The following is a 55,036-nucleotide window of genomic DNA, read 5'->3' as shown; positions in this document are numbered from 1 at the left end:
ATCTATATATATATATAGATATAGATACTGTATATATATATATATGTGTGTATGTGTGTGTGTGACTGGCACAAAACCAGAAGATGCTAAAGACAAAGTCACGTAAACAAAGTCATTGAGAATGCAGAGACACTGCACACCGCTATGTAAAACATTAGCTCCAATGTGGTCATGTAAATGATTCCAACTATAATCCCATGAAACTAGTCATGCTTTGGCCATTTCTTTGAATCAAAATAGTTGGTGGTCATAGTTTCTGGCTCTGGTCTGTTGAGCCTATAATGGAACTTTGGGGACCGCTCAATATCTTTGCTATCCATACACAAAGATCTGCAGATCACATTACACGACTAATTTCAAACCAAATGGGCCTTCTTGGCTGCGGCGCGGTTTATGAGGCGGTCCTGCTGTATCTCTTTCAAAGTGGCTGCCCTGAGATGGGCCGGCTCCCAGCCAGAGGCCATCAAAGCCCCCGCAGAACTGGAGCAGTATCTTTCCCTCGCAGTGCCCCCTCCCGTTTTGTGTTTATTAAACCTAGCCTGGTGAGCGTCAATCCCCGCACCCACCTGCTGTGACCCATGTGCTCGGGCCTCCGTGCCAAACCTCATGACTGGCCCAGCTGGCACCGCCCCAATCATGTTGATTTGCTATAATCATCTTAGGTCATCGCTATCTACAGGGGGGGCAGAATAGTCAAGCAAGGCCGACTGCTGGGTGCATTTCTTCTGAGCTGGTTTTAACATTACCACACCCTCTGGTCGCGTGTGTGTTTGTAAACCTTTCAAAGATACCGAATCAGGTTTCAGTAAGAAAAAGAGACGAGTCTTGTCTCATGCAGTCATTGGCCAGTCATCTACTCCTACTAGCAGCTCACCAGCCCGCCCGGCTTGGATGTCTGCGACCTGACGCATGTCACGTGTGAGTGTCGGTGTGTGTAAGAGGCGCTGTAGGGAGGGATGGGCAGGGACTTACAGAGAGGTTAATGGTAAATCAGCCAAACCAAAGTCACACACTCACCCACTACACCCCCTAACACCCTCCCACCCTCCCCATCCAATCACCCAACCCCATCCCCTTCCACTGCGGTCGTGTCCCGGCGAGCTTGTCGCTCAGTCCCAGCCGTTGTCCTTGATCATGTGGGCCAGCTCGATGATGAACTTGCCCTCTTTATACTTCTGACTGCTCTCAAAGGCATGTTCCTGGAGGGTGCGGCAAAGGACAGGAGAGCTGCCAGTTAATTCATATGACCATTAAAGTCAGCGAACACTAACATGTGCATGGCATTGCCAGACATTCTGAAACACATCCCCAAAAAGGTCTCCTCCTGCATCTGGTGTGATGGAGGTTATATAACACACAGTCACACCAAATCTGTATCTGGTTAGCCTCATGTCGCTGTACGCAAATACTTTGGCCCATCTAAAAGGTTACAGGTTTGAACTTTACAGCCTGTTGGTTCAGTTAAAATGAACTCTGGAGTTCATTTAGTCAACTGTGTATACAGTATACTGTATATGTGGGACCCTTGGTCTGCACCAAAAGAGGTGGTCCTGAGCAAGAAACCAAAATCTCTCACAAAATGTATATTATTTTGCTCTCTGAAAACAAGCCAAAAAAAATTATTATTAATTATTTTGCAAAAATACAAGCCAAAGTCGCTTTTAATAAGCAGACTTGGCACACCGATGTGTGTGAGGCTAGATTATGTCTTATTTATGTCTTATATGTCATATTCTCTCATATTCTCTCTAGGGGTGTTTTAATGCAACTTTTTCACTTCCAATACGATGCTGATATTGCAGCCTTGAATATCGGCCAATACCAATATCAATACGATAGGGCTTGTGTCACCTTAGTATGGAGGGAGAAAGGTGGAAGTGAGCAAGCACACACACAGCGTTCAATGAGATGGTAGTAAAGGCTCGCGAGGGAATTTATTAGCGTTGCTATTATAATTCATTGGCAATTTATTAGCGTTTGTGCTTGAACTGCTGTGTTTGTCAAAGAGGACAGAATAAAACTTGCACGTTGCAAGCCCCGCAGTTCATACTTTCATGCTGCACAAGACCTAGACCAAGAAGAGTCTGATAAAGTGTGTTTAAAAGACTGTTTGGAAATGAAGTATAAGCTATAGCCTGACTGCACTACAGTATATGACCGCAGTCCTAGTTCTGTAAACTAAAGACTGTTCTTGAGCACTTCTTTTTCAAGTTGTCAGTATTTATTTTTCGAAACACCCTGCTTTCATTTCACTTAGTTGGTGGGTGTTTTTGCAAATCTTCATTTGTAATTTTAGTCACAATAATATTTTGTGAGATCATTTGCTTGAAGAGAATGTTATTTGAGTAATGGACATTTTACCTTACCAACATCTACTTGTTGTACATTGTGTTCGTTTGTTATACATTGAGCTCCATGTTGTGTTGCGCTTTAAAAAAAACAAACAGAATATTTGCATAAAGCAAACATATTATCCAGACTCATATTTAAAGCTTTAAAATGATCTTTCAAATGTACACTTATTATTAGGGATGTCCGATAATATCAGCCCACTGAATATTATCGGCCTGATATTCGCATAAAAATGTAATATCGGTCGATATCCGTATTGAGTTTTTCCCTATAATAAAAAACGATTTAAAAAACTGCTCTATATATGCCAATGGGCTCCCGTACTGACCGTCGTCGAGGCATCCAGTGCGGCCACCATGTGGAAATACTTTGTCACGTCCTGTGTTATTCTTCGCAGTCGGAACTGGGCTTCTATGTGTTGAAACCATGGGTGTGGGTTCTGTTGCCGGCGCAGACCGCACCGACATTAGCCAACTCGTTAGCTTGCAGCGGTGCCGGTACGGCCTCGTTGTTGTCACTGTTGTCGTTGGATATTTTTACGCACGTCGAGTGTCACCAAATGTGGAGATACGATTCACAACGCGACAGGAGTCGAGGTAGGTGGCACCAATCGGTTTACTCCCCACTCACCTCAAAAGTCATGATCACCTCAACAACAAGCAACAACTCTTTAGCAACAGCTAAGAGGCTACAACAACCTCATGACCCGGGAACGAAAGTACACTTGGTCCCGTGGGAGTTTCCCATGTGATGAGATTGGTCGTATACTTCCCCGGTCCCTGTGCCACCATGGGAAACTTGTGCATGACAAGTTTTACAATCAGCTGCAACGTCTTTTTTGGACTTTGAAGAGAAATACTGCCACATGGCCAACATCACTCCTTACTACTTTGTTAGCACGTTAGCAAAGCCACTGCTGGATAGAGGGCGGAGTCTGCTTGTATTGGTGTGCTTTTTTTAGAGATGTAATAACCTGATACTCGTGTTTTTCTGCACCCGACATCAATATGGGTTCGGGACACCCTGCTTATTACGTCTACTACATTGGGTAATACGAATGCAAAGGTGAAAACTGTGATGTTACTTCATGTCTAGAGGGCTTTAATAATGTTAAAAACTGTATTTAGAAAGTCGTAAACAGATGTTCGTTTTAACTACGAAAATATTTGATTATAAACAAGGAGTCCTACTTTGCGTAAATTCACTTATCACGGTCAAGTCTAGAACCAGTTAACCAAGATAAGCGAGGGATGACTGTATGTCAATGTTGACGTACTGTAAGTGGGCACTGACCGGGATTTGATTATTAGTTTGGCATAAGCGGGGCCGACTTAAGCATGTTCCACTGTGTTGGATAAAGCGTACTTATTTTTAATAATTGATGCATTTATTTTCTACCGCTTGTCATCGCTAGAATCATGGGTGAGCTGGAGCCTATCCAGTTGATTTTGGGCGAGAGGTACACCCCGGACTGGTCATCAGTCAATCACAGGGCACATTTATAGTGGACAAACAAGCATTCACACTTGCAGAACTAAATGCCTTTCACTGTGGAATCTCTCATGTTGTTGTTCTGTCTTAGGCTGTGTGGCTTTAGAGCAACATGAAGCACATGATCAGATTTCTAGTGTATAAGGCCACTAGGTCAAACCTCCCCCTAGAACTTTGACGATGGCAGAAAATCGACACAGCTGCAACTGATATGAAAGTCAACCACCCCCCTGCATTAAGTACTATTTGGCGTGTGCGTGCTTGTGCTCGCCATGTGTTCTCTACCTTGTGGGGTCGGCACCGGAATAGAAAGATAATAACCACCCATGAACTGGGTTTAGGAAAATGTTTATCCTGGGAATGTTACAGTTGGAGGTGAGGCCCAGACAGGCGGTCAATAGAGCCCAGTCAGGAGCTAAACAACAAGGATATTGTGTGCTTGCATGTGTGTATGTCCACCTCTAAGGGATACAGTCACGTGCCTTCTAGTGTAAACTCTCACATCCATGCTGACAAGGCTCACCTCTGACAGCAGCGCACGCTCAGCTCTGCTGATATATGAAGATAGCGGTCACCCTTTCCTCTTAACTTCCCTAAATGCCATCTGACATCTGATCATTGGACAGTGTTCCTTTTTATTTTTGTAGTAGAGCCAAAAATTGTCAGAAAAGTTCCTACTTTACATGGACAATAAAAAAAAGTGAAAATGTAATATGAAATACCGTAATTTACAGATTATAGAGCGTACCAGTATTTAAGTCGCACCCACTAAATTTAAAGAGAAAAAAGATACATATATATATAGGCTGCACCGATCTATAAGCCGCAGGCGTCCACGACGTAACATGGACTATTTAGCGCACACAAAGATGTTACACAGAAATCTATTAAAAAGTTAAATAAAAGATATGTCAACTTTTAATTAAATAAATGTTTTTTTCTAAATAGTGCCAAACAGTGCGTGTAACATGCTGGTTGAACAATACAACCAGAAAAGTAGTTCATTGCTGTCCTCGGCCTCCTCCTGGGAACTAAAACCACTAAAGTCGTCCTCTTCAAGTGTTGGACCCGAACAGCCCCACAATTCCCTCAGCACGCACACCAGCGCTACCCCCTCCCCGAGGCAAATCAGCTCCCAAAGCCCGTGCTGTCCTCCCCAGCATGCAGCAGTCCAGCCCCCCCGGAAGCCAAGGGCGACAACAGTGGACCTAATGACAGCACCCCCTGCTGCCAAGACCCACCAGCATACCCGAGCAAAAGTCGTAAGATTGATCGCCTTCAAACCTGAAACTTGCGCATCACATGGACCTCTCCACGCGGTCTCCATGAAGAGGTTCTAAAGGGTTAGGTTCTAAAATCGATACTCAAATCAAAATATCAATACTTTGATACTTGAGCCATTTGCGGTAATGTAAATCGCTAACAGGAACACAGTGGAAAGTTACTAAACTATTGCGACTTTGTCTAATTGATAACAGTTGTTTAAAATAAATTAATAAATTACTCTGATGTCTTATATTCTTTATTTTATGAGCTATGACATGATTTGAAATACACTGCTTTTTTAAATTTACTCGCCACGTTAGGTGTATTTGCACAAAGTATCGCTATCGGGTCGGTATCACTAATACCAGCCTGAATTTTACTCTGTATCGAATCGGAAAATAAATCAGTGCTATCGCACATCACTAACGATAAGGGCGTGCACACAAATCACAAAATGACTGATCCTAAGCACACGAGATGTCGCAAGACCAGAACGCGACCACAAATTTGCCGCATCACCGTATAGCGTGAGAAAAAAGTAGCGGCTTAGACACCGGCAATTACGGTATATCATTTGCATATTATTAAGCTTAAAATCACAATCAACATATCTTCTACACATTGGTCAGTCGTTACTGTACATGTAGCATACAGCAAACCAAAACACTGAATAGACGAAACATGTTTGGTAGTGAGTAAGCAGCGACTGACTTTTACATTTTATTTTAATGTGTGGCTGTAAAACGAATTGTTAGATTTAGTGGGAAAGTACTAAACTTCAATGGAAAGAAGGTCCATTCACATTGTTATCATTAAAGGCCACAAATTGTATTACTTTGTTCGCACCTCGAAAGATAAATAAAATACATCATTTCTATTACTGAAAGCTGCCCACAGCTGCACTGAAGTCCAAATTTAATAAGAGATGCAAATAAAATTAGAACAGGGCTGTTAATCATCCTGCAACCTTTGAAGCAGTTTGTGTGCAGTGCTGCAAATCACTCAAGGACACTTACATATTTCCAGCCCAGCGTGGTCTTGCAGTTCTCACAGTAGATATCTGCTACAGCATGGAGGCCTGTGAGCAGAACTCTCTCCTCTGCAGGACCACACCCCACATTCACCCTGCGAGGGCAAGAATGGGTATGGAGAAACATGAGAGACTTTAGAATAATGTGCTCTGAGTGAGTCACTGAATCCCACCTACTCACTCTCAGATCATAGAGAACTGGGCTGCCAAGTATAGACTCAAACAGCCTTATTCTCTAGCTAGAAGTGCAGCCCCATGAGGCCATGCACTGGCTCAGTCTACACACTCCCCTCAAAGAACTACGTACCACCCTTGTGGAACAATATGCATCGCACCAACAGTGTATGGAAACTCGCTTGTCTCCTGAGGGTAGCGTGCATGGGCGCTTGTTTCCGACGAGCCAAATTTAAGCCAATTGAAAACAGGTGGAGGGAACAAAGAACAAAAGATGGGCACTCACACTGAGTTGAACAGGTAGGCTCTGCCCTGGCTGCCCTGGAACGACTGCAGAGACAAGAAGAAAGCAACATGACTAGGGCTGCAACACGCATGGACCCTTTCATATGGCCTTTAACAGACGGTGTTATGAAGGACAAATCAAAGCTCTTCATTTCAGGTCATTTATGTGAAAATGTGTGTGTTAGGTGCTGTTTTCATCGCATGTGGGAAAAGTGATTCATTCATAATATACTGTAAGTCACTTTAACCACTAACCAAATAGAAACTGACAGGCTGAGTTCTATAATTCCTCCCTCTACTGTGTATAACGTTTTCATTTGCTTTAAAGCTTGTAAATTCAACCATGCAGCTTTTAAAAGTGAAGCCACAAGAGTTGGAACATATGAAGCGCATCTGTTAACTCTACTTTTTCCTCTTTTTGGGCCAACTAAATGCAATCCACGTCCAACAGCGAGAAGTGCCTGCCGGTTACCTTGGAGATGAGCTCATCGTGGTTGGCCAGGTGGGCCCGGCAGTGGATGCAGCTGTAGGTTCGGTGGCAGCTCGGCAGGTAAGCCTGAAAAGTCTTGGAGCGCGTCATTCTGACCATGGGCGGAGTTGGCGGGCGGTGCAAAAAGGGACTGCCGGCCCAGGTCGGCTCACAAGGGAAGCACCGCAACACACAGGTGAGGGCCGTGGTGCGCGGTGGGTCGGGAGGTAAACACCTGAGCACAGGCAGGAATGAAAGAGGTCATGGTTCCATGGTGGCATATGAGTTGCCTCCATAAACTGAGATGCATTTGTGTAACTGCTGATGGAGCAGTCGAGGGTAGTTTAAAGCATTTGGCATTTTACTGAAGCTCAAAGACATGTTTAATATTTAAAGTGCGATTTACACAACACTGTTTTCAAAACTAACAACAACTCTGTTGTTCTGATGCTGGAAAATACAAACATTAGGGATACATTTGCATAAGAATGACCAAAAAAAAAGCGTAAATAATTTTCTCATATACAGGCGACAGCATTGTCATTGCCCCCTTAACAAAGCCTGAACAAATGATTATGTAATACTCGTGCCAGTTCATTAGTAAAGAAACACTATTGGTCCTTCCAGGTCTTCTGCAAAACTGTCTTTTAAATACACAGTCAGTGTACAGTGTGTATCCAGGTTTACAATTGGACATATAGCCTGTATACAGTCACCAACATAAACAGGCCATGGCTATTCAATTGGTTGTCTGCGGACAATGACGAGTTTGTGCACACGTTGTTTCTTTACAAAGTGACATTGCCAACTACTGGCCTCACCCACACATTAAATTATGTACAGTGTTACATCGTTTAACGCGGGGAACAGGTTCCCAAAATAGACTGCAATAAGTGAAATACGCAAAGTAGGCAACTTAATTTTTTTACAATTATTATATCGGCCTTTGTTTTAAGGCTGTAAAACCCGTCACCATACACTTTATGCACTTTTCTCAGACAGGCATTAAATGGATTGTTCGGATTTTTTGACACAAAGTTGTGTGACATCCCCATCAGCATTGTAGTTCATTAGCAGCGACTTACCCCCCACTTGGTCTCCTAAGTCCAGTTCTGGTCAGATTTCTGTGATGAAGAACGTAGTTCCGCTTTGTTGCTGGGGACAGTTAAGTAAAGAGTTGGGCTTTTCAAAACAATATGCATTGAAAAGATTAATACATTTGCATCACAAAAAAATCGGACTTCACAAAACGCTCAGCGTTTATTTGTCTCCCGCCGTATTCACGCGCACTGTCGCCTGTGCATTCTTGGGTATGGGATGAAGACGCTCGCATCTACTTCTGCAACAGCCAATTTGTTTATGTATGTGTTCCATGGCGGAAGAAGAAGCGAGTATCTTCGTCACATACAGTACACATGAACGCACAGGCGACAGTGCGCAGGGATACGGCGGGAGACACATATAACGCCAAGCGTTTTGTGATTTTTTTGTGAAGGCATTTTTGTGATGCAAATGTATGAATCTTTTCTTGCATATTGTTTTGAGAAGCCAAACTCTACTCAATTGTCCCCAGCAACTAAGCAGTACTACGCTCTTCATCACAGAAATCTGCCTAGAACTGGACTTAGGAGACCAAGTGGGGGGTAAGTCACTGTTACTGGACTACAATGCTGATGGGGATGTCATCCAACTTCATGTCAAAAAATCCGAACTATCCCTTTAACATTTTCTCATATTTCTCTTTTGTTAAACTCTGCATTAAACTCCACACAGAAATGCCCGAGGGAGAATCCCGATCTCCAGACTGTGACTGTGTGGCCAACATGCTGACCACTAGACCACCGTGCGGCCCTCCCTCAATCATAAAAATTTCATTTAAATACTGCATTTTGTGTTCAGTTGTGTTGTCATTGAGTAATATTAAATATAACTGACTCATATTTAAATAAATAAAATTGATCTCAAACATCACAAAATAAGAAATCAGGAAAGGGGCAAACACTTTTTCACACCGCTGTGTATATTTTATTCTTTTATCATGTGACTATGGCTTAGGCTGCAAGCTGAAAACATTAAATAAATCCTGCAGGCTCAATCAAACCTCCTCCGTCAGCTACCACCAGAGTGTTGGCGCCAGATGAAATCACTTTGGACTCCCAGAGCAGCTGCATTGGGGTGTTTGTCCACAGTTGCAAGCACACTTCCTATTTACCCAACCGATGCAGGCAGGCTGCAACGCTAGCTTGCACACTGCATTGAAGTCTACACTATGAGGACTGCTGAGTTAATCTGCTTAGCCTAACACAACCGTGAGCCTCATGCTGTACTCGCTCCATGATGCCAAACAGACAGAGCCCTTCAAATACTTGTGTTGCTGTGCATGGTTCACTGAGAAGATTAGTGAGCTGGCCTGGACTACTTCCGATGGTCTGACCAAGTGTACATGTGCAAAACTACACGGTTGTCTTCAACTTTGTGATTTCCGTTCCAAATGTAGGACAAATTGGGATTATGTGGTAATTAGATGTCGGCTGTAGTATTTCCAGACTTGCCATTCAAGCCTCTGTTTGGACACTTAATATGTAATACATTACAAAAACCTTCTTAATTGGCTGAGTTTTAAGTGCATAGTGTACTGTACTGTATACAGTGGAACCTCCGTTAGCATACGACCCGGTTTGTATGTTTTTCAGTTAACGACTAAATTTACAACAAACTTTTGCCTCGGTTTCTGTATATTTTCCGGTCGGCGTACAATATGGTGCACGTCTTGTCGTGCAATTAATACACTGCGTGCGTCCAACTGTGTTTTTACTGTATTTTTTATCACAAAACATCCTTGTTAGCAGCAATGTTAGCTTGCTAATAGGTGGAAACAGGAACCAAAAGTCAGCTGTGTCGTCCATCTATGTTGTCATCAGCAGCTGACTCTGTAGTTCTTTGCTAACTAACACAAGTCTCAAAAATGTTAACACAAAACATGTTTTTGTAGTTTGACAATGATAGTTTTACATGCATAGAAGACGTTGAAATGCACTTTGAAATGATCAACACGGGCACCGCTGTCGTGTTTTGCTATGAGTTATTTCTTGAACGCAATAATGTTTCTCACCTTCTGGCATCTTTCTGTGCCGCTATTGTGGATTATTTTGCAGCCGTGATCAAAAGAAAAGACTTAACATGAGAAACACTATTGAAATCTTGACACAAGTCCTGGCAAAAACGAAGGTGGTGACCGTGTTGATCTCGCTGCCACATCGCTGTCTTTGTCAACAATCACGTCTTCAATAAAGGTAAAAGTAACCTTACATGTTAATTCATCCCTTTCATTCATCATTTATATGTCTTTATATGCTATTTGAATTGTTTTCTACACGGAAAACTATAATTTTAAAACTAGAAAAACATGTTTTGTGTTAACATTTTTGGCTTTCTGGAGCGGATGAGTAGAATTTACAGGATAGGATTTACATTACAAGGTGCCAGTGTGTATTCATTGTAATAATGTAGTGCAAGTAGGGATGTCCGATATTGGCTTTTTTTTATGATAACCGATATGCCCATATTCTCAAACTCTCAATTTCCGATTCCGATATCAACCGGTACGATACCGATATGTGTAACATCACATATCTCATGGAACAACATGAGATGTCATGGAATGAATACACCGTGGTGACCCACAACATTGTTTTAGACATTTCTCTTCGAGATTAATAAATCTGTCCGTCCGTCCATCCACCAAGTGTACTTCCATTTCCGGGTCACGAGGTTGCTGTAGCGACTTAGCTGTTGCTAAAGAATTGTTCCCTGTTGTTGACTAGAGCGGAGAGTAAACTGACTGGTGCCACCTACCTCGACTCCCGTCTCGTTGTGAATGGCATCTCCACATTTGGTGACCCTCGACGTGGGTAAAAATGTCCACTGACAACAGAGACAAAGAGACCGTGCCGGCGCCGCTACAAGCTAACGTCGGTGCTGTCTGCGGCACACCCACACCCGTGATTTCAACATATCAAGCCCAGTTCCGACTGCGAGGAATAACACAGGACGTATTTGTGACAGCAGGTACGGGAGCCCATAGGCCGAATATACAGCAGTTTTTTATTGGTTTTCATTATAGGAAGAAACCCGATACCGACATCAACCAATATTACAGTTTTATGGCCACTGATATCCCTGACTGTGAGTGTACTGATGCTCTCTGATGTTGCTTTTCATGAGGTAACACAGCAGCCATTTAAATCTAACTATTCCACTAATGAGCGTCACAACACGCGGCACCATTTGGTGTCTCCTTCCTGTCAGTGTTTAGGGCAGCATCTGGCAAAACGAATAAAGCTCTGAATGGAAGGAGGGCTGTCAGTCCAGAAGAAGCACATGCAAGACGGACAAAAAAAAGACCTCTTTACTGGTCTGCCTTATGGTTATTTTTAATGTAGGCCAGAGGCTGATAAAGGTTCCAGTCATGATGGGAGTGTCAGAGTGGTGTGGATATACTGTATAAATAAAGCAGTGAGACATGCCCTTGTTCAGTTGCAGGGTTTTTTTTTTGCCTTCCTCCGACCTGGTGCCAGGGGTGTTGGGTTAGGGCACAAAGCAGCGCTCAGTACAGACGTCAGAGTCAACCCCCTGATACACACGCAGAGAGACAAAACAAAACTTGCGACAAGTACACAGTACCACTTCACAAAGACAACTAAATGATTACATTTGTTATCAGGGAAGTATTTTTCAATTTTCCTTCATTTGTCTGTGAATAATGCCTGAATGAACACGTGTAGGTTCAAGCCCACCGCATCATACGTACTGTACTCTCAACAGACAAAGTGGGATGGATTAAAGTGTCACATACGTGACCGCCTCATCACGGGCCAAATGTAATCCATGCAGTGTTCTGCGCATGCACATTATCATTCCGTTGTAATGGAAACAAGACATACTCAATACCAAATATCAACATTTATTCCGTCCCTATCTGTATTTGGTTTTACTTCACTTAGTCATGAATCTGATTTGGTTTCCTTCTGGGTGCCTCCCACTGGAGCGGTTCCAGGCACGTCCAGCTGGTAGAGAACGTGAGGGCAGACCCACAACACGCTGCTCATGTGGCTTGGGAAGGTCTCCGAGTCACCAAGGAGGAGCTGGAGAGAATATTGCTGAAGAGATGAACACCTGGGCAAGCTTAGTCAATCTCCTGACAATGTGACCCGACTACTAAAAATACTTTTTTTTACCAAATGGAGGCACTGGTACTGTAACTGATTCCCCACTCAATGTCACATTCACACTGGTCCTATGGCTGGAAAGGACATACATGGCAGGGGGTCTGGTTGGCGACCCTAATGACGGAACATTTGCATGGTCGGTCGTCTCTTGCCACATCGCATTTCCAATTTTGGAGCACCACTCTATCACGGTTTTTCAAAATGTATTTATCTGTGTTTCGTGGTTGAGTAGAGCCTATTATAAGTTGAAAAATATGCATGTTTTAGCACATTTTAAGTAGTTATGTCCTAAATTTAGCATTTTCAAGCCTAAAAATGACTAAATGAACTAAAATACAAATATATGACATTCAGAAAATGCATGGAAAAGTTGATATGTAGTGTGCTACACTGGTCACTAGGTGTCAGTAATGCTCTTGTTACAACCTGCTGGTCTCGTAATGTAGATATTCTAAATTCTGATGCTCGTGAGGGCACCTCGCTGTCAATGTTATTGATGGATAAGGACGTAGTGGTGTTTCTGTGGGAGAGAGAGCGACGAGGAGACAAGTGCGCGAGCTGAACTGTGTTCTGTGTTGGAATTAAGCACTCCTATTGGCGTCAAGGTTGGAAATAAAACTTGAACAGAATGTCAGACTCTGTGTGACTCTAAGAACGCTACATTACATTACATGACTAGAGGGTTCTAATAATGTTAAAAACTGTACTTAAGAGGTCGCAAAGAGGTTTTCTATGCTCCAAGTATGAAAATATTCCATTTATAAATAAGGAATCCTACTTTGCGGAAATGTACTTATTATGGCTGGGTGTGTAATGAATGATGATTTGGAAGAAGTAATTAGATGACTCCACAAAATGATTGCAGAAGCAGCAGAAGATGCAATCAAAGGTGGCACTGCTAACAAACACACAAGCACAGTGTGTGTTATCTGTGCTCATCTGTTTGATCACTTTCTCTTTTGGTCTGCCTGCCTGTCATCTCTTCATCTGTGCCTAAAGGCCTCGCCGCACAATTCTATTGGTTTTTTTCTCTGCTGCCACTGTCTATTCATCAGTCCTGTCGCACATCGTTTGAGGTCACCGAGCTGCCCGTTCTGGTCATTTCGGAGTGTCATCACAAAGGGCTACGTGCCACGAGTCTCACCAGCCGAAAGGGCCCTTGTATATCTCCAACAAAAAAACCTTTGTTATGTAACCCACTGATGCCGCCGCCGTTGTTGCCGCTGCCATTTGTGACGGCGATCGGGGGCAAAGCGAGGGATGGGAGTCAGACAGGGACAGAGAGAGAGAGGAGAAGTAGCGGTGTGTGTCTCATGCTGCACACGAACTGCACCCACGACGCCCATTCAGCACTGCTCGTTCCCCAAGCAGTGTTGCCAAGCCCAGCATACAGCAGCATGACATCACTGAGCCACCACGCATATCAAATCTCAGTGATTGGGCAAAGCTCCTAAATCATATACGTGTGCGCGTCATGTTTCATCTACATTTTATGCAATGGAATGCCTCTTTTCAGGTGATATTTCCTCAGAGAGGACGCAAATGGACACTAGCTGGCATATTAACAATTCACATTCTATCCTCATTATGGCTTTTCTGTTGAAAATGGTGTGTATCTGCAGGAATAACACCCCATACACTACTCTCAGACCACTTTCACAGCATAGAAGGGTCCTATTATACCTTCACTGTATGTCCTTTTGCAGTGACTCCCCCACTTGCAGTATCTGAACTGTTACACATCAAAAACCATCTGCGCATATGTTGATGGTACCTTGCCCCATCGCCCATGCACATAATCCCAGTGATCCCCACCCAGTGTCGCAGCGTGCCATGAGAGATCATCACAATATCATCCAATTGCACTTAATTGGTCTGAAAACGATTATTTACTTACTACAAATAATGAATCTTTGTTCATCTATGCCAACGACGCATAGTGACAGTCAGAACAATCCACCTGTTGCATTCATAAAACACTTCAGCTTGCTTATAGGAGGTTGGTCTTTATCGGGGCACACAGCAGCCACAGTGGAAATGGTTTGGAAAACAAGAAAATTACTGCAGCTGCTCCGTTAGATAAATGTATAAAACATCATATGACAACAGAAGAATCTAAAAAAATATATGCACAAATGGAGGAAACCCATGTCAACAAACATGGTGTGAGCCATCGACATAAACATGTTCCACTGTCCAGGAACCTGATGGCTTGTCTATTATCACTACATACCACTCCATGTTAGTTGCAGTACAACATAAACAAATATGACAAGTTAGGTATTATATATAATATCTGTTATATTATAAATATGTGTTATTATACAAGTGCAATGTCAGCTGTCTACAAAAACACTTGATTAATCAATCAAGGAAATTTGTCAACAAAGTTGACTCCAAATTCTAATCTGAAAAAGAGGCCTTTGATGCCAATGCATTTAAAGTTCGTGATCAATAACTACCTCTCCACATGGAGGACACATCATACTTACAACAAACTAGCAGCGTTAACACTCTTCAGCCCAGCCAAAACGTACACAAGGAGGAGGTGTGTCATCAATACACATGAATAAAGACTCAAAATTGTGAATTGGGGAGCAGCAGGCTGAGGGCCTGCAGTGAGTGAGTGAGTGTGTGTGTTGCCTACTGTATGAATCAGGTCACAGGCAGTGGCACACTTATCTGGGCCAGAACTTCAGCCACCACACGGAACCCAGATGGCAGGGATGCCTGAGCTCAGCAATCCTGCGCGCGCACACATACACACACACACACACTCACCATCCAACACTGACAGGTTTGAGCCTCTGCAGTGACCTGGGTGGTGACGTGCGAGGGTTATAGGATAACCTGGCTAGACCGCTAATGTAATGTCATGTCGTGTGTTGAGGTTCACGACAGCCAGGCGCGTGCACGCGGATCATGTGACACGCACGCAGGAAACCAATCAACAGTGTGAGGATAAAGTGTATGTATTATTTATAAAGTGAGGCTGCCATACCATCCTCTCCCAAAACACCAGTCGAAATGCATCGATCTTAAAGTACGACACAAAAACGTAAATATTACTTTTTGGAAAAAATTGAATGTATGTTGCAATGGTCAATAAACCATCACAGTCAGTATACACTTATATTGATAGTAGGATAGTCCTTAATAAATAGTGCGTAAAAACAAATGCAGCAAAGTAAAAACAACAACGCACACCAAATAGTTGTACCTTTGAGGGGGAGAAAAGGGCACCTCCGCGTAGCCTAAAAAATGTCGCACCTCCTCGTTTTCCTTGTGGCAGTGCCAATCCTAAAGGTTCCTTGGTGCTTCGTCTAGGGCAAACGTCCTCTCGTCTTCTTGTCTCTTGTCTCTTGTTCTTTTGGGCCCTGGCAAGTCGTGCACAGACGCAATGTTTTGACGCGCAACGATGCCCAGCACAGTTTACTGAGGAGGAGGGTAAAGAGTTTGGACACGGCCAGCCGGAGCGAGATGGTTCTCTTCCTTGTACTTCCGTCATTGCTTCGTTGTTAGCCCGGTTGTATTTCTGGACTGTACTTACTCTGCTCATGTCTCTCTTATCGTCTTTATTTTATATAGTTCTTCATTCCTATAATGTACTGGATTTGTCATTAGACGACTCTTGCAGTGTAGTTTGCGGTGTACATAAACACAAATATACACGTGTACGTAAACATAAACCTGTGCGCATGCGCACAGCATTACGAGCGACAAATGCGATTTGCTGCATGAAAGTTAATACGGTGTTGAGATGGTGGTTAGCATGTGGTTGAGATCATGTTGTGTTTATAACTTGTGCCTACAGATATTGTACGGCGTTACATGCCATAAAAAGCCATTACATTTGCATACTTGGTCCAAGAAATGTTAACTTCCTGTTCTTACTTAAGTCAAAATGTCCAAAACAGTCGAATTGTTTAAATGTGAAAACTTTGTCGGTACAACATCAAGTATATTTTCAAGGACTAGAAGCATTTTCCAGCCTGACTGTATGCTCTTTGGCAAGGGGGTGGCTTGACAAATGAGTGACACATCTATTGGCCAATCGTTGAAGTGGTACAACATAGCAACACTGAGCCGATTAGTTTAGACGAGAGCAACAGCGCATTAATTAATACGATGAAGGACTGTACTTTCACATTTGTATAAATCCTATAAAAACCGTGTTGTGGAAGTACATGTTACAAAAAGTATTGTGGGTCTAACTCATCTCAAGGACAAGCATTTTTCTTTCTACTAGAAGCAATTACACATTACACAGCTACTGTACTGTACTGCTATCACTAGCCTTGCAACTCGTTGTCTCCACCTGTTGGCGAATTACTATAATATCTAGAAATGTCCCATCAAAAGTGATATTGCAAGACAACTTTAAATTAGCAAAGTTTTGATATTTATTAATTTACCAGTTGATACACTAAGAGTAAATGAATAATGGAATAAATTATATATATAATTTATATGATTAAAAATAAATGAAATTAAATACAAATAAAAATAAAATTTAAATAATTAGAATTGATTTTATCACATTTATTGCATAATAAAAATAAAATTTGCACTTACACAATATTTTCAATATTTCCACAAATCAATTACAATAAACCCCATAACCATTTGTATAGCATGGAGAAGAAAGAAGTGAAAGTGTTAACACCCTGAGGACTTAAAATAAAGACACTAGAAAATACAAGAGCGTGCAAAAAAAAAAAAAAAAAAAAAAGACATGAAATACAAATAAAATACAAACGATCAATTGCTGTGAGATCTGCAATACTGGTAGATCCGAGGACATTCTTGCAAAACATGTTTTGGGGGAGGTACTCACTTTATATTACATATTGATACATAAACAAGATAAACTCACTGACTAAACTAAAGAACGCATGGAAAAAAATGTGCTCTGACATTCAACTCATCTGACATTCTGGCTTACAGAATGTTTGATAATCCTCATTCTTTTTGTTTTTTCACAAACACAACAACAAAGTCAATCATTATGACACAGCCTCTTATTATTATTTTTTAAAATACTCTTTACTGTCACTAACACAGATGACGACACTCATTGCAATCAACAGTTTATAAATACCCTTTTTCGTGCAAATGGCTCTGAAAGCGAAAAATGATGGCACTACGACATTATGTAGAAATGTCATGTAACTTTCCAGTGTTTTTACTCACATGCTGGCTAATGCCCACGCTGACCATGTCAATTAAAATTAAAACGCGGCCCACCTAGACTATTTTTTGTCATGGCAGACGTTTTTCACTGCAGGCAGCAGCCCGTTAAGACCACTATTCTACCAGTGCACACTGCTCGGAGACAGATTTTAAAAAGAGAACAAATCAAAGTGGCTGCAAAAGATGTGATTTACTGGAACATTTTGAGTAAAAAGTACTGCTAACTTGGAAACAAAGTTACTTTCAAGTAGAAATAATTGGGCTTCTTTTTTTTTTCAATAGTGATCAAAATGGATAAATGAATAAGACTTATTAGTGGTTTTGCTGAAGCACAACCGCAATAATGTGTGCTGTAAAGGGCTTGAGGTGTATGTAGCTGGTATGTTATTGAGGCTTGGAAAGGCCATGCTGATCCAAGAAGTCTTTTAGCCTGGTTGGAAAGTCTGTCATAACCCCTGTGGCTCCCAAAGCAAATGCCCTCTGGAAATCTTCTTCATCGTTCAGCACCCAAATGTACACCTGGAACCCGACACAAGAGGCGTAACTATACATTATGGTGTACGCTAAGATGTTACATGTGCAATGACATACTGCGATTAAACAACAGTACATTACTATATGCACACTCAAGTTGGGTTACGACCAACAAAGAGTAAAAGAAGAAAGTTATGTCAAAGCGAAGAGAAATATGAAGCGATAACTTCTGACCTGTATTCCTCTGGCAGTGAGATGCTGGAAGAGAGCTTTCCTCATCAATAAGCTGTTTGGAGAAAAAAAACAAACCCAACTGATTAGAAGGAACGGCAAAAAGAGCATTTAAAAAGCCCACTATTGGCCACAGAGGCTGTGAAACTCACCTGTCTGCAAGCCAGGTGATGAAGCGCTGACTTCTGGTTATTCTGTTTGGATCATACAGTCTGTAAGAAGAGATGAGATCATATAAATGTATATGTTTATGTAGAAAGTGTCATCCAGATGTCAAACTCAAAATTATATATATTATAATATACAGTATACAATGTAATATTAATGATATAATAAGATAATACATACATATTCCACGGATTCACTGAATTTTTTTTAGTGCTTCTTGTTTATTAACACAGTGTATGAAAGCTGTTACGCTTTAAGAAGAACTGCATTGTGGGAAGTGGAGTGTCTCTCTCTTCTCTCTCTGTCTGTCTGCACCGCCCACTGTTTTCTGCGTCCTCATTGGCTGTAGACAGACCATTGTCAATCAGTCTCCTTCATGCCGCCCTGCCGTGCCTCCTGTGTCATCGTTAGCTTGCTTGCTAGCTTGTAAATTAATCTCCAGTTCAAAGGAAGAGGACTGTAGTGATGGAAATTTCGCCTCTTTTTAGAGAGCTGGTTCTTTTCGCTCGCTTCACTAAAAAGAGCCGGCTCTTTCGGCTCCACAGATTTTTTGTCTTAAATTTATTACCAAATTATGTGTATTGTGTAAAATTAATAATCTATGAATCTCAATAGACAAATGAGGTCAAAATAGGTCAAATCTCTTCATGCAAATTTCTCACGAATGAACCGGCTCTGAGAGTACCGCAGCATGCGCTTAACTCCGCCCCTCCCCCTGCTCAGTGTGGACACAGAGACGGCGCCACACATCTTGACCAATGACATTCACCTTTAACAGAAAAAAAGACCAGGAAAAAGCTAATTAGCTCCCAACGACGCGAGCTGGCTCCTGTCGTTTATTTGAGAGGACCGCAGCAATGACATTTTAACAAGGATACAAAAACTCTACAGCACGGCGCCAGGACAAAGGGCACGGTCACAGGAGTGAAATACGCGTGAGTGACTTCATAATTTCTTGTGTCCTGTAGGTTGGTCATTAAAATTCAAACAAAGGTTTCAACTTTTTTGAGTGTGTTTAAACAACAAAGAAATGAGAGAAAATATTATTGCCTTGCTGAGAAAAGTGTGTAAAGTGTATGGTGAGGGGTTTTACAGCCTTAAAACATATATAATAATAAAAATCAAGTTGGCTAATTCACGGATTTCACTTATTACAGGCTATTTTGGGTACCTATCCCCGCGATAAACGAGGGAACACTGTATTACACAATCTTATATACCATATTGTGTTGCAGACCACACAGAGCGAGACGACACACATGCAAGGAGAGATATCAGATCAAGTCAAATAACCCTGAGGCTGAGTGGCATGACGGGATTATTGAATGGAACGTTTATATTAGTGCAGTTATGCAATAATGTCACCGTTCATGAACATGTGGCACGTACAAGGTATTCTACCAGACCTTGATCATGACGATGCGCATACACTGAGTCACAAGGTGTGGAATGTTCTTTTTATGACATGTATTGAATTATAGAAGACAAAGTTTGCGTGCAACGTAAAAAATAATCGAATGTATATTCTGTTACATAAAGCTCAACTAATGAGTAAGGGAGTATAGGCCACCGTTTGACTGGAGCAAAATTTTAAAAATAATTCTATGCATTGTAGATTAAATGAACTTCTTTATTAGGGCTGTCACGGAAATTTCCTTTAGCGACACTATTTTTTCGACACGTGATTACCGTGCGCACGTCCTGACCCTCGGCCCACACCGTAGTTTGGGGAAACGCAGCGGTGAGCGGTGATGTGTGCCACAAGCGGGAACAAACACAGCAGAAATGGAGAAAGAAAAGGGTAATACCAGCTGACATGAACCTAGGAGTGAACATTACAGCTGTGAGGGGGCGCTCTAGGCTTGTGAATGAAGGAAAAAGAATTGAAAGGATTCGGTGATGTGGGATGCGATCGGGAGCTTGGTGAACTTGCTTACTGGATATCCTTACTTGCTTGATGGCCTCGCTGGCTTGTTATGTTAATTTAGCCTATTCAGCACAAATGTGTTCTTGATGCTATTGTGTTGCTGAACAACAGCGATAGGGAAGTGTGGGCTAACCCAAACAGACACAAGAAAATGAATGGGTGGACTTAACTTCCTGTTAAGTGTCAGAATACGCACCGTGTAGAATAGCCTGCTCTTTCACCCAATACAATCCAATAAGTATTTGTTGACTATTGCTATCTGCTACTGATGTATGTTTTGACTGTTATGACCAATGTCCAACCAGACCTTGTGTTATGCAACACCAAGCGCTACTTCATCACATTTCCACTTAAACACTTACTTGGTAATAATTGTGGGCATTGGGATCTCCAGGAACTGTTCCTTTAATGGAATAAAGGGGAGAAGGCCGGTGTAGAAGAGGCCCAACAACTGCAACACTCTGGGAAAGCTGAACAACACTGGAATGCGAGGGTTCTGCAAAACATGCAAACAAGATGGGCTTACAGTCCCACCTTGGACTGAATGGGGATGTATTATAACCATACCTCTTTGTAACACTTCCTGACAATCTGGTTGCTAGCGTTGCCCCAGACTGTAAGATGCTCTCTGTCGTATTTTATGACCAGCTCAGACACCTGCCACACAAATACCATCAACAAATCATCTGCAGAAAGAAGAAAGAATGTGACTTATTCAGGACAAACATCTGCTTCACACACCTTCTTGATGAGTGTGTCGTCATTGACCTTGATGTCAATGTTGACAGGGGTTTTTGGAAAGGCTTCAAAAACGTCCTTGAGCAGAGGGATGCGTTTATCTTCCCCCCCCTCACAGAAATACTCTGCACACGCAAGGACGGGTTGATAAGAGTGTCAGGTGATGCTGAAAGTGGCCAAGGCCACTCCTCACGATATAAAAAGGATTGTAATTATCTGACAGACCCCGCAGGACTGCTTATCATTTTGCCGTATCGCGAGTCGGAGTAATTTGCCAGTGAGTGTACACACGACGGCACCAGCTGGAGATACTCACCCCTTTCAAAGGTTACACCCAGTTTGCAGAGGTACGGCGGCAACTCCTGCACAGAGAAAACAGCAGTGAATCACAGGTGGACACATGAGGTCAAATATGGAGGTGGAAAGTGAATAAGATTAAGGAGTGTTTACTGTTAAGTACTCAACAGCCAGAGCAGTAGGAAATGGATTTAGTAACAAATTATTTCATGTTAATGATGTCATTACACGTATTCATGGGATTTTACTTCAAATCCAAATGACCACACAATAATAACCGGATATGGTACAACAGTACTTTATTGAACACGTTACCAGACTTGGTAACTGAAAGGAAAACTGCACTTTTTTTGGAATGTTGCCCATCATCCACAATCCTTATGTGAAACATGAACACATATTTCTTTCCCTTTCCCGTGCATTCTAACGAGAGAAAATGAATTAGTATGAGCCAGCTAACATTGCACGTCATGGGAGGTACCTGTTTCGACTGTGAAGCCCTTTAAAAAAAAACCTCTAACAAAGTTTTATTGTTTTATATACACATGCTGTGATCATGCCGTAACGAGTACATTGATAATAACATGTAATACTTATCTTGCCATATTTTGATGATAAAACTTTACCGAAACTTCTTTCCTACGTGCATTGATTTGACATAGCCGATATAGCTAACATGACTTCCGTCAACAACAGCAGCATAGAAACAGCGATGACACATAAAATGTCCGCTCTCACTGGGATGGCTGTGACTTCCAGCACAAGACGTGTGCTCCAGTCCTGAGGTAAAAAATGCTGACACCAAACGAGCATCTTGTTGAGTCTACGTAGCAAAATTGAGAGCCAGTAGTATCCACTCTTCTGTCTGTCCCGTTGCCAACCCCTGACCTAAACATACGAATTAACTTTCCCATGTCAACTATTCCTTCATTTTCTACTACTCACCCTGTTCAGGGTCGTCACGAGTTAGCTGGAGCCTATCCCAGCTGAATTTGGGCAAGAGGTGGGGTACCACATGTAAACTACACACATTTGAGAGGTTTGAGTCGAGAGTCAAAACCCAGAAACTCGTGACTTTGGAACTGGTTGATGGAGCAGTGCCAGTTTGCTTCCCAAGCACTGCTTATAAACCCTTGAGACCCAAATGCTCTGAATGTGCATCACCCCAACGCTCACATCTCTCCATTACCGCATGTCCTCAGAATCCTGATGCGTGTGTGTCTGGACTGTTTATATTGTGTTCATTAACAGAGTCTACAAACTGAATTTCCCAACTACTCACCGCATACGGCATGTCAGAGATGTACGCATCAATGCCTGTTGCTCTCTGCAGATGTCGGTCATGTGACACCACAACCTGCCCATCTTTTGTCAGGTGGCAGTCGAGCTCCAACATGTCTGTGCCAAGATCCACTGCGCTGCACGGACCCACGCATATTGTTCAACTGCAGATTTTTGGTCACTGCCAGCGGGCTTCAAGGATCAACTTACTGTTTAAAAGCTGCCATTGTGTTCTCCAGGTTCTCTCCTGCTCCTGCAACGTCAACAACAAGAAGTGAGGTTGGGATGAACAGTCGCTGTCCGCAACATTAGGCACATCTGCATAATCAAACCACATTCATACAGACTTGAATTCAGTTGGAGAGGTATTGAATGCAGTGTGCAGGTCTAAGAGTTACTCTGACCCTCTCAGAATATCTGAGCATTCTACCAAAACACCTTTCAGACGACCCAGCGCTCCACCACAGTCTCCCTTGCCTTGGATCTCATTAGACAGTACGAACGAGACATATAAAACTGCTATGAGAGAGTACCACAGCTCTCTTACCTCCACGATGAGAAATGTGCCTGCTGTGGAAAACCTCCCTCTTCTTCCGGTGTAGTAGAGCAGGACATTTAAGCAGCAGAGCGGAGGTGAGGAGGTAGCCTGTCACCGTGGACACGACGTACACAGCGCCATACATCTTCCTATAAAATACTCACAGATGCCCAGAGTTTCGACCTGTTTCAAATACACAACCGCATAATGGATAAACATTACATTACATTTGCTGACGCTACTTCACGTCCAGACTGTCAATTCTGGCGCTTACCTTTGTCATAAACGTGTCTGAATAGCCCCCTTTTCGATGTACATTGAGCGTTTTATTCCCAAACGGCTGTAGTTTGTAGATAACCAGGAAAGTGTAGCGTGTGTTGTCACTGTATGTGCGGCTTCATTCTCGCAGTTGTGTGCGATAACCTTCTACCGCTCAGCTGTTTGTTTGTTTCGCTTTTTTTGCTCTTCTTCTTCTTCTTCTTCTTCTTCTTCTTCTTCTTCTTCTTCTTCTTCTTCTTTTTCCTCCTCCTCTTCTTCCTCTTCTTCGTCCTCTTATCCCAAATACAAACAATACGTGCTTTATAATCTACGATAAGAGCGCACTACAGCCCCCTATTGGACTGGACATGCCAAACACAAACGCTTGTTTACACTGCAAGGGTCTGCAACCTTTTTTCTTCTTAGAGCTGCTTTTACGAAATGAAAATGACGGTACTCGTAATATTTACTTTCATATGTTATTTTAACCCAAACAAACTGAATAAGCTTGTTTTCCCAGAACATTAACAAATGTTAATGGTTTGTGGTGTCCACAACACACATTTTGTACTAAAACAAAAAAAAGATGTATCTCCCAGCTCTCATCGCTACGAGAGAAACTATGACACAAAGTAAAGAAACGTGAGCTGTTTGTGTTTTATTTATATGACTGGCAACATTTAAATTGTACTTTATTTACAAAGCAGATCTCCACTCAAACAGGAGGATCATTATCTATATGTTATTGCAATTTGTCATTAAATGATGCCTGAATTGAACAGTTATAAGAATGCTAAAGAGTTTAAGCAAACATTTTACCCTTTGGTGATGTACTCAAAATCAGCCGGCGAGCTACTGTTAGCCCACGATCTGTCTGTTGGAGACCCCCGCTCGAGTATGTGCCCTGTAATTGACTGGTGACCAGTCCAGGGTGTAGTCCGCCTCTCACCCAAAGTTAGCTGAGCTGGGCGCCAGCTCACCCATGACCCTAATGAGGACAAGCGGTATAGAGCATGATAGAGAATGGAGTCTATTACAATTGACTCACCTGTATTTTTACTGTAATTTCCCCCACCAAATACTGCTAATGTGCTTGTGACAAGATTGGATGACAGATGAATACACACCAAAGTAAGTTTGGTTACACTGTAAGAACAATTTTTGTCAGCATGACTTTCCACTTAAAGCTCTCCATTTGATAACAGAGCACTGTGATAAACAGAGAACAATGTCCAAATCTGAATTTTCAACATGTCTTCAAGTCAAAGTTCACTCTCTGCAATAAACATCCATGATAATGACACCCACGCACACCCCAAGGAGTAATACTTCAGCTCACCTGTGCTAGTCATTTCATGTGGGCAACTATTATATTTTTTTACAAATGCAAAAAGGAATCGCAAAATGCCTCAAGGTTTGACAGATGTTATGCAGCAGTGGGTATGCCTGGAAGAAGAGTATCAGCATGCTCAGGTAAGAAAACATATGTAATCAACCTCTGTATTCATTTTGGATATAGTGCATGTAAACTGAATGTTGCTGCAAAAAGTTATGCAGTACTGGATATATATTACGGAAAAGTTATAAATATATTATGGAATTTGTTTTGCTTTTACAGACAATTTCCAGAAGGAAAGTTAAATAGTTGGTCTGCACATTTTTGTTTGCTCTATGACGTAATTCTCGTTGCTGTCATCCAGGAGACACACCGATTGTACCTACAGAAATTGGAGGAAATTTCCAAACTGCAAAACAGCTGCTCTCGCTCCGTCTCCCATCAGCGAAACAGACTCAAGGAGATATCCTCCCTTGTGAAACAGTAATTCTCAACACAACCACACACACACACACGAGTGAAAATGATTTGATACAGACACCTGAAAGATGTGTGAGTCATATATCCTGGTCATGTGCTCTTACGTCATCCACTAGATGCAGCAAAGGACTGTCAGGAGAAGGTGCAAAGAGCCTAGATCAAATCAAAGAGAAAATAAAAATGCGACCCAATACACTGTCTGAAATGGAAGCTTTCCTCCCCAAGAAAAATGGGTGACAACTTTAAATTTTTCCAAATATCAATACAGTCACCAAACAAGCTGCACATCTTAAATAGTTACACTGACACTCTTGAGTAAATAAGGAAATGGGGTCGAACGTATTTTGTGTTTCAGGCTGTACCTGAGTCTGGTTCTCGGAAATGTAAACGTCACTCTTCTCAGCAAACAGTCAAAGTAAGTGGAGGTTTCCTTTGTATGATGATGTTCTACAGGTTAGGTTATGTGATGTTTCAATGAAGCTCCAAAACTGACTCATTGTATAAATATAACATATCATGTAGTCACGATGGATCTTTTCCACCAGATTTGCTTACAAAGACGAATATGAGAAGTTCAAGCTGTACCTCACTGTCGTCCTGCTGCTCTTCTCCTTTATATGCTATTTCTTTGTGAGCTACAGGTAAGCATCCAGAAGCTGTGCCTTCCTTCCCAATCAATGTAGTTCATCCACACAAGCATGTGCCGTGTAATATTTGTGGGGGTTTTGTCCATGGATTCAGATTTCTTGATGCGATCCTTAACTTCCTGCTGGTGTGGTATTATTGTACGTTAACAATCAGGGAAAGCATCCTCATCTCCAATGGCTCCAGGTCAGCCCAAACTTTCTACACATTGTCCTGATGTAATTTCTACATTTCAAATGTGTTTGGCAGCTTATTTCCTTTCTGTTGTACACATTACAGAATAAAAGGCTGGTGGGTTTTCCATCACTACATCTCAGCTTTTTTGTCCGGTGTAATGCTGACATGGTGGGTAAATATAGGAAGATTAAACCTTCACTAAACACAGATATTTGAAGTTTTTTTTAAATTTCCCGGCTGTATAGAGTAGGGGTGGGCAACATGCGGCCCGCGGGCCATATCAGGCCCGCCAAGCATCTTACCCTCTTGCCCAGCGGGCATTTCCAAATTCCTTTTTTTTTTTTTTTTTTTAACCTGCAGCCGGCAACATGACTTGCAGTGCCATTGTGGGACGCTTGAGTCGCCAAAGTAGTCAGATGTAATTTGTAGCTTGTAGAAAACAGCCATCCAAACAACACAACACATCAACACACACAACACACACAGTAACCTACCTACTGCACCATGTGGGCAAACAAATATCCACGCATAACACCCATGCCAAGAAAACACTCATACAGTCCAGTCGTAAGGCATGCTGGGTAGCTTGTGGTAAACAAGAAGAAGTTAACATACTCTTGATAGCGAATGTTTTATTGTTCATAGTTCATATTGTTGTTACAGTTGGATTACCCAGCATGCAATGCGGGCATTTGGGAATAACGTTATTAAGTTACCTGTTATGTTTAGCGCTTAGTTGTGGATTTATGTGATGCGTCAACTTGCTGTGGATGTGTTGTGCTTTCGTTTCGTTGCATTTAACATGTTTGGGATGTATGACAGTACGTTCCACTTCCTGGCAATATCCAGCAACTTTTCACGGCCATTGAAGAGGATTGACCTAACATTGCACAGGCCACAGACCACACCCCAATACAGGAAAGCGGAACATTCGGAGTGGCCTTCTATTGTGGCCAGCCAAAGGCGCACCTGTGCTATAATCATGCTGTCTAATCATCATCTTCATATGCCACACCTGTGGGTGGATGGATTTTCTTGATGAAGTGCTCACTAACACAAATTTAGACCGATTTGTGAACAGTATTTAAGAAAAGTAGGCCTTTTGTTTACATACAGTTTTAGATCTTTGAGTTCAGCTCATTAAGGATGTGAGCAAAATAAAAGTGTTGCGTTTATATTTTTGTTAGTTCAAATGTTGTTCCTTCTGCTCTCAAGGCCAGACGGCAACCTGTACAAGGTATTCAGGAACCAGTTCTTGGCTTACTCCCTTTATCAAAGTAAGCTCAAGTCTTTGTAAAAGTATGCCATATCAGGTCGTGCAGTCATCTAAGCGCCTCTTTGTGAATGTGCAGGTTTTGTTCAGTGTCTGCAGTGCTATTATCAGAGTGGATGTCTATACAGACTCCGAGCTCTAGGAGAAAGACACAACATGGATCTGACTGTGGGTAAGGTTCACAAACACAGCATGGGCCTTTTTTTACAATTATTAGGGTAGTATATAAGTGTACTAGTGTGTAGTATGTATAGTATATAGTGTATAGTTTAGTGCAGTGGTTCTCCAACTTTTTTTTGTGAAGTAGCTGACTTTTTTTATTCAGGCCAAGCAGTTTGCCTCCTAACCAGAGAAAAAAATGACCGCTATGTAAAACAGCGCTGTAGCATCACTATCTGATTTATTACCATCCAAAACAGTGCTCATCTCTAGTGGTCTTGTTTGAAACATTTGGAAATAAAAATACATAAATAATTAACGTAATTACAAAAAAAGCTTTGTGCACAAAAAATAATTGTCAATTTACAGTGCCCTCTTTTGGGAGTAATAATGATGCAAATACAAATGAATTTATGAACTTTATTTATTTGTTTTCATTATTATAATATTTTTTTTTACATCCTATCTCCTTCAGTTACAATAGACTAAATAAATAGAAAAATTAAGGACTGTTCTTATTTCTAAATGGGCAAACCTACAAAATCAGCAGGGGTTCAAATGCTTATTTTCCCTGCTGTATAGAGTATATTTTTTTAATAGTACTGGCAGTGCTACTACTAGTCCACCCATTTGAGAACCACTGGTGTAGTGTGTACTAGTATACCACTAATAAATTGGTTGATTTCTATTCTTAGAGGGATTTCAGTCCTGGATGTGGAAAGGGCTGACATTTCTTTTGCCGTTCCTGTTTTTTGGTCATGTGAGTTAACTGTCAACACACGTCCTAATGAGATTGCATGAAATATTGTATGCTTTGTCATGGTTTAGAGTAGTGACAGACAGGTACCCACTTATGATTCATGTCAGTGTTTTACATATTTACTGTGCATGTCATCAGATAAGCTGTTTCTGTTCGTTGGCTCTGCCTTTGCTTCTAAAAACAAAAGACAACCTTAAGAGCTCATGTTTTGTCTTGTAGTTCTGGCAGCTCTTCAATAGCCTCTCTCTCTTCAGAATGGCTCAGATCCCGGACTGCAAAGAATGGCAGGTCAGCGCTTACAGAGTTCACTTGTCACTCTTTCGTACCGCTATCATTCAACAGTAAAGGTTTGGCTCTCATTTATTCACGGTTTGATTAGGTAGCCATTGGAGTTTTACAATATTTGAGATGCAGTTTGGATTACTCTGTGTTTATTTTTCAAGATAAAAATGAATAAGCATCATTGAAAAAAATAATAGCCATTAACATGAAACTATCCAACCAAAATCACATCAATCAAACTGAGGGTATCTTCTGTTTTTGGTAGTGGTATGTTTAAGCCAGGGGTGTCCAAACCTTTTCCACCGAAGACCGCATACTAAAAAAATCTAAGGATGCAGGGGCCCACTTTGTTATTTTTATCTATTTTTTTTAGATAAAAGGTAAAAAGGCTAAAAAAAAAGAAAAAAGTTATACGTATTTTTAAAGACAACGCTTGGTGTTATTGTTTGTTATTAGTATCAACATTTCCGCTTTTTCTCTGTAGATTGTTCCTTTTGCTCAGTTTTTTCCATTTGTACTGTTTTTGCTGTTGTTATTTCTAAAATTCTAATTCTAAAACGGACCATGGGCCACAAAGAGACCGGACTTTGGGAACCCCTGGTCTACTTGCAAAATAACCTCCTTATCATTCATGTACATATATGCCATACTGTTTGATTTGTTCACCAGGTGTTGATGTGCAGCCTCTGCTTCTGCGTTCTGTTCATGGGAAACTTCTTCACAACACTTGCTGTGGTCCATCAGAAGCTCAAGAGGAGGAATCACAAACCAAAGAGTCTTTGACACATGCAGTAGTCGTTTTTTTCCCCTGTCACCACAGTGAGCCAATTGCATGAATGGATTTGGCTTAGTTTTTACACCAATGCACTTCCTGACACAGCCCTGGCCTGGAATTGAACCCATGCCCTCGGCCGTGAACGTATAATGGTGTAATGGTGGTGTGCGGGTACCATTACAACACCAAGGATGCGTAAAAATGTACATAAATTGCTACCGAAATGCATGTTAGTGTATCGGGCAGGTTTCTCCATATGTTTAGGCTCCTTTGTAATTCCGCTCTGCATACATAAGTGTTGAAGACTGATTTTTTTTTTATTTGCTCATGTACATTGTTATATGTTTAATTGAGCTGCAATGAAATTATTTTAACTTTAAAATAAAAATAAAATAATATTGCAATAGAGTGGACTCATTATTTTTCAAATAAAAATATAAGAAATTAAGTTCCTTTTGTACAAATGTACTGTAGGCTGTGTGTATCATGCATGACGCAGCACTTTGTCTGTATTTTGGCACTCCCTTTCACATCGAGAGATAATGTACAGTACATGTACAGTACTTTTTTCTGGGAGTCAAACACCATAACTTTACAGGACTGATTCTGTTTCTTAGCTGCGTTTGGAATACTTTATTAACATGTTATATTTAAGGAGGACAACTTTGATGAGCCTATGTGTCAGTCAGTTCGTCAGTGATACACAATGTGTTCTGATGACTAGATTACATAACAGTGACTCTTGCTCTACAATACCTCAGCACTAATCTATCATGGAGGGTTACGATAGTATAATGATATTAGGTCATGTTTTTCTACGGAGGTTTCTTTGGAAATTTGTGTTAGCTTTTAAATGTTCGGATATTAAAACTACATCTGCACTGTCACATTTAACAAAAATGATAGTGAAAACACATTATCATAGGTACAAAAGTAGAGAAAAAGTACCACTTTGTATAGTTTACTTTAAATACCCAGCGTGAGCACCCCCGCGTCCAGTACTGAGATGGTATGATCCTACATGGCGTAAAGTTTCCTTCCGCATTGGAGCACTGTGAACGTAAATTTGATAGGCGAAAAGGTAAGCATGACATTTCGCTTAGATTAATTCAATTATCTTTATATTGACTGAATGGCAGTTGATTGGAAGTACACTTTGGGAAGCCACGGCTTTTTAAACCCTAAAACATACAGGATGTGTGTTGTACTTGAGACAAAAATGGCTTAAAAGTGTAGACTAGTTACGCAATGTGAGGCTAAAGTCAGGGTTTGCCTGTTGTTGTATAAGATATATGTGATTTAAAGTGTATACCCTGTGGTGGATACTAGTATTGTAACGTTGGTTATTGGTGCAGGCAAATCAAAACCACTCTCGCTATTTGTTTTAAATGTGTTTAGCGATACTTCAGTCAAGTAAGCTGAGGTGGTTGAGAGGAACATATAAGGAATTTAATCATGCCATCACGTTGATTGTCGAATGCTGTATTTTCTGTTCGTGTCCAATCCATCGTCACTGTGATCACCCGGAGGCTACAGACTTTTAAAGCCTCTTTTATTAGACTCGAATTAGCGACTAACCCAAGTTTCATATGATTGTGAATCTATCACTTGTGAGTTCATAACACGGATGACGGGTCCGGAGTAGGTCTTCAGCAGGTTGACTGATAGCCTTGTCAGTTTCCACAAAATTACATTGGTCAATTACAAACATCTCGTGTTGAATGCATGCTCTATTAGTTGTTTGTGCAGCAGGAGCGCACTTACATTGAGGATTTTCACAGTATGTTTTGGAGCTTTGCAACTTATTACATTAAGAGCAAACACTGCAGATGGCTCCTTTCGTTGATTTGGAAGAGAGTATCTCCAGTTATTCAGGTTTATGTGATGCATTTCAATTGCGTATGCTTGCAGAATAATAAAGCAAGCTGTTGACCTGTAGTACCCTTTAATAGTTAACTTTGTCCTTGTTGCCCTTCCCTTGGGAAGCGTGGTAAACAGAAAAAAACAATCATTAAATGTTGAAGTTGATCTTAACGTGGTTAACTGGAACTGTCATGTCTGGCAGGCAGTTTGACAAGCAAAAATTAAACACAACACACTTGTGCAGTTCACATCATCCATACAGAGGTTTTAGAATGTGAAACTGTTAATAACATTTTCTTCTGATTAAAAAAAAAACAACAAAAAAAACAAAAAAAACTTTCCATTTCATTTATTATATTATTATATCATATTTTTTCTTCAGGAAAAACTCAGCATTTTATCATACCTCTTCCAAGGCTGACACGCCACTCATTAACTTCAATCAAGATTGATATAACAGCCTACACATTAACAGACATAATCACTGAAAATAGGTATTATGACAGGGATTTAACAAAACACACTCACATTTGAACTACACAAAAATATCAAAACTCATGTTTGCACACATGCAGAAGATGCAGTGGTCGAATTAAGGCAAATATGTGAGTTTGCTGATGCACAAAATAAAACGACTAAGCTTTGAATGGGAATTTGTGACTAAAGAAAATAGTAATACAGTTCATGTCTCACAAAGCAGGTATATTTTTCAGTCAGTCACATTGCGATGGCAACTTGCGCAATCAACCTTGAGATAGGGCATCAAAACATAAAAAGTAAAAAAAAACTTCTCACCACTTTGTGTGTTCGGGTGATGTCCTTTTAAAATGTGAATGCACTGCAATTCAAGTAAAACTTATCCTCTCTTGGGTTCTGGGTATGCTGGAGCCTATCCCAGTTGACTTCAGGCGAAAGGAGTGGTACACCCTGGACTGGTCGCCAGCCAATCACAGGGCACATATAGACAAACAACCATTCACACTCACATTCATGCCTATAAACAATTTAGAGTCGCCAATTAACCTAACATGCATGTTTTTGGAATGTGGGAGGAAGCCGGAGTACCCGTAGAAAACCCACGCACGCACGGGGAGAACATGCAAACTCCACACGGAGGTGCCCAACGGAGATTCGAGCCGAGATGTCAAGATGCAGAAGATATTTTCAAGAGATAGGGTCCGTAGCACAGTCATCTGGGAGAAGCTCAGAGTAGAACTGCTGCTGCTTTGCCTTCAGAGGAGCTAGATGAGGTGGCTCGGGCATCTGCTCAGGGTGCCTCTCGGACACCTCCCTGGGTAGGTGTTCAGGGCATGTCTGACCGGTAGGAGGCCTCGGGGAAGACCCAGGACACATTGGAGAGACTATGTCTCTCAACTGGCCTGGGAACTCCTCGGGATCCGCCGGGACGAGCTGGATGAAGTAGCCGGGGAGAGCGAAGTCTGCGTTACCCTGCTTGGCTGCTGCCCCCGCGACCCGACCTCAGATAAGCGGAAGAACATGGATGGATGGATGGAAACCAGTTGCCCCTTGCATGTATACACTAAGTTTAAGTTCAAATAGACTTAAAATCATACATTTTTATCTCGTTAGTCAGTGATAAGTAGACAGCAACAACAACAGTTAGGGGTGTCCCCATTCGATATTGATATCTGTCCTATATCAGGGGAAAAAAAAACAAAAAAGCATCCATCCATCCATCCATCCATTTTCTATGCTGCTTCTCCTCATTAGGGTCGCGGGGGTATGCTGGAGCCTATCCCAGCTGACTTCAGGCGACAGGCGGGGTACACCGTGGACTGGTCTCCAGCCAATCGCAGGGCACACATAGACAAACAACCGTTCACACTCCCATTCATACCTGTGGACAATTTAGAGTCCATACGTATCAGATTAAATCCGCCTCCATCTAAAATGTCTGATATTGGCACCCCGATACAAGCAGTCTATTCCAGGCTCCATGCCGTCACCACCAGCAGCACTTTTATTCAGCATGCAGAGCTCATGTGATCACAACAACAGCATGTTTAGCACGAGTAGGAGCGATGTTGGGCGTGTGGCAGTATTTTGCGTTCAAGTCTGAAAAAGGCGTAGGAGCTAAGTGCAACACTTGTCGCAGAAGTTTACCGTGTTGGCACAGAACTGGGGCAGTCTAATACAACCAACCTCATCGCGCATTTGAAGCAGCGTCACAAAGCAACGTAAAGAGGGTTTTCGCAAGACCGCTGCTCCTTCAAACACCCACCACTGTTTCACACATTTGACACAAACTCTCTCGAAGCTGCAAAAAGTCATTGGCTTATAACAGAAAAGAGGCAGCCCCTGTCGATGGGGAGTAATGTCGGGTTTAAAAGCTTCAGTGAACATATTGAGCCTTGCGACATATGCCTGTTGACAATAAAACTATACACCAGATGCATCAAGAAGTAAATGGATAGTTTTTCTCATTCCTACTGTTGCCGACTGTTATTCTGTGTTTGGGTAATATCACTTGATCAAGTCTTTTCTAAGATTCCACGCTACTAAACAAGCAATAAAAGTATATATGATTTGTGCTGATATTGGCTCAATATTTGATTAGGCCGATATTCAGGGAATTGGCGCTGCGTCCATGGTGAGTGACGTTCCAGTGGGGTTCTTGGGTTTGAGCACCTCTGCAATGTCCACGCCAGCGGCTGCTGGTGAAGTCATGTGAATAAGGTTACTCTTCATGGTGACGTTTCAGAGGCTTTTTTTTTTCCAAATGCTACCACAATGTTTGGAATACTGTAAGAATATTTAGAATACCTTTTGACTGCCATTCAAAAAATTTTACTTCGAATCCATCTCAAAAGTGTTTAACATGATCAAAACATTCGGGCCGGTTACACAAGAATGGGCCCTAATATTAGGAATGCACTCAGAATGCAGTCAGAATTTTTAGAATGCACTTGAATATCCAGGAAGAAACTACAAATTTTCATTTTCATTCCCCAGGGAACAGAAATCACCCCACCCCCATTTCAAACACTCAGGTGTATCAGGTGTGAGTCATATTGCATGTTGAGTAACATAAATTGGTACAGGTCTGCAGTAACATTGAAAGTGCTGTTAATATGTTCACCGCTGCCCCCCCAAGGGGGCCCGCCCCACTATTTGAGAAGCACTCTTGTAGCTCGACTAGAAATTCCGCTTGCCTTAAACAGTAACATGCAAAATGTTGAGTTTAGCCAATTGTCCAATAATCCCTGCACAAGCGCTACCATTGTCTAGAGAAAATAGAGCATCGGCCACATCTGTTAGTCGTCATATTTCTCTATGCAGTTTAACCAGTTCTATACCATCCTCCTTCCTTCATTCATCTACATTGTTTCCTCTCCTGTCATCTCCCTAACTTATCAAAACTACCAATTGCTGAGTAGTTCTACTGTAAGTTTAAGTTCTTTAAACTTAATTTGTTGAAGTAAGATACTGTAGACCAGGGGTCACCAACGTGGTACCCGCGGGCGCCAGATAGCCCCCCACGACCACGAGGCGCCCTCAAGCCTGCTTTTCATTCAGCTTTTCAGTTAATAATGTGAGAACACTAACAAAAAATGCATTCTGAAAAGCAAAATGTGAGTTGTGGATACCAGCATGTTCTTAATGTTCTGGTAAAACAAGCATATTCGGTTTGTTTGGGTTGAAATAAGCTATAAAAATAATTGTTCCAAAAATGAGTAGCTCTTTGCCATTTTCATTTTGTAAAAGTAGCTCTCACAAGAAAAAACGTTAGTGACCCCTGCTGTAGACTAAGCTGGAGGTTATATACTGTAGATACTTTTTGTAAATTATTAAAGTCACACATACCACAAAATTAACAACATAGAATTACCATGTATTTGTTATTTCATATTTGCGAGGTATACATTTTTTAAGATAGTTTTCTTTTTTTTCCCCTGACTAGAGGATAGGAGACATGGACGCGGAGACCACCACTCACACACAAGCCATGACTGATGAGGATGAGCCCCTTTTCAGCAACCTTGACCTGTTCCTTTTCTCCCTGATTGTCGGCCTTCTCATCTATTGGTTCATGTCCCGCAAGAAGCCTGAACCAATCCCTGAATTTAAGAAGCTTGAAACAATGTGAGTGCCCTTTTTGTTTCTTTTATACTGTATACACAGTAGACGCTGCTACAACGTAAATAATCCGTTCCGAGAACCTTTATGTTATAGAGTTTTTATGTTATACGAAGCATAAAATACATGTAAATAGCCTAATCTGTTCCAAGATCTTCCCAAACTCACCCCTTTGGCACTTCAAAATATTCAAAGTCCACCAAATATGGTGGGAAAATATCAGAAAACATTAGTATAAACATAGTAGAGTAACATTCCAATATAAAATAAGGTAATAAATAAGATTACTGTAAATGAATAAAACTGAAAACCAAAAACAATCCTACCGTTCACAAGATGTCTTGATCAGGAGCGCAAGTGGAGGCAAGAAGGAGGAGGAGGACTAGCCTGAGTTGAAACGTGACTCAAAGAGTCTAAGAGTCAGCTGGTCTCACAGACAAACGCACACGCACTACACGATAACGCTGTGTGCAAAATTTTGATTTGTAACTTAACCTAATTGTTTAAGTTAGTTTAAGGGGGACTACGAAGAGGAAGGAGGTTGAAGGGAGAAGCCTGTCTCTCACACAAACTCACGTACGTGCTGTATAACTCAGCCAATGAGATGAGAGCATAGACGGTGCCCCGAAAATCAGCAAATGAGAGCGTGATGCGTCAGAAGGCGTCACCAAGTGTTAGTCTGAACTTGCACCGACTTGAGGCATTAATAAAGTTGATTGAAAAAAAAAAAGACTTGCACTGACTTGACACTTTATGTTATATGGAATTTCTTCTGTAATACGATGCAAAAACTTAAACATAAATTCTTTATGTTCAATTTTATTATTATTATTTTATGTATAATTTATGTAAAAGGAGGTTTACGTTATGCGAGGTACTACTGTATTCCAAATCATTTGAGAGTAATAGCCAACAGTACTGTCACTTAATTTTGACTAAACAAATTCAAAGTCAACATTTTCAAAAGAAAGAACACCACACTTTTGTAAATGAAACTTAGTAGGGTTGTAAATCTCCTTGTGATAGACAATTCGATATGCGTGTAGATACACGGGTTACGATACGTTTAAAAAAATTAATATTTTAAAAACGATTCAATACAGCATACAAACAATAGGATTTGATTTGATATGATTTAATGGTTACATTTGTTGATGTAGACATGATAAAATAAAGAAGCCCATTCTATAAAAGTGGCATTCTTACTGTCTTTTCAAGGATGTAAACGAGCACATCATATCCCCACGCATGCTGTAAAGCAGGGGTTTCCAACCGCCGGGCAAACTTTCAGGCGCAATGATTAAAAAAAACACTTAAAGAAAAACCAACAACAATGATTTGTAAATAACGACATCAAATTGTATGTAAATGGATATAAATTTTGAAAATATTATTTCATTCACAAAATAATATACAGTTAGAAATCCCACAGTTTTGCATGTTTATGTTGTTTGTTGGAAGTGGCGACCAGTCCCACTTTGTTCGATGGTCCTTGAACACAGCATCTAACTTTCTCTCAGACTGCACGGATATTTTCCCACTTTTCTTTCACCTCATATTTGGTCCCAAATCCTGATACTATGTGTGAATGCATAAGTGTAAGATTTGATGACATTATTGAGTGGTAATTTGCATATTTGTTTGTTGCCTTGTGCACAGCCTAATTCATGCTAGCGACGTATAATCTTCTCTCTGAAAAACAAACGCCGGGGTCATACTGGTGGATGGTGTGTCTGTATTCATTTTGTGCTTTTAACTGGATGTTGTTCCTGTCTTAGTTTTACACAATGCATAATAAATAAGATCAATTCGATTGCTATAATGTATGAACTGCTACTATTTACATCCATTCTCGTCTTCAGGCACGGTAAACTACGGAGCATGCGCAACAGTCCTTTGGCCAGCTGCCCAGGCTCCACGCTAAACTCAACAAAAGTACAAACACAAGTTTTGTTTTTGCTCCCATTTTTCTTGAACTGAACTCAAAGATATGAGACTTGTTCTATGTACACACAAGGCCTATTTCTCTCAAATATTGTTTGCAAATCTGTCAAATCTGTTCTCAGTGAGCATTTCTCATTTGCCGAGATAATCCATCCACCACACAGGTGTGGCATATCAAGATGCTGATTGGACAGTATGCTCATTGCACAGGTGTGCTTTAGAATTGAATGCTCATTTTTCTACCATAAGCCATCTTCAAAGGCATTTCAGAGAATTTGGCAACAATTGGTTTGCATAACCAAAGAATTTCTGCACAAACTGTCAGAAACGTCTCAGGCAAGCTCATCTGCATGCTGGCTGTCCTCATTGGGGTCTCGACCTGACTGCAGATTGTCATCGGAACCGACGGCAATTGGGCATATGTCAAATTCTCACATTCGATGGTGTCTGGAACTTTGAAGAGGTGTTCTCTTTATGGATGAATCCTGGTTTTCACTGCACAGGGCAGATGGCTGACAGTGTATATGGCGTTTTGTGGGTGAGCAGTTTGATTATGTCATTGTGGAGGCGGGGTTATGGCATAGGCAGGGTTATGTTATGGATGTGATGTAATACACAGAGATGCCATGACGACATCCTGAGGTCCATTGTTGTCCCATTCGTCCATGACCATCACCATCATCTTGCAGCATGATAATATGCACTTCCCCGTGTTACAAGGATCTCTACACAATCCCTGCTGGAAGCTGAAAACATGAACCCAGTTCATGCATGTCCAGCATACTCACCGGACATGTCACCCATTGAGCATGTTTGGGGTACTCCCTGATCAGCGTATACGACGGCGTGTTCCAGTTCCTGCCAATATCCAGCAACTTTGCACAGCCATTGAAGAGAAGTGGACCAGCATTCCACAGGCTACAATCAACAACCTGATCAACTCTATGCGAAGGAGATTCAGCATCTTGATATGACACACCTATGAGGTGGATGGATTATCTCGGCAAAGGAGAAGTGCTCACAAGGTTAGACAGGTTTGCCGACAATATTTGAGAGAAATATGCATAGAATATGCACATAGAAAAGGTTTTAGATCTTTGAGTTCAGCTCATGAAAGATGGGGGCAAAAACAAGTGTTGCGTTTATATTTTTGTTGAATGTAAATGCATAGAAGCATAATTACCTGTTTGTGGCGCATGACTTTTTTGCCAAAGTTCTGAGACGGTGTGGGAAGGGCGGCATTGTAGTGAATAAAGACAACTTTAAAGATCCCGAAAACTCCCAGCAAAAACAACCACATTGAAGACTTGCTCTTGAATGAGAGATATGCAGGTTGTAGTCTCATGCTCTTTTCCTGTGGATGTGGCGCCACCAGCAGCAAGTACAAGGTACAAACGAAACCCATTACAGCCTCACACAAACATGTAAGGCCCTGCCATTGGCTGGTGACCAGTCCAGGGTGTACCCTGCCTGTCGAAGTCAGCTGGGATAGGCACCAGCATGCCCCTGCGACCCTAATGAGGATGAAGCGGTATAGAAAATGGATGGATGGACAAACATGCACAGTATACGGTTATGTGTCATGCTGACATTTTATGCTTTATTATTACGTATTTATAAATTATGATTGACATAGGATGAATGAGATGGGTTTTCTGAAAAAAGCAGCCTATTTTGGGGGAGAAAAAGCACAAAAGGGCCGGTTTCCTCACAAATTAAGAAAAAAATATTGATCAAATTTGCAGGGTTGCGAATGCTGCATCCTGACTGTGCCCCAAGCCACTGTAAAAAGAAGTATCCCCTATATGGAGAAACAATTACAGTAATCCCTCGTTTATCACGGTTAATTTCTTCCAAACGCGTGATAAGTGAATTTCTGTGAAGAAGGACTTCTTATTTCCATCCATCCATCCATCCATTTTCCATGCCGCTCCTCACTTGGGTCGTGGGGGTATGCTGGAGCCTATCCCAGCTGACCTCGGGCAAGAGGCGGGGCACACCATGGACTGGTCGCCAGCGAATCGCAGAGCGTGGACTCATGGATGGATGGAATATTTTTGCAGTTAGAAAATCTGTTCATGGCCTTCTAAATACATTTTTTTAAACATTATTAGAGCGCTCTAGACATGAAATAACACCCCTATAGTCATCTAGTCACCTTTACACTCATATTACTCAATGTAGTAGATACAATAAGAGTAAATAAGCCCTTTTTAAGACATAAATATCAAACTTGTGTTTGTGTGTTTTACTGTAAATGTGTTCCCTAGGGGAGCTGAGTGAGGGGCGGACTGGAAGTGACAGCGTTGTTGTTATTAGGGATTATTGTGGCTGTCGTGAGATAATTCAGACCTGCACTAAAAGCCTGTTCTTGTGTGTCTCACCGAACATTACTCACACCTTGTTTGAATTCAAAGACGTTGGTTATATGTACAGTAGTATTTAATGCCTTATATTTGTATTTTAACTCATGTAGCTATTTTTATGCTTGAACATGGTTAATTTAGGCTAATGGTTCTCAATTATTTTCTCTCATGCCCCCACTAATATATTTTAGAAAAAACCTGAGAGTGAAGCCGCAAAATTTGAAGCGTGATGTGGCGAGGGACGACTGTAATTCAATACTCGCCATTTACTGTGAAGCCTGATGGACATGTAATGCAGTGCCAAACATTCAGAGGGCAATTACTGCATGTCTGGGAGGTGAGTCTCTTCACATTCAGGCTAACTACAGCTGACTTTGCATTATAGATAGTGTATGCGTGTACCACCCTTGATGCTGTGCTGCTAGTGGCCACATTTTCCTGATCTGGAAAGGCAATTATAAATCCATGTGCTCTATTTGAAACTAAAAATCTTCTGAAGAGCTCTGCAATAAAACCCTGTGACACATTTAAGTGTGTGAGTTCACCGTTAAATGTTAAACATGGGCTGACTTTTATATTCTGTATGAGAACTTTCAATTTGTCTTCTCTTTTGGTCCGCTGCTTCCTCCCTTGTGTCAAAGTGTGCCAGCTTTCCCTAGGCTGGTCCCTCCCCTCGTCACTTATCAGCAGAGTGATGGAGGGTTGGTTTGTTTCCACAGAACTCTTCTACTACTAAATATAATTGTAGACTCACCCCAACCCAACTACAACAAAAATAATGTAACCCCCTGAAGATATGCTCTCCATGTGCTCTGAGTTGAGCGACTGAGGGACCTGTTTAGTTTGTAAGATCCTGACTTGGTGTGCGAATGCTGATTGGCAGAGGGAAGACTCTCAGGATGCATGTGTTGTTTTTAGGCTATCTGTGGAGTGGCAGGGTTACAGGAAAGGGGCATACAATGAAACAAGTGCCAAGATGGCCTGCTGTCCCCATTCAAGAGAGCAATGATTACCTAACTGTTTTGAAGGGGGTGTAGTCTTCCATGTATTTCCTGTGCTTTTGTTTTTGGCCCTGAACCCATTAGAAGGCTAGGAGCCAAGCTTCTTTTGTGAGGCCTCTCCAAAGGTGGAAAGTTGAGGCGAAAGACAAGCAACCCTTTCTTCCCCCAAGTTACTTTTCCCCCCCCAATGTTTCCCCTCTCCCCTGCTTTTTTCTTTTGTGTGTGTGTGCGCGTTAGCGAAGCTACTCTGCCATTGGCGCAGGGCCTTGTCACAAATGGAATCCTTTTATGATAAATGTTGTTGCCATAGCAATGGCATTCCCCTCTCTCCTCCAGTGAGTTGGGGGCGGGGGACAAAAATCTACCATTCAGCTCCCCCCCTCCTTTAGTGGTCCACAGAGGAGTGGCTTTGGTTAGTTGACTAGCCAAATGCTCAGAATGGATCTTGTAGACTTTTTCGTGCCTAACACCTTTCAGGCTAGAGAGGAAAAAGGGGGCGGGAATGAGGGGAGAGGCATTTTCAGCCCCAGAGTGGTTCAGTGTGTGTTGGTGCGAGTTAAAAGTGTGGGTCTGCAGCTCTGCTACATTTTATGGGAAAGTCAGTTTCCCACCATTGTGTCCAGACACTGACAGGGCTTGCAGTGTTGTTGAGCGAGTATGAGAAACAGACGTAACGCGACTCAGGGAGCAGCACAGGAAGAGGCTGAGTTCAGATAATGTTGGAGCCTCCGAGGTAAAGGCAGAGCTCTCTTTGTGAAGCTTTTTAGTGTCTTTCTGGGCCGGGGTCTATTTATTCTATCTTGTGGCTGTCGAGTGTTGACATCCTGCTTTTGAGACGTGTGGCGCTTCACGGTGTGGCGTTGCCTTGCCAACGGTGATAGTGGCTGTGCTGAGCTGCAGGGCTACATGCCATGGGCTGTGTTTTCTCCCTGCCAGAGGACAGGAGAGATGCTGCTGAGAGGTTAGTAACCTGCTTGCTTTCCTCCCCATCGAAAACACTGTGACTGTAATATACGGTACTGATGCCCAGTGTATACCTCATGGCAGACCTAGAGGTGCGTAGTAGTGAAATGTTTAGAAGTGAACTGCACTGGTTTCTATCCAGTGTTTCCAGAAAGTTATATAAGAGATAATGAATAAATCTTTTGGACCACAAAATGTAGAGTTTTCATCAATAATGAGTCACCAAAAAAATAGAAAACCTAGCTTACACAAGCTTCACGTGGTCACACTGCCAGGGTCAATGAGCTTGTTCTACTAAACAACACTAAACTGTTTTGAAAGCATGTTGTAATGGTTAGTTCACATGTGGGTGTCAAAGTTCTGACTGGACCCAAAAAGATGATAAATACTTTTAGGTTTCCGCTGCATTTTGTGACAGAGACACAAGAATGTCAAGGGAGAGAAAGAAGAACTTGAGAGCAAAATATTTGAGCTGGCTGCTGCACAGAAAGTCAGCTTTTGTTACAGTAAGACTTTCTCCCAACATTACTAGTTGTCCCCATGTGCTCAGGTTGGGTCCATTTGCTGTCTTTCCGTCCAGGCATTTCCCAGACCATCTGATAATGTTCTGAAAGTCTCTGATAAATCTGACAGGATTGCCTGAGCTTGAGGGCAAATATCTGCTTGTACATTTCAATCTGGAGTACAAGTGTTAACCACAGGAGCCTGTTTTATAGTGTTTGGCATCCACTTCTCATGTCTGAATTCTAATGGGTTCCTTAAGTTTAGGGCAATTTGGCTAAGCTGTGCATTCTAGATGCATGAGGGTGTAGAAAGAGTTTTACATGTCGTATTGACAGCTGAATAAGATACCCGTATCAACTCAGGCTACTTGATATTGTGTCAGTTTATCTAGTGGAGATATGTTTTATGCGAAAATAGGTATCAAAAGACTAGTTGAAGCAACCTGGAGACATTTTTCTAGCACCACCATCAAAAGAGTGAGCCCGTAGCTCAGAGCGTTAGGGAAAGGGCTTGAAAGAGGAGAACATGACCTGGCTGACCATGGACATGGGTGAGCACCTTGAAGCTCAGCAGACTGCATCAAGCCATCTGTGGGGGTAACTGAAACAGAACAGAAATTGCTGCAGGAATGCACAGTAAGATTATTACATTACATACGTGACCGTGGGGTAAAAACTAAAAATGTAATGAAGGAATTTGTATTGCTTTTTGTCATATGGCCAGTTGTCACTTGGAGAGGTTTTTTTTTTTAATTGAAAGTTTTTAAACAAGTGAGAATATAAAGTATAAGGAATTACAAACCTGCGTGTCAGTAGATACTTCTGTCCTCATGCGTTCTGCATTTTTAAGATGTGCTGATGAAATGCACCTTTTTTTTATTCCACCATTTTAATTCCTCAATGCAGACTGAACCGCAGCTGCCCCCTCAGCCTCCTGATCATGAATACATTACACTAATACATTTTGCCTCTTGTGTCTGTTGCTTTGATTTTTCCCCACTATTTTGTCACTCACTGGTTTGATTTGTACAAAAACCATGAAGCAACATTGTGGACAGTGCCGTAGTGATAAGGTATCTCCCCTGACTGTAAGATGTATGTTGATGTAATCTGCTAAAACGTTATCTATGTTGTTAAATATTTTTCATTCATGCATACAGTACAGCGTCACTGTAGTGGAGTCTAAAAGTGGCATGACCAAAAAAACTCGAAATAGTTTCAGTCTTTCTAGTAATGCTTCATTTTAGAGCATGACTGACATGACAACTTGCCACGAAACACATATTTAACCTATTATAATAATGATGCATGTATTAGTTAATGTTAGCCTAATAAGTAACACATGTTTTGTTCCCCAGAGCACCCACAACGAGAGAGACGAGTTTCATTGAGAAAATGAAGAAAACGGTAAGTCCTGCTGCAGATTCTCAATGTCAGCAGTGATAACCATATATTGCTAACAATATAGGAATGTATTGGAGCCACAGTAGTTCACTCCTTAAGGACTAGTCCCCTGCGACTGGAGGGTTAGCAGACGTATGAACAGGAAATTACAAAAATGATTATGAATAGGACAATAATACAACTACTACGAGGCGTGTCCCAATACGACTTTTTCACTTCCGAGTTGTATGCACAATGTAATGGCGGCCTGGCATAAAATAGCGAGGTTTGAGGTGCTCAGTTAAGTGTTTTTATGCAACTTTACTCACCACCGTTAGGGGCTGGGCATCTTTTTTTTTTTTTTTTTTTTTTTTTTTCTATTAAAGCTAATGATTTCTTGACTTCTTGCCATGAGAGTTTCCCGTTTAACGCTACTTCAAATACGTGGTGAGATTGGTCGTATTAAACTTTCCAGTTCTGTGCCACCACAGGAAACTTTGCTCTCAGCTGCAACATCTTTTTCAGGCTTTAACAAAAAACACACACGGCCAACATCCACTCCTACTCCACGATTAACACGTTAGCACACACTGTTGTATCTGAGAGCCAATATCGGAGATTTTAGTTGCAGGATGATATTTTTTAATCCGCTTTTTGTTTTTTTACCAGATTGAAACACCTATAACAACTACATAGAGCAACTACACTGTGTGTCCGAAACCGGAGATGACTCAGTACGATAGCCTTTTTTGTAAACTGTTTTATTCTACTGTACTTATACACATACATATATATATATATATATATATATATATATACACATACATATATATATATATATATACACATACATATATATATATATATATATATATATATATATATATATATATATATATATATATATATATATATATATATATATATATATGTATGTGTATATATATATATATATATATATGTATGTGTATATATATATATATATATATGTATGTGTATATATATATATATATATATGTATGTGTATATATATATATATATATATATGTATGTGTATATATATATATATATATGTATGTGTATATATATATATATATATGTATGTGTATATATATATATATATATATGTATGTGTATATATATATATATATATGTATGTGTATATATATATATGTATGTGTATATATATATATATATATATGTATGTGTATATATATATATATATATGTGTATGTGTATATATATATATATATATATATGTATGTGTGTGTGTATATATATATATATATATATATATATATATATTTTAGATCATACCGCCAATTGCGCAAATTACCCGATGATGTCATGTAGTTCTGTGGGAAACCCTGTCTTTTGTAAAGGCAGTTTCTAATAGAGGCCTGGGACTGGATCTCCTTTTAATTGTGGTGTACATAATGAAGCGACCATTTGGTGTGCATCATCATATGGTCACATGCGCTTTAAATGTGGTGTATTCACACTTAAAAGAGCTGCTGTCTTGTGATCATCAGACTCAGAACACATGTCAACTTCAATACTGAACAGGGCCTGAGACCAGCTCCCTGCTGATGCAACCACACATGCTTCATGCTTTGGATTAAGATTAAACAATGTGGTTCCAAAGATGTTTGGTTTTGAATCGTGTGATTTTTTTTTTATTTTTTCCACAAATAGTTCACATACAATGACGCTAGTGGAAAAGACCTTTGTCCCCCAGTTTTGTTTTTTTTTCCTGAATTTGACATTGTGTTCTACACACATGTACTTTACAGACAACTCTTTGGCTAGTTTTCTGTCAACATGTAACTACTAAAAGTTCCTGATTGTATCCAGAAGTTTACATACTGTACACCCATGGGAATGAATATCACATCAATTTATGGCATTTAATGATTTATTTAAACTGTTCTTTTTATTTTTTTGGTGGGATGACTATACAGTATATCTTGAATTATTTTTAAAACAACCATTGCGTAAATTTGAATTTATTTAGATGTCATTCTCTAATTTACACAGGGTTAAAGTTTATATATAGAGGTTGAAATACTGTATATACATAAAGTACATCAACTGTAATACTTGGTTAAATGTCCCTTAGCAAGTTTGATATCGCCAAGGCTTTTTGTAGGCATCCGCGAGCATTTGTTGGTTTCTTGGCTCGGACACGGTTCACAAATTCTGTAGGGTTGAGGTCAGGGCCTTGGGAAGGACATTCCAGAAGCTTAATTTTATTTTCTTATTGTCCTGTTAGAACATCTGATGTGTATGTTTCAGTCGTCTAGCTATTGCTTTGAAGTGAAGTTGAAGGATTTGGAGGTACCTGTAGTCTTCATGGTTCCATCCACTTTGTGCACTGCACCAGTACCACTGGCAACACAACAGGCAAAGGGACACTGTGTAAATTTGAGAAAATCCTAAATAAATTCTTCTTTTTATTATTAGTATTTTAATAAAATTAATATTTTTAATTGTTATTTCTGGCTATTGTCCCCTCCCTCCAGGGCAAGAACATCATTGTGTTCTATGGCTCCCAGACGGGCACAGCAGAGGAATTTGCCAACAGACTGTCTAAAGATGCTCAGCGCTATGGCATGAAAGGAATGGCTGCAGACCCAGAGGAATACGACATGGTAACTTATACCATTGAAACAAAATACACAAACCACATCGTTCGAAATTTTCGGAATTTTTCTTACATTTATATATGTATAACTAGAAAAGCATGAAAATGGCTCTGAAAATGCTACTGTGCTAATGTTAGCATGCTAGCAATGCTAATGTACTAACATTAGCATGCTAACACCTAGCATGATAGTGCTAAGTCTTTGGATAACTGTCTACCTATGAAAATGGCTAAAAATGATACTATGCTAATGTTAGCATGCTAGCACCGAGCATGATAGTGCTAAGTGTTTATACATGTGTCTACCCATGAAAATAGGTAAAAATGTTAGTATGCTAATGTTAGCACGCTAGCAATGCTAACATTAGCATGCTAACACCTAGCATGATAGCGCAATGTACCGGGAGGGCAAAATGTCCCGAATGAGTTGAGAATTTTGACTTTGGAAAGGTCTGAATCGGTTGAGAAATGTGGAAGTAGTATTAGGTAATAGCACTTATATGAAAAAGTGTGAATTTTGGTCAAATTTAGATTTTGTTTTTTTCCAGTATAAATACCTGTATAGGTAGACTGAATGTCCTGAACGTGTTGAACTGTTTGATGTTGGGATGGCTTGAATCGGTTGAGAAATGTGGCAGTAGTAGCAGGTAATAATAATAGTGAGTTGTAGGGAAAAGGGTAAATTTTGGGAACATTTTGGATCACCCCCAAAATTTAATCAGTTCTTCCATATTCTATGTCTGACAATTCCTGAAAATGTAATCCAAATCCATCAGAACTTTTCAAGTTATTTTGAACACAGACGGACAAGCGGCAGTGTATTGCATCAGATTGTGCAAGAAAAACACCCAAATTCATAGCATGTGCAAATCAGTGATTTGGCTTTCATACACTGCAATGACCTCAGGCAATGATGTGCAAAAAATCATTTACAATTTAGAAATGACATACTGTACATGTTAGTCACTGCTTTCTGTCTCTGATGTCATGTTCAGGGTGAAATGTCTCGCCTAGCTGAGATCAAAAACTCGCTAGCCATATTCTGCATGGCCACTTACGGAGAAGGAGACCCGACAGATAATGCCCAGGATTTCTATGACTGGCTGCAGGAAAATGATGAAGACCTCTCTGGACTCAACTACACGGTGAGTTTTTATTTATTTTTTATCAAGCATCTTTTTAATATCGAGAGATTTTTTTTTTTTTTACATTTTATGGTTTTTGTTTTTTTTTTAATAATTGAATACAGATATAGTCAAACAGGAACAGGTAGCTCTGAAGAACAATGGTGGAGATTTTGGTGGTCACGCACCGTAATGAAGAACATTCAGGGTCAAACAGTCTGTTCAGTGGCCCACAAGATTGCCCAACTCTGTTGATGCTAGTGAATGTTTCTACTCTCTGTTCTATCTCCATCTCCATGCAAGAGTTTTGAAAAAAATTCAAACCATTTCCTACTAACAGATAATTTTATCCCATTGGGAGGAATGCATTGGATTTACAGCCACTCCACCACTGCAGTGATTTATTTTTGTTGTTGTTGTTTTTTTTAAATACCAAGTAATTTTGGAGCTTTTTTCACATTTTGCCTGAGACTGTATGCAACATCTCATCTGCCTCATCAAATATCTACCACTGTCCTTATGATTTATTATTTACCAGTAAGTCTAAATGGCTTCTTGTAGGTATTTGCTTTGGGGAACAAGACGTATGAACACTACAACGCAATGGGGAAATATGTGGACAAAAGGTTGGAAGAGCTTGGGGCCAAGCGCATCTTTGACCTTGGTTTAGGAGATGATGATGGCAAGTAAGTCAAAAAAAGTTACAGTGACTTTAATGATGGTCTCTGTGGTTGTTACTTATTAATAATGATTGGCACATCTTTTTCTTTTGTCTCTCAGTTTGGAAGAGGACTTTGTCTCATGGCGAGAGCAGTTTTGGCCTGCAGTCTGCGAGCACTTCGGAGTGGAAGCCTTAGGAGATGACTCAAGGTTAATTTATAGTAACATTAACATTGTTGCTCTTCTTTTCACTTGACTGTCACAAGTGAAATATACCTCCACCTAATCCTATTACATAATGTTACACGAGAAGCTCTTTTTTGGTGCAGTGCGCATGACACTTTCTCTGAAATATCAAGTGTTTCAAGTTAACTGACTGCTGTTTTCTCAAGTAGCATACGACAATATGAGCTGAAGGAGCACACCGACATCAACATGAATAAAGTGTTCACTGGAGAGATTGGCCGTCTGAAGAGTTTTGAAGTCCAGAAGCCGTAAGTATTGTCCCAGAGAAATTAACGTTTCTGCAGACTTACGAAAGGTCACTGAAAGCTTTCTGCTCCCCCAGTGGACATTTTAAAGGATGCAGATTTTGGGCGTGTTCTGCGTGTTTTCCCTTGTAAAGCAGAGTCAAATTGACTGAGGTTTTTATTGATTTATATATTTCTTTTGGTGCAGACCATATTAATGTACCGAACTACAAGTGTGACCGCACCCCAAGATACAGTACATCCCAGCTCTACTGTAATTATTTACTATGGAACTTCTTTTATAACATTCTGTTTTAATGTAATCTGAACATTTGATCCTGAAACCTTTTCGCAAATGACATTAAACCAACAATAGCTTAATGAGACACGTACCGTATTTTCCGGACGATAAGTCACTCCAGAGTATAAGTCACACCAGCCAAAAATGCACAATGAAGAAGGGAAAAAAAAACATATATGGACTATAAGTCGCATTTTTGGGGGGAATTTATTTTATAAAATCAGAGACCAAGAACAGACATTTTATCTTAAAAGACAAGTTCTAGTAATAACAATAAAAACAGGCTAAATAGGCGTCCGTTAATGTAACTTACAGTTATTCAGATAATTCTAGGCTAATCGTCACAATATAACTAGTTTACTTGCAGCTTGTAATCTGCACAATATGATTTTCTTTTTGGGGGCATTTGTGTTCCATCTTTCTCAGTTGTCTTTATAAGTTGATGTTTAGTTGTACATTTTCAGTGGTAAGGGAGTGATAGTAGTAGCAGATACTGGCACACAAGCCCAGAGCGCCCTCTCATGGCTGTCAGTGTGAAATAAACATATGTAAGTCTCTCCGGAGTACAAGTCGCAGGACCAGCCAAACCATGAAAAAAAAGTGCAACTTATAGTCAGGAAAATGCGGTATACACACACATTGCTTTGTATTAAATATTATGCTTTGGCACTATTTGCAAAGCACCATGTGATGACTGACATAAATGATGCCCTCTCATTTACAGGCCGTTTGATTCAAAGAACCCCTTTTTAGCCCCCGTCACTGTCAACCGTAAACTCAACAAAGGAGGTGATCGGCACCTGATGCACCTTGAACTAGACATTTCCGGCTCCAAGATCAGGTGAGTCACTGGCTAATAAAGACAATACATACTGATTCAGTTCTTGTCATCTTTCTAATGTAAGATCGAAGTCTAACTTGTGACATTGTATTATTGCAGATATGAGTCAGGAGACCATGTGGCTGTTTTCCCATCAAATGACGCAGCGTTGGTGAACAAGTTGGGGCAGATCCTTGGAGTGGACCTTGATGTGGTTATCTCTCTGAACAACCTTGATGGTATGGCATTGAAAGCGCAAAGTACTTTGACTTAACTAGCTCCTCCCTCCAATCTATCATGAAATTCTCCTCTGATATCTCTGTTTGCACTGTCAGCTCACTTATAATTATGGTACTGCAATTATATGTCACTTGGATTAGGAATGAATTATAGTCCAATATATACTTTCTCCTCTTGCTAACAATTGGTAGACAAATAACAAACAGCTTTATGACAGCTGCACACACAGTTGCAAATGTTTTTAAGAAATAAAATCAATCTTTAGTCAGTAAATAGAGCTGTATTTGTGTTATGCCACTAATTTAGATATGGAATCATGTTCACTTTTCAGAGGAGTCCAACAAGAAACACCCGTTCCCTTGCCCTACTACGTACCGCACGGCTCTAACTCACTACCTCGACATCACACACCCTCCTCGTACCAACGTTCTTTATGAGCTGGCACAGTACGCTTCTGACCCCAAAGAACAGGAGAATATGCGCAAGATGGCGTCCTCATCACCCCAGGGAAAGGTCAGTGTGGAGGGTTGATGGGTTTTTTTTTTTTAAGTTGCCAAAGATAAATGAGAGTTCCATTAAGATGATGACTCTGTAGTGCTTACTGTATAGAGAGACTGAGGTTCTAAACATCTTCACAGCCAGCTGTTACAAAGTAAAGTCATTTGACCCTACTGATTCTAGTTGAGAGACTGTGGCATGCCACTACCTGTATGCTTAGAACACAATCTACACCACTTACAGTCCAAGGTGCTGCTGTGCCTCTTCTTGGTTTCTGCCAATTAATAAAACCCCTCTTGCCATGTCATTTCAAGACATACCCTACTTGTTGAAACTAATGCTATCTATCTATCCATCCATCCATTTTCTGTAACGCTTGTCCTCACTAGTGTCGTGGGTATGCTCGAGCCTATCCCAGCAGTTTTTTTGGGTGAGAGGCGGGGTACGCCCTGGACTGGTCGCCAGGAAACTAATGTTACATTATATTATATATATTATATATTGTCTATAACAATGTTCCTAATTAGCCATTAGCAGTTAATCATGCCCATGCCCAATTGTGATACAGTAGTATTCAACAGCCAGTGTTTTTATATTGATATATATTGATATTATGCAATAGCCAAAGATGACTGCAATTCAGTTATTTCATTTCACGTATCTCATACTGTGTGAGTTTTGTGTCAAGATGGCCATGTGCAATACAATCCAGCATGTATTTATTTATACAATCTACGTATTGATAGAATTCTTTATTTACTGGGCTTTAATACGCTACAGTGTTTTACTGTGTTTGATATTATGTGCAATAAATCTCTGCACCTCATCAGGGTTGTATGCAGTACACTATTGCACTTTTCTCAACTTGGCTATGTACAGTCTAATGCACATGAAGACATAAGGCATCTGTAGCGATATCCTTATCATGTCACTGTAGCTCAGCTGGTCCTTTTTAGTCTGGTCTGTGTGGTGGGGAAAAATGAGCTGCACCTCCTGTTTGTCCTTGTTTGTTAAAAATGTTACTTTGTCTAGTCAGCTGGGGTATGTTGCTGCACTGTACTGCAGGATAACGTCTACCTGTCTCGGGACAAGACAGAAATGAGCCTTTAGTTAGAATCTGAGATATTTACATATCATGTATATGTGCTGTCCATAATTTCAAGTAGATCATATTTTAAAAATAAATTATACTGTAATATCATCAAAAAAGTGCTCTTGAGCTACTGTATAAGGTGTATTTTGTGCTATTGAATAACTTTTGTCTTTTTTCCTGCTGTTTTCTTATCAGGCGCTCTACCAGAGTTGGGTGCTGGAGCCCTGTAGAAACATCCTTGCCATTCTAGAGGACATGCCCTCTTTAAGGCCCCCCATTGACCACCTGTGTGAGCTGTTGCCTCGTCTCCAGGCTCGCTATTACTCCATAGCCTCCTCCTCTAAAGCAAGTCTCTCTTCAACAAACAAAAGAATTACGTTCCTTATTTGTATGTACAAATTGTTTGCTGTAAATACCTTTTAAAGATGATTATAACTCTGTTCCACAGGTTCACCCTAACAGCATCCACATCTGCGCTGTGGTGGTGGAATATAAGACAAAGACAAACCGTACCAACAAAGGAGTGGCCACTAATTGGCTGAAGAACAAACTGGTGACTGACAATGGCCACAAGTCCACTGTTCCCATGTACATCCGCAAATCCCAGTTCCGCCTGCCCTTCAAGGCCAGCGTCCCAGTGATCATGATAGGTCCTGGCACAGGAATTGCTCCCTTCATGGGCTTCATCCAGGAGCGGGGCTGGCTCAAACAGCAAGGTATTTATAGCTGCCGTGGGGCCCTCTTTGAACTTTTACGACAGCTTGTCTCCACAAGGTTAGAAAGACTTGATGTTTGCGTACTTGTGGCAAGAGATACCCTACGCCCTACATAACAAATTAACACATATATGATGACATAGTCTGCTTGCATAGGCCACCATGTCCTTCATGTTAAACCTAAAAGCATGAAAAAGATCATCAACAGCAAATATGACGTCACATATTGTTGATGTTGTGTCTCTGCTGTCCGTGTGCAGGAAAGGAAGTTGGCGAGACGGTGATGTACTTTGGCTGCCGACATAAGAATGAAGATTATCTCTACCAAGAAGAGCTAGAGGAGGCTGAGAAGAATGAAGTCCTAACACAGCTAAACGTTGCCTTCTCCAGAGACCAGGAATACAAGGTACAGTTTGAGACCACTGTCCTAACATTCGCTGGTAACAACGTTTCCTCTCATTAGTCCAAAGTCACCTGACTTTTACCAAGATACCAGTCTTACTTGGGCAGTTGCGCTGTGCTCAGGCTTGTGTGCAATGTTGATTGGGGGTGGGGGAAGTAAACAAATAATTAGTTTAGGTAAACAGCGCACTGGATGCTAAAAAAAAGCCACAGGCCACATAGGTATTATATTTTAATTTTGTCAATTCTATTTGGATTTCAAGATTTCATTTTTTTCAAATAAATCTTTTTGCAACAAATCCAACGTTTTCTTATATGCTGTTCTCTACACTCAAGGTTTATGTGCAACACCTCTTGAAGAAAAATAAGGAGGACCTCTGGAAGCTCATTCATTCAGACAGCGCCCATATTTACATTTGCGGGTATGTGTTGTCATTTATGAATTGTTGTTGAATGTCAACTTTTATGGATTTTATCATGTTCAGTTGCAGGTAATTTTCTCTTTTGTGGCAGTATTTGAACAATTAAAAAAAAAACAATGGACAGACCATATAAACCAGGGATATCCAAAGTGCGGTCTGCGGTACATTCTAAATGAAGAAGACTTAAAAAAAAAACAACTGTAAAAATCAGCAGTAATTTTCCAAGAATTAAGTCAAAATATTAAAAGAAAAAAGTTGTAATCCAACAAGAAAAAGTCGTAATTTATAACAGTCGTAATAACATCGTCGTATGATGAAAAATAGTGTCATTCTAGTAACATAAAGTTTAAATATTAAGGGAAAAAATAGTTTTTAAAGCCATGTTATGAGAAACAAACAAAACAACAAAGTTGTAGTTTTTGAAAGATTATGCTGCAGAAAAAGTTCTAATGTAATGAGAATAAAGCCAAAATATTATGGGAATAAAGTCATAATTATGACAAGAAAATTTTACACAAAGGTGTTTTAAAATAGTACATTTAAAACCCTCTGATGTACAAGTAAACATGGTAGGTGTGCAACAACAGTACTTTTTTACGGTATTAGCTTTGACCTTATAGCTTCCGCCTTCCTCGCCTTTGTTTACATTCCCGACGCCTCTTGCGAGCACTTCCGCTCGCCAGGCTGGGTGGTGTCTGTAGACTCTGGTTCTTTGGGGATCTCAGAGACGAGTCTATGGCACTGCGAAATCCAATGTCTAAAATCTCTTGAGTTTAAGATGTTAAACCAGAGCCGATATGAGCAACATAATAACTACAACACTGCAAATCTGGAAGAGACACTGGGCTTCCCTCTGTGTATGCGCTGCCAGCTTGGTTAAGTATAGGTCTTCAGTTAAACACACGTCATTTCAATTCTTTATTGACACAAATGAGGCAGAATTTGTATCAAACTAGGTTATTTGTAGCAAAAACTAAGACATTCTATGAACAAAAAAAAATGTATGCTGAGCAGCAGCATCTGTGGGCACCCCCATGTCTTCAGTCAGACTCCTCCGAATCGAATAGTTGAATATTCTAAGACACCCCTAATATCTACGTTGGTTTACGAAATATCAAAGCCGCCCTTGCATCCTTTAATTTTTCAGTACAAGGCCCTGGGTGGAAAAAGTTTGGGCACCCAAATACAAAGTCTTTTCTTTGAGCTTTTGCATCCCCTAGTGGTGCACTTCAGAACATCATTGATGTTTTGATAACTCAGACTTGAAGTAGTAACACATAAAATCTCCTTTTCGATGGACACTTGGAAACACACCAAGCGAGAAACCATGAACAGACAAATCTTTGTGTTTGTCTTTTTAGGGATGCAAGAAACATGGCAAAGGATGTACAGACGGCCTTCTACGAGATCGCAGAAGAGCTTGGAGGCATGGCGCGCACGCAGGCGGTGGAATACATCAAGAAACTGATGACCAAGGGACGCTACTCACAAGACGTGTGGAGTTAAAACCCTCGGCCTAACTACTCTAGTGGTCCTTTTAATTAGTGTTTGTTTTTTTTATATCTTATTTTATCAGGACTGCAATTGAAAACATTTAACACGTTCATTTTCATCCTGGTTCATGAAGCTAAAGAGGAAAGCCCTACCTCTGCAGGTTGTTTAGCAAACCCATTGCACAGCTTTAGTCTCCTAGTAATCTATGTAACTGTGTGTCTGGACCACCAGCACTTGTCGTCTGTCATCCCACAGCATTGTGTTTGTCTCCTGCACTGTAAAGGATGACTGGGTGTAGCAGTGTATATTATAGCACATCACTCTGGATTTTTTTTTTTCCAGACAAAAGGGAGACTCAGTCATGGTATAGAAATTATAAAATGCAAACACATCACGCCATCATTTCAAATGATTTTTTTCTTCTTTCAAGATCATTTTAATGAGTAATGTGACAAAAGTTACAGTCAAGTTTGTCAGCTTTTTAATTATTGACTCGTTCATCCCAAACTGCTTTTCTGCATTGTGTTAATCCACTGAACGCAAATGATGCAACAAAAAATATATTCAGGATTAATGCTGTTGCTTTTTAAATACTATAAACCAGTTGCTGTTTGAATAGCACATCAGGTAACACTGCATTATGGATGAATCACTGCAGGCAGTTTTTATTGAAATCATGCTAAAACTATACAGTAGTTTACTTCATTGTTTCAAGATTTTGAGGGAAATGTTGTAGCAAACAGG

General features: G+C 40.7%; 4 protein-coding genes across 8 annotated transcripts; 2 read left to right on the top strand and 2 right to left on the bottom strand.

Annotated features, from left to right (window-relative positions):
- Nucleotides 1-1,051: 1,051 nt before the first annotated feature.
- ypel2b (yippee-like 2b) lies at nt 1,052-15,758 on the bottom strand. Of its 2 annotated transcripts, none has more exons than XM_054793227.1 (5): nt 15,566-15,758; nt 7,071-7,302; nt 6,600-6,643; nt 6,126-6,234; nt 1,052-1,199 (listed from the first exon to the last, which is right to left on the bottom strand). In XM_054793227.1, the coding sequence occupies exons 2-5, from the start codon at nt 7,185-7,187 to the stop codon at nt 1,110-1,112; spliced, it is 360 nt and encodes a 119-aa protein (XP_054649202.1). In that variant the 5' UTR covers nt 7,188-7,302; nt 15,566-15,758; the 3' UTR covers nt 1,052-1,109. The 2 variants fall into 2 exon arrangements, with proteins under 2 accessions (XP_054649202.1, XP_054649201.1); XM_054793226.1 differs by having other exon boundaries at nt 15,516-15,756.
- Nucleotides 15,759-16,822: 1,064 nt separating this feature from the next.
- Nucleotides 16,823-23,674, bottom strand: gdpd1 (glycerophosphodiester phosphodiesterase domain containing 1). Its single transcript, XM_054795236.1, has 11 exons — nt 23,417-23,674; nt 23,152-23,325; nt 22,815-22,857; nt 22,606-22,741; nt 21,343-21,388; nt 21,030-21,151; nt 20,856-20,945; nt 20,651-20,784; nt 18,346-18,405; nt 18,197-18,248; nt 16,823-18,007 (listed from the first exon to the last, which is right to left on the bottom strand). Exons 2-11 carry the CDS (start codon nt 23,285-23,287, stop codon nt 17,873-17,875), a joined length of 954 nt encoding a protein of 317 aa, XP_054651211.1. The 5' UTR covers nt 23,288-23,325; nt 23,417-23,674; the 3' UTR covers nt 16,823-17,872.
- Nucleotides 23,675-24,804: 1,130 nt separating this feature from the next.
- Nucleotides 24,805-29,585, top strand: LOC129191279 (ion channel TACAN-like). Its single transcript, XM_054794488.1, has 12 exons — nt 24,805-24,873; nt 25,101-25,219; nt 25,333-25,449; nt 25,572-25,631; nt 25,762-25,857; nt 25,958-26,047; nt 26,141-26,206; nt 27,254-27,315; nt 27,391-27,483; nt 28,166-28,230; nt 28,450-28,518; nt 29,182-29,585. Exons 1-12 carry the CDS (start codon nt 24,805-24,807, stop codon nt 29,293-29,295), a joined length of 1,020 nt encoding a protein of 339 aa, XP_054650463.1. The 3' UTR covers nt 29,296-29,585.
- A 708-nt stretch (nt 29,586-30,293) lies between these two features.
- porb (P450 (cytochrome) oxidoreductase b) lies at nt 30,294-54,793 on the top strand. 4 transcript variants are annotated; one of them, XM_054794661.1, is made up of 16 exons: nt 30,294-30,368; nt 35,073-35,254; nt 43,384-43,432; nt 45,931-46,059; nt 47,048-47,197; nt 47,738-47,862; nt 47,957-48,046; nt 48,232-48,330; nt 49,332-49,448; nt 49,548-49,666; nt 49,999-50,180; nt 51,454-51,603; nt 51,707-51,974; nt 52,235-52,380; nt 52,713-52,798; nt 54,160-54,793. In XM_054794661.1, exons 2-16 carry the CDS (start codon nt 35,085-35,087, stop codon nt 54,302-54,304), a joined length of 2,025 nt encoding a protein of 674 aa, XP_054650636.1. In that variant the 5' UTR covers nt 30,294-30,368; nt 35,073-35,084; the 3' UTR covers nt 54,305-54,793. The 4 variants fall into 4 exon arrangements, with proteins under 4 accessions (XP_054650636.1, XP_054650638.1, XP_054650637.1 ...); XM_054794663.1 differs by lacking the exon at nt 30,294-30,368 and adding an exon at nt 37,111-39,895 and having other exon boundaries at nt 35,140-35,254; XM_054794662.1 differs by lacking the exons at nt 30,294-30,368; nt 35,073-35,254 and adding an exon at nt 39,938-41,520.
- The last annotated feature ends 243 nt before the right edge of the window (nt 54,794-55,036 follow it).

The sequence above is a fragment of the Dunckerocampus dactyliophorus genome, chromosome 12 (genome assembly GCF_027744805.1).
Source record: "Dunckerocampus dactyliophorus isolate RoL2022-P2 chromosome 12, RoL_Ddac_1.1, whole genome shotgun sequence".
Taxonomy (NCBI): Eukaryota; Metazoa; Chordata; class Actinopteri; order Syngnathiformes; family Syngnathidae; genus Dunckerocampus; species Dunckerocampus dactyliophorus.
Note: the sequence above shows the minus strand (reverse complement) of the source record. Positions and strands in the feature narration are given on the sequence as shown.

Coding starts and splice junctions, on each gene's coding strand:
- porb (XM_054794661.1), top strand. CDS start 35,085: ATGGACGCGGAGACCACCACTCACACACAAGCCATGACTGATGAGGAT. Junction 51,975..52,234: donor GGGCTGGCTCAAACAGCAAG/GTATTTATAGCT, acceptor GTCCGTGTGCAG/GAAAGGAAGTTGGCGAGACG. Junction 52,799..54,159: donor GCCCATATTTACATTTGCGG/GTATGTGTTGTC, acceptor TTGTCTTTTTAG/GGATGCAAGAAACATGGCAA.
- gdpd1 (XM_054795236.1), bottom strand. CDS start 23,287: ATGTATGGCGCTGTGTACGTCGTGTCCACGGTGACAGGCTACCTCCTC. Junction 20,785..20,855: donor TCAGGAAGTGTTACAAAGAG/GTATGGTTATAA, acceptor CATGTTTTGCAG/AACCCTCGCATTCCAGTGTT. Junction 18,406..20,650: donor ATGCCCACAATTATTACCAA/GTAAGTGTTTAA, acceptor CTCTTCTTACAG/ACTGTATGATCCAAACAGAA.
- LOC129191279 (XM_054794488.1), top strand. CDS start 24,805: ATGCCTCAAGGTTTGACAGATGTTATGCAGCAGTGGGTATGCCTGGAA. Junction 25,858..25,957: donor TATTTCTTTGTGAGCTACAG/GTAAGCATCCAG, acceptor CCATGGATTCAG/ATTTCTTGATGCGATCCTTA. Junction 28,519..29,181: donor CGGACTGCAAAGAATGGCAG/GTCAGCGCTTAC, acceptor TTTGTTCACCAG/GTGTTGATGTGCAGCCTCTG.
- ypel2b (XM_054793227.1), bottom strand. CDS start 7,187: ATGGTCAGAATGACGCGCTCCAAGACTTTTCAGGCTTACCTGCCGAGC. Junction 6,644..7,070: donor ACGATGAGCTCATCTCCAAG/GTAACCGGCAGG, acceptor TTGTCTCTGCAG/TCGTTCCAGGGCAGCCAGGG. Junction 1,200..6,125: donor CCACGCTGGGCTGGAAATAT/GTAAGTGTCCTT, acceptor CGCACCCTCCAG/GAACATGCCTTTGAGAGCAG.